Source organism: Podarcis filfolensis, assembly GCF_964270895.1.
Source record: "Podarcis filfolensis genome assembly, chromosome: 1".
NCBI lineage: Eukaryota > Metazoa > Chordata > Lepidosauria > Squamata > Lacertidae > Podarcis > Podarcis filfolensis.
Genome location: NC_139604.1, coordinates 116,524,125 through 116,594,700, shown reverse-complemented (window position 1 = coordinate 116,594,700; position 70,576 = coordinate 116,524,125). Strand labels below are relative to the sequence as shown.

General features: G+C 43.1%; 2 protein-coding genes and 2 long non-coding RNA genes across 11 annotated transcripts in view; 3 read left to right on the top strand and 1 right to left on the bottom strand.

Moving 5' to 3' along the window:
• The window catches only part of ATG2B (autophagy related 2B), a 40,286-nt gene extending 22,216 nt beyond the window's left edge, over positions 1–18,070 (top strand). For 2 of the 4 annotated variants that reach the window (XM_083609109.1, XM_083609108.1), the window contains exons 16-42: positions 275–377; positions 1,160–1,355; positions 1,692–1,834; positions 2,612–2,763; positions 3,027–3,199; positions 3,419–3,566; positions 4,384–4,583; positions 4,676–4,756; positions 5,057–5,163; positions 5,332–5,424; positions 5,537–5,604; positions 6,123–6,199; positions 6,470–6,640; positions 6,800–6,941; positions 7,322–7,524; positions 8,186–8,412; positions 9,445–9,553; positions 9,941–10,135; positions 10,467–10,568; positions 11,623–11,701; positions 11,835–12,039; positions 13,418–13,487; positions 14,354–14,436; positions 15,087–15,208; positions 15,324–15,478; positions 16,273–16,422; positions 17,111–18,070. In XM_083609109.1, coding sequence (XP_083465235.1) covers positions 275–377; positions 1,160–1,355; positions 1,692–1,834; positions 2,612–2,763; positions 3,027–3,199; positions 3,419–3,566; positions 4,384–4,583; positions 4,676–4,756; positions 5,057–5,163; positions 5,332–5,424; positions 5,537–5,604; positions 6,123–6,199; positions 6,470–6,640; positions 6,800–6,941; positions 7,322–7,524; positions 8,186–8,412; positions 9,445–9,553; positions 9,941–10,135; positions 10,467–10,568; positions 11,623–11,701; positions 11,835–12,039; positions 13,418–13,487; positions 14,354–14,436; positions 15,087–15,208; positions 15,324–15,478; positions 16,273–16,422; positions 17,111–17,341 — 3,785 coding nt within the window. In that variant the 3' untranslated portion in view covers positions 17,342–18,070. Of the gene's footprint in view, positions 1–274; positions 378–1,159; positions 1,356–1,691; positions 1,835–2,611; positions 2,764–3,026; positions 3,200–3,415; positions 3,567–4,383; positions 4,584–4,675; positions 4,757–5,056; positions 5,164–5,331; positions 5,425–5,536; positions 5,605–6,122; positions 6,200–6,469; positions 6,641–6,799; positions 6,942–7,321; positions 7,525–8,185; positions 8,413–9,444; positions 9,554–9,940; positions 10,136–10,466; positions 10,569–11,622; positions 11,702–11,834; positions 12,040–13,417; positions 13,488–14,353; positions 14,437–15,086; positions 15,209–15,323; positions 15,479–16,272; positions 16,423–17,110 lie in introns of all 4 variants that reach the window. The other 2 variants (XM_083609107.1, XM_083609106.1) reach the window with 1 other exon arrangement.
• A 16,851-nt stretch (positions 18,071–34,921) lies between these two features.
• BDKRB2 (bradykinin receptor B2) lies at positions 34,922–60,975 on the bottom strand. Of its 5 annotated transcripts, XR_014549183.1 has the most exons (4): positions 60,842–60,965; positions 44,918–45,040; positions 35,744–37,600; positions 34,922–35,654 (listed from the first exon to the last, which is right to left on the bottom strand). XR_014549183.1 is itself a non-coding variant. In XM_083618769.1 (3 exons), the coding sequence occupies exon 3, from the start codon at positions 37,578–37,580 to the stop codon at positions 36,465–36,467; it is 1,116 nt and encodes a 371-aa protein (XP_083474895.1). In that variant the 5' UTR covers positions 37,581–37,600; positions 44,918–45,040; positions 60,842–60,965; the 3' UTR covers positions 34,922–36,464. The 5 variants fall into 5 exon arrangements, 3 of the variants coding, with proteins under 3 accessions (XP_083474895.1, XP_083474896.1, XP_083474894.1); XR_014549182.1 differs by lacking the exon at positions 44,918–45,040 and having other exon boundaries at positions 60,842–60,975; XM_083618769.1 differs by having other exon boundaries at positions 34,922–37,600.
• On the top strand, positions 43,163–43,980 carry LOC310766910. The gene is made up of 3 exons (XR_014550520.1): positions 43,163–43,478; positions 43,782–43,823; positions 43,909–43,980. It is a non-coding gene; the product is annotated as an uncharacterized lncRNA (long non-coding RNA).
• Positions 60,976–61,066: 91 nt separating the features above from the next.
• Positions 61,067–61,992, top strand: LOC310767023. The gene is made up of 3 exons (XR_014550583.1): positions 61,067–61,138; positions 61,274–61,338; positions 61,916–61,992. It is a non-coding gene; the product is annotated as an uncharacterized lncRNA (long non-coding RNA).
• The last annotated feature ends 8,584 nt before the right edge of the window (positions 61,993–70,576 follow it).

Sequence of the window (70,576 nt, the reverse complement as noted above, 5' to 3'; positions counted from 1 at the left end):
ACACGACTGTTACATGATAGTTAGAGATATTTGGTCTTGAGTAATCATAGTAGTCTGCAATCCTCTTTTGATGCCGGAGGAGTTCACTATCTAAATTATTTTCAGAGCTAACAAGGAGCTACTTTTCCATTCTTTGTGATGGAAAAGGAAAAATTGTTTCAGAAAGGCTGATTTTGTGTCACTGCTAAATGAAGAAGCTAATCTCTTCATGATTAAATGGCTACGCAGTTAGTCCTAGGCATGCACAACATAATCTTCTTCGGTTTCACCATAGCATCATTTGAAGAAGGCAAAGAGGAATCAGCTGTACAATTTTTTCAAGTTTCCAGTGGTGTAGTTGGAGAGATGATCTCATCAGACAACTTTGACTGGCCACGGTAAAACAAAATACTATTTGTTCTCTGTGAAAATCCTAACCGCTTCTGATGTGCTGCTGCTGAAAAAACTGTAACTGTTTAGATCAGAGTTAAATTAAATCTAGGTTGTGTTGGTCTGGTAATTAAGTACTCTTGATGTTGGAATGGTGTTTTCCCCCCATCAATGATTATGGCTTGAATATGACCACTCTTGCTCTTCCATAACCACTACTAAAAACAAGCCATCATAACCACTACTAAAAACATCTATAATATGTAGACATTTTAAAAACTATTTTTGACAGTACTTAGCGAAACAGCAGAAATAACAGAACTATAATAAAAAGACGGCAGTGTGGGTCTCATTTGGAAAATATATTAAATGTCTGAGATAAAATGAGAACACTCAGGAGGAGGTTTTATTAATCCAGCATAAACCCATGCTTGTCTCTTTCTACTGTAGGACTAAGGGTTACTAAAGGTACTCTTATTTCCACCATTATAAGCATGTCCAGTTTCTTAATATCAGTTATATAGTCACTTCTAGTGTTTCAGTGCTGCCCAGGAGACTGGTCTTCCTCACTCTTAATACACAGGGTTCAGAACTGCAGAAAGCTGAGAAACAATTCATGCTTGACACATATTCCGCCTACTTAGGGGAAGTACATTTATATAACATGGAAATAGATTTTGTGTGTGTCGGAAATAGCTGTAGAAACTTTTATGAGAACCTTTTCATTGCCACAAAATGCGTAACTATTTCTGGAATTAGTCACAGTTTCCTCCTCTTATTTGACTATTAGGATTGTACTTAAAATAAACCCACTGGCTGTGCACTCCATTCTGGAAAGGATAGCTCCTGAGGATGAAGAGGAGGTTGATGGTCATTTTCAAGAAGAGGAAGAAGGAGGATCTCACTCCCTGAAGGATGTGTGTGATCTTAGAAGACCAAAGCCATCTCCCTTTTCCTCTCGTCGAGTCATGTTTGAGAATGAAGAAGTAAGCACAAAGGGCTTATCTGTATGGCATTTTTTGCATCCAGTTGTTGTATTCAGTTTCAACAAATAATTAGCCATCGTAAATTGCTCAACTTACGCTGTTTGGTTAGTTGGCATGGTCTCAACGATTTCCCCAAGGCAAGCCTGTGTAACTTACATGAGCATCTAAAAACAATATGAAGTAATATGCTGTTATTTACTTTGTTGTTATTTCCTGTGTTGTTTTTAGATGCTCTGTCATTGCAATTTGTACATTGCACCGAGACACGTTTGAGGAAGGCTAATAATAACCACAGATATACCTCAGATATACCTGAGATGATGTTTTTATTTCTAGATGGTGATGCCAGGAGACGCACTGGAGATGACTGAGTTTCAGGATAAAGCAATCAGCAATTCTCATTATGTACTGGAGCTCATGTTACCAAATGTGTATTTAACATTCCCAAACAAGACCTTTTATGAAAAGCTATATAATCGGTAAGTATAAGCACTAGCTTTCATGGTTTGCGTGACCCATGATTTGGATCCAGAGGAGGCCTTTTTTGAGCAGAAGGCAGGGGAAAGCTCTTTCCACCACTTCCACCCTACAGCTAATGCCACCTCTCACTTCCCTTTCCTGCTTTGGGCTAGAATCACCTTTCCTAGCCCCTTTACAGGTTCCACAAAATGCCTGTTCCAAAGACCACTTGACTTCCGAAACCTTTGACAACCAAGGCGCGGCTTCTGATTGGTTGCAAGAGCTTCTTGCACTCAAGCAGAAGCCACGTCGGGCGTTCGGGTTCTGAAAAATGTTTGAAAACCGGATCATTTACTTCTGGGTTTTTGGCATTCGGGAGCCAAAACATTTGAAAAGGGAGCCATTTAAGAACCAAGATTTGACTGTATTCTAGTCTGCCCAGCCTGTTGACATCAGGCGGGTGCTTTCAATGTAGTCTTTTGGGTGCCTGCTTAAGACATTTTTGCTTAGGCAAGCCCATCCAGATACATGGTAGTTGATGTGCTTCAATCTTTTCCTGTTACTTTTAATTCTCTCTTAAATGTTTTTAAGTATTTGTTTTCAGCTTCGCATGAAGGTAATTTAAATATTGCTTGTAAGCCACTTAGGTGTTTTACTGTAATCAAGCGTCATATACATTTCGTTAAGTTAAATAAAATAAACCCATTATCAGTTCATTTTTCCAGATCACAGACCTGCCTTTGTTCAAGTTCTTCCAGGTTCAGATTAATATATGCCTGTATTTTCCCCCTTTCTAGGATCAGTAATGATTTATTACTGTGGGAACCCACAGCTCCATCTCCTGTAGAAACATTTGAAAATATTTCTTACGGTGTTGGACTTTCAGTGGCCAGCCAGCTGATCAACACATTCAGTAAAGACAGTCAGTTCAAATCTACTATTCACTATGGTAATATACTATAAACATCTTACTAAATTATTATGTTTAAGCCTATAAAAGTCCAAGTGTATCTCTAATACAGCTGAAGCTACTGAATTGATAGAGGGAGAAACTATACATAAAGGGGTTACTTGCTGTTCCTGAGGGACAATTTAAAATCTGCTTATTTTTTAGCATCCTTATTTTTTAAAAAATGTGGTTTTACTTTCTATGATAAGCTGTTTATTGTGGATGGTCAAAGATTCACTTGCTTTTTGCTTTGCCTTTTGTAGATGATGATAGTGGGTCTGAGGAGGAAACACTCCAATATTTTTCCACCGTTGATCCAAACTACTGTTCCCGGAGAAAGAAAAAAACTGAATCCCAGAACAGGAACACGCAGAGTTTTCTGTCAGTTCTTTTGAACATTAACCATGGATTAGTGTCAATCTTCACTGATGTCAAGGTATGACATCTAGGGTGAGAGAACCCATAATAGCTTGACTAGAGATTTTATTTTGACTATTCTGCATAAACCACTATGGTAGCATGTTGAATGTTCATAGTATGTAAGGGATGATGTTGGTTTTTTGTTTTAAAGGATGGGATTGCTTCAGATAAAGTGTGGACTAAGCAGAGGGATCTTTTCAGACAACCTATAATTCCCTGATTCTTTCTCTAGCAGGACGATGGGAGTGTATGTGAAGACAAACATGGAGAATTTTGGTTTGAGTTCAGTAGTGGGTCGCTGTTCTGTGTGACAAAGTATGAAGGCTTTGAAGACCAGCATTACATCTGTCTCCATTCCAGTAGCCTCAGCTTATATCATCAAGGTATGAAATGTCAGTGTAGAAATAATGTTTGTGTTCCAAGCTATAAAAAGGTAAGGGGTTGAGTAAGGGAGAAAATGAGTGATTGTCATCTAGCAAGTTATACAAAACCTTGACAGCTAGGGTTTGTGGGCCTTACAGTTTGAAGATCAGTGAGAAGCAACTCCTCCTTCCTATATATGTTCCTCAAATAATTTTGATTTGATTTGATTTAATATTCTAGAGCACTTGCCTTTCAGTCGTCCCCCCCCCCAGTACAAATATATGAATCCAAATTGGGAATTATTACTTCTTTACAAATGTAAGTCTACTGCAGTCCAATTTATCCACCACAACTGCATTCCGTAAGCATATGGAAAGAAATGTACTCATAATATGTCTAAGGAGCTAGTCATGGTGCTTATGTGAACACAGGAGGGTGAATTGCTAATAACAACCAATTCAGAGCTGACATATAGAAAGTTCTTTCTAAGTACACCTATGGTTGCAAAACCTTCTATTTGTACAGTAAGAAAGTTGTGTTGGATGTCTGCAGCTATTTCTGAAGGCCGCCTTTCCTAGAAGAGAACTACTCCAAAATGCATTGTTCTGTTTTTAAAATAAGAATAGTATTTCCGTTTGTCAGTATACATAACAGAAGAAATTGCTGACGATTGATAAGATTTTAGAAATCTTCCCTGCAGTTTTACTTAACAAAGTTTGGGTGTTTAGAGCATCAGCCAGATGTTAGCAAGTTTTAGAGTAAAATATGTGGATTTTTTGTACCTCAATTCCAAACCTCTTTGAAGGACCATCTAACCACAAAGCCGTCTTTCTGCAGGCGTGGTGGATGGAGTTGTCTGTCCATCTGAAGTAAGGCTCCCAAGTGCAACGCCACCCCATTGGTTAGAGCCTACTATTTACTTTTCGGAAGAAGAAGGTCTCAGTAGGGCTTCCTCAGATGGTGTGGGAGTGGACTGCTTAAGCATGTTGTCTGTTGCAGTTAAGATACAATCAAATAAGCTGGAGACCAATACAAAGGTTTGTATTTAGAAATTAATATCTATATATCTATATCTGTATATGCTCTGAAAGTATTTACATGAATACTTTGGATGAACTTGTTTTTGTAGGAGTTTTTAGTTGCTGTTGGACTAAGAGGAGCCACTCTTCAACACAGAGTACTTCCTTCAGGTTTAAGCTGGCATGAACAGGTATGTTAATTTGCTAAATGTTCTATGGTCTATCTGGAGATCATTCTCGGGGGGGGGGGGTGTATGTTCTAACGTAGAGCATTCCTACTGAGTATTGGAGTTCCTGTAAGCTTGCTTTGTGTGGCTCAGTCCTGTATAACTGGGAATCCCCATTCTTCTGAGTAAAATATGCCTTTACAATAAATACATTATCCATCTCTTCTCCTTTTTATATAGTCTGCAAAATCTTTCAGTGACAGCTGATGTTGCCTTACTTGATTAGAATACAGTGGGCCTATCTTTACACTTTTGTAATTGTAGATTTTGTATTTTTTGAACATTTCTGATGAGCCTGTGTTGGGATATAATCCTCCAGCTTCTGTTACAACTTTTCACGTCCATCTCTGGAGTTGTGCCCTGAATTATAGGTAAGCTAAACAAATAAAGTGTTTGTATCAGCCTATTAAGTCAACTGTTGTCCTGAACCAGTTGCTTTAATATTCAGTTTGTCAAGTTTATTTATGGTCACTTGAATTTCTGAACTGCTTGCTTTCCAAATATGTTTCAAATATTTTTATTTTTTTATTTTTGGGTAGGCCTCTGTTTTTGCCAACTAGATCACTTCTTACCGTTGAAACATTTAGCATTTCAAGTAGTGTGGCACTGGATAAATCATCTTCTACTCTCAGGTAAAGTTTGTTAAGAACTTTAACAAATCCCACATTTAACTTATATTTCTTTCAACACTTACAAAATTGTTGGAAAATGTAATTTCTTTAAAAAACATCCTTTTTGTTATAGAATAATCTTGGATGAGGCTGCTTTGCATCTGTCTGACAAGTGTAATGTTGCAGTGAACCTCCAAAGAGGTAAGTGCATTTCAGCTTTTAAAGGGATTCATACAATTCCAAGTAACTAGTAAGGATATTAAAAGGTGTTTTTATGTTAAGCAACTGTTAGCTGACTGGACACGATTGTCTGATGTAGCATGATGGAGGAAAGAAGCTTTGTCGTTCTGAATTTCCCATGCATGTGATTGTTGTCTAGTTATGGTCAACATATCAGAATCAAATAGCCAACCGGCATCCCAGTATATTAATGAATTCTGGATTTATTGCTGGACAACTGTAAAGTTGTCCATGGAAGCACAAGACAAAATTGGCCACTAAAATAGTCATTCTAAAATCATTCCCATTCATAAGACAAAAAAAAAGCAGATAGAATCATAGCTGGGGTGGGGGCGCTGTCTGCTCATTTTCTGTAGTTTAGAAAGGGCTTGAGTTTCAGTCGTAAAACAGTCCATCATCATGAGGGCATTTGAGGTCTTAAATATGAGGCATAAGCAGCAATTCAGGAGTTTAGCAGATAATTATTTTGTTTTCTTCAGATTATGTTCGAGTTATGGACATGGGACTCTTAGAACTGACTATAAGGGCAGTGAAACCTGGATCTGATGGAGAGAGAGTAAGGAACTGAGTTAAAATATAAAAGCTAAATTATGTGTGGTTTAAGTTTTGGAGCGTGTGTGTGTTTTTAAGTAATAGTATAATAAAGCTTTGGACTTTGAGATACTTGTTCAAAAAAGTGTGGTTGAAATTGACTTTGGCTCTTAAACATACTGGGTCATTTTCTAAACACATATGTCTGGTGCCTTGATCGTACATTCAGGACTGACTTAAGAAAAGTGCATCTTCTGCTGGTGTCGGACATGATTTTGAATTATTGTCTGTTTAGAGTAAGCCACGTTTTGAACTCCATTGTTCCAGTGATGTGATCCACATTAGAACATGCTCAGATTCCTGTGCTGCGTTAATGAATCTTATCCAGTATATTGCAAGTTACGGTGATCTGAATCCACCTGCAAAGATAGAGAATACTTGTGGAGCGACCAAGCAAAATGTTAAGGTATGAAAAGGCATTACTGGACTAGATCACTTTTGTAAAGTTGAGAAACAACACTCTTGTAACATACTAAGCTAGCATGCATCATAGCTACAGATATTTATCAAGAACTACACTGTATTTCCTTTATAAGTTTAGATTGGTGTATTTCTTATCTTCCAGGCAGATTTCTCTAGCCGGCCATCATCCCAAGGTCCAATCCTGGCAGAAGCTGACCAACAGATTTTACGGGATTTAATGAGTGATGCTATGGAAGAGATTGAAACCCAGCAATTTACTTCCCCCTCTAAGCCACAAACTAATGGTAGATCTTTCCAGGTTTCTTCTGTTTTTAAAGAGATGCCATTTAAATACAGTATTTCAAATCAATCCTGTTAAATTAGGGTTGCCATACATCTGGAATTTCCCAGACATATGCGGAATATTGCTATCTCTAGCAGTGTCTGGGTGGAAATCAGAAATATGTCCATGAAAATCTGTGGGCAGTGCTGTTTTGCTGTTTTCCTAAAAGTAGCTGAAAAACAGTTTTTGCGGATTTGTCAAAGAAAAGCTGAACAACTTTGGGCAAAACTTTTTCTGTCCTGATTTTCACTGTTTGAAATCTGGCAACCCTATGTTAAATGCCTTCTTCTCGTACTTCACCTGCTTAATCTTGATAGAAGTGTCTTGTTTCTCTTCTCCCAGGAGTTTTGGATGAAAAGACACAAACGCCAGCACCAACTTGCTCAGATCTCTTCCTGTTTCCTGATGAAAGTGGGAACCTCTCTCAGGAGCCAAGTCCTACTTATGCTTCATTCACTCCCCATATGATTAATGAAGCGATAGGAGATGTACCTTCCGAAAACGATGACTTCTGTATTCTTTTTGCACCGAAAGCTGTTGTCTCTGTAAGGAAAACCTAATGTTAATAAGAAATCAAATGTGACCTTTTAAAACTCATAGGTTAACAGCTGTTGAATGAAGACAATCTGTGTTGGATCTGGAGAGCTTCTCACTGGGTCATCCTTTTGGAATGTGACATGACAAATCCATGCAAAGCAGTTTGATAACACAATTGCTAAATGACCTTAAAGGCAGTTGCTCAAATTGGGCAATAACTACAGCATGCTATGAGGAGAAATGGGTAGTTGCCATTTTGTGCAAAATGTAGCATGAAGTCTGCTACTATGTATTATATATGCATTAGAAGTGCTGTTTTCAGTATTTTTAATGTTAGAATTAGAGGTTATCTTTGGGGAAAGGAAAGGAGCCCTTCTGTTTGATGAAAGCAGAGTCAAGCTAAATCAAAAGAAAATGCTAGCCCCCAAATTTTACCTATGTTAGTCTCCAGCTACCTTCTAATTAGCAGAATTGGTCGTTTTGAAGGCCGTTCTTCCTTGCCACTGGCCACAGGCAAGTGCCTATTTACAAACCTGCAGTAAACTTAACAGCTCGGAGCCAAGCAATATTTATAGTTTTGCCACAGAAAAACAACAACAAATGGATGATTTTTTAAAAAAATTAAATAGCATTTAATGTGCATGCACTTAATCTCCTGTAACCTTTTAGGATAAAGTAGAAGAGCCAGTAGTGAAAACGATGGTTGATGATGCGATCCTGATAAAAGAGAACCATTTCAGTCTGCCGGTAAAGAAGGCAGACACAAACAAAGGGCCATTGAGATTTCCTATCCCATTGGTGCGCTACGTTGTGAAAGAAATCTCACTCATTTGGCACCTTTATGGGGGAAAGGACTTTGGAAATGCACCCCCTACGTCTCCAGCTAAGAGTTACATGTAAGTACTTCTGGTATTAGTTTATTAAATTCATACCATAGGGAAAAGATGCATTTGTCTTCAAAACATAAAACTGAACCCTGTGTCCAGGTGAGGGGTTGTTTTGCCCTTTCTCATTTACTCTCCCTCAGAATAGTCCATTGCTTTTCTCTGCATTCCACTTCTTAAACATGGCAGAAAATTGTTTATTACCTTCTTACATAGGAAAAAGATGCATTTGTCTTCAGAACATAAAACTTGCTGGGCTAGTGCATAAAGGGATATTATTTATCTGTGTCAGGACACCATCTCATTCAGTTTGCTCTGGAGCTCCATCTGAGCAAGTGGAAATGGCAGCTTGAAAGTATGCACTCAAATGTGTGTTTTTTTTCTTCCTGGCTGGCATTCCCTTGAAGCATGTGATTAATTGTTGGTCGAATCTAAGGTGGTAAAAGCAGGCAATGTACTTTCAGTGAGGGTATTCTGAAAGGTTTGTTTTTTTAAAAGCCACTTTACATTTTCCTAATACTTATGGAATGCTTGTCCATCGAGTTCTTTTGAAGAGGAAAATGCAGTCTGGTTAACAGTGGCAGCAAGTTGATTTTCTTTTCTTTTTTTACTCTTCAGTTTGTTTACTATTTATAGAGACATAAAAATCCTCACCTTACAAAATGTCAGAGTAGTGTTGAGAATACACTGAGAATAAAAGTTATAATAATACAGGCGTACCTCGGCTCCCAAACGCCTTGGGAGTCGAACATTCCGGCTCCCAAACAATAAAAAAACAAAAGTTTTTCTTTTGGAAGCAGAACGTCGGACAGGGCTTCCAAGGCTTCCATTTGGCTGCAGGAGCTTCCTGCAGCCAATCAGAAGCCGTGCTTTGGAAGTCGGAACATTTCAGAAGCTGAACGGATGTCCGGAATGGATTCTGTTCGACTTCCGAGGTACCACTGTAATACAGCACCAAAAGATGACCAGTTGAGCACTGAAACAGTTGTTGCAAGCCAAACTTAAAGTTTAAATGGAAAAATAATGCCCTTTCTCCTATTCCAGTAGTCCTCAGAGCTCTCCTTCTCACACACCAACAAGGCATGGACGCAACACAGTCTGTGGTGGAAGAGGAAGGAACCCAGATTTCTTGATGGAAATACAGTTAAGTAAGGTAAGAATAACTGAAATGGCGACAGTTGTTCTTTATTGCTGGGAAGTTCTCTACAACTGATGGGGACCGTATTTGCCCATTTGTTTGGCATGCATAGGATATGAAGTATTACAAAAATACAGAGGCAATGTGACCTTTTCCTCAGGCTCTAAAATCTGAGGACCTTTTTGTGAGCCATAGCAGTATATACTTGGACCTTTTGAATTTAGAAAGGGCAGAGAGTGGAATGGCCATAGCTGGTGAATGGGCCGCAGCTGGAAACAGGCACTCCTTGCCACTGAAGCCACCCGAACTTATAAGTGACAACTCTGTATCAAAAAGCATTGCAAATGCTACAGGGGGCGGGTCTTAATAGAGTTCTTGCCTTTTGCCTTTCCTGGTTATAAGGTCAAATTCCAGCATGAGGTATATCCATCTGGCGAAGCAGAATGTGAGGTCAACCTGCTGGAGCAACCCGTGTCTCGTCAAGTGTTTGTGGTTCAAGATCTTGAGATCAGAGATCGCTTGGCTACATCACAGATGAATAAATTTCTCTACCTCTACTGCAGTAAGGAGATGCCTAGGAAGGCACATTCTAATATGGTAAGGCCGTGTAACAACTTGCTAAATGTAGAAATGATGGGGCTGAGAATAGATGTGGCATCAACATGCAGTGTAGAAGTATGTGTTCCACTAAAGTTGTGTCTGACCTCCACTGGGACTTGAAAAACAGTCCATAAAAATTCACATACGCAATGGCTACAACTTTTACTGCATTGAATTAGAGTGACAGCAATTTTGACACAAGTTTAAAGCACCCAGTAATGATTCTGCCGTAAAGATTCTGTATCTTTTATATATGCTCTCAGAGCAATTCGCAAATATACGTTCATTTTTATTCAGCTTTTCTTTCTCTCTTCGCTTGTTACTTCAGTTGACGGTCAAAGCTTTGCATGTTCGTCCAGAGTCGGGCAGATCGCCCCAGGAGTGTTGTTTGCGAGTGTCATTAATGCCACTTCGTCTCAACATTGACCAGGTTGGTTTAGCAAGCAACACTTCTTAGGAAAATATATATATAGAATTTATGCAGTGTAATGATTCCTTAATCACTCGTTCCTATAATCTGTAGTAAACATTTTGTGGGTGTGAATTGCAAAGTTGTGATTTGATTAAGTTTGCAACTATAATTGTGCAAAGTTGCCGTTATTGCATAAGTAACTTGCTTCGGTGGAAGAAAGAGAACCATTTATGAAGTACAGATGGTTGTTGTTGCTATTTATTGAATTTGTTGGTTGTTTTCTTTTGCCAAAGGTAACCCAAAACAACTTATAGCCAAAATGTTTTTGTTAATCATTGGAGAAAATCTCATAATCATGGTGGGCAGGGTATTTATGGATGGAGGTTCCTCCAGGGATGTATGTTCAGTGTGTATTTTTGTGCCTTGTGCACAGTGTATCTTTGCACCTGCTTGTGTGGTCCACTCACTGACAGGCGGTAAGGATCTTTTGCCATCATTGCAACAGTGCTTCTCCATGCAGCACTTTTATTTTCCTCAATATGAATGGAAAGCATAGGAGAAAGTAAAAGGGGCTCATGGGAAACCACCGCAACTCAACCTAACCCTTCCACTCATGGAGCCAGTAGCTGCCTGAGGGCCTGTTTTGCTCTTTCTCAACTTGCCTGGCTGGCAGCCCATTTACTCTCACTCATAGATGTTAATGGGAGCCATTGAGAATCGAGCCAGCCTGTGTCAGAATAATCCATTCCTTTTCTCTGCATTCCCCTTTTTATCATGGCAGAAGACTGGCTTATTATAGGCGTGTGTGATGTATATAAAAATGCAAAAATGCATTTTCTCTTATCCCTTCCTTCTGTTGAACTCAAAGAAGTGTCTTAACAGGGATGGTCAAGCTGTGTCTATCCTGATGTTGCTGAACTACAGCTCCCATCAGTCTCAGGCAGCATAGCCAATCACCCAAAGGTAATGGGAGTTGTATTTCAGTAACATCTGGAGGGCCACAGTTTATCCACCCCTGGTATATAAGGCGGTTTCACTTGTTTGTGATTTATATGCTACTTTTATGTTTCAGGATGCCCTGTTTTTCTTGAAGGATTTTTTCACTAGCCTGTCTACAGAAGTAGAAGTCCTAATGACTCCAGATCCCGAGGGTAAATAATTTGTCCTTTTTTTTGGTAATGAATTCATAGAAACATATACATGGACAGCAGAGCTGCAAACAAATAACTCTTTCATTGGCAGGCAGCCTTAGATTTCAGCATTCATTTATTTATCTGTTTGCAGTTAAGAAGCCTCCTGGTGCAGAAGTGACATGTACCTTGCCCAGGCACCACAGCAGCTTCAAAGAGCCAAGTCCAGTCATTTCTTTCTCCTTACACAAGCGAGCGAGCCAGAACGGAAGTGTCGATTCTGTGGATATGCTCAATGGGGATGACCATAATTTTGCACACGAAGAGGCACCATTCAGTGACCAGCCAATCTTTTTCAGGTACCTTGAGACGTAGATCACAGGTGGCTTCAGGTGCTGTTGGACTCTGGCTCCCATCAGCCACAGCATCCATGACCAATGGGCAGGAATGATGGGAGCTGTAGTTGAGCAACATCTGGAGGACCACAGATTCCCCCCCTACCACCACCTTAGATCCATGAGATGCTCTAGTCTAGAGAAGTTACAGTCACCTCTTATTTCACTCATTTGGTAAACTCTTAATTTCTGCAGTCCAGAAGCATCTATTTTATAATCAGTGGACTTCTTCCATCTGTAGCCCCAGTCCAGAACCCTATATGAGTAGCAAAGTGTATATGCATGTATATATAAGGAACCTGCATGTGTAAGGCTATCCATGCTCAGTAGGGTAAAGATCACAGTCCTTGCACTGTTAATAGCATCCCTGATCTTGACTGCATTGATAGTGAGTGGTTAGTGTGTGTTTGTGGGTAAAAAAGAGAGAAGTGGGAAGACTGCGTGTGTGCACTAAATGCACCTGCATGTAAGGGGGCAGTTGTTTGTCTTTGTGCCTTTTGTGTAAGATTGGGAAGGATATGTGTATTAAAAAAACACTCATTAACATAAAAAGGGGTGCGGGGGATTTCAGCCTTAGCCACACTTACCACTGAGTCTGGTCCCATCCACTGGAAAGTAGCTCCTGGGGGTAAAAAGGTTGCCCATCTGATGTTTAAGCTCATCATATTCATACTGCCCCCACAATGTATATTATGTGACTGTTTTCATCTGATGCTAAACTAAAAAGATAGTAGGAAATACAAGTTTCCTTCACAGGACAGGACCAAGCCTTGCTTGCATGTAGTACAGTCGTACCTTGGAAGTCAAACAGAATCGGTTTCGGAAGTTTGTTCGACTTCCAAAACGTGCAGAAACCAAAGCGCAGCTTCTGATTGGCTGCAGGAAGCGCCTGCAACCAATCAGAAGCCTCAGAAGCCCCGTTAGATGTTTGGCTTTCAAAAAAACGTTCAGAAACCAGAACACTCACTTCCGCTTTCCGATCTTTCGGGAGCCAAATGTTCAGCAACTAAGCTGTTCAAGATCCAAGGTATGACTGTATTCTTACACTGCACTTTAATTTTCCTAAAGGTGACTTTTATGAGTATAAACATTATCAAAAAGAATAGAAGTATGAGACTGGTTCTTGTGAGATTAAGATGACTAGTAGGTCTGGCAACTTTTAAATCCCTAGAAAGTTGGGGATTTAGCAAATATAGGTGAAGGTTAGTGATCCTAAAAAAAATATGGGGCTCAGGGATGTTAGTTTTACTTTTTACCACCTTAGGTTTTATCTGTTGATCCCAATCTTCCAACTGTGTTTTTGTTTCTGTATAGCATGTTATCAACGTATTTTTCCTTTTAGAGAATTTCGATTTACATCAGAAGTTCCAATACGTCTTGATTACCATGGCAAGCATGTTTCTATGGATCAGGTTTGTTGATTTTTATTGATAAAATTAGCCTTTTGGAGTGTCACATTCAATAGTTCTTTCTTTATTTTGGAAAGATGATACATATATGCTCAAAATCTTCAAATAAATCAAAAGATTGCTAAACTTATGGTCTTGCAAATAAGTCCAGAAAAGCTAGTAGCCTGCAAAGATTCTTACCAGTCCATTCTCCCACACATCCATTTTGAGGGTCATTTGTGGTTTAAAAGAAAAAAACACCAACTCTTCTTTGTCACCTGGAAGAGATTCTTGTTCACTGCAGGCAACTTGCATTAAAGTTTCATGCTTTCATGAAAGTTAAAGCATCCAGAACCCAATATGCCATTAAATTTCAGATGGCATTCTTCAGTAGGTAGTAGTGAAAGACCTTTTGGTAAAACTTACATACCTAACTGCAAAATGGGCATAATTTCATTGGTGGCCCCTCATAGTGATGGCTGTGGAATGCTTACTCTAGGAAAGCTAAAGTTGTCCTTTCGATGCCAGGCCTAGACTGCCTTTGTTCTCCCAGGCCATTTAAGATCATGTACCTTAGTCCCTGTTGTTATGGTTGGTGGCTTCTAACCTCCTGTAACTTGATGGTGATGCCAGCTTCTATGCTTTTGGTTGTATTTTATTCCGTTTTTATTATATTTTGTGTTTGGCTTTTGCACCAATCGACTTTCTGAAGCTTATTTTGAATTCTTATTCTAGCATTTCCTTTGCTTTTCTGTACAACACCCGGGGACTTTATTTTGGGAGGCAACTTATAAATACAGTTAATTTAGTAAAGAAATGATGAAAGGCAGTCAAGAATACTTTGGTGTTTATTTGCTGCTTATGAACTGTTTGGCCCATTTAACTTTCAGGGTACATTAGCTGGGATTCTGATTGGGCTTGCTCAGTTAAACTGCTCAGAATTGAAACTGAAGAGGCTTTGCTATAGACATGGGTAAGTTTCTCCAGTTGTTCTAATGGAGTTGCTGTGTGTTAGGCTGTCCGTTCCAGGAAAACCAACACCGAGCATTGTAATGGTGGGTGGGATTCAGTGTTGCACTCTTCCAATGGTTCTATCTGTACAAGCATTACAACTTGCTATACAGAACTATCCCCACTCGTCTCCCCCTGTGCACCGTTCTGCAGGTTCTTGGCCCCATTAAGACAATTTGGGGGGGGGGTGCACAAAGGGAGGAAAGCAAGAGGGCAGAAGTCTTTGCGCAGGACTTCTGCTGACGGGGCTGGTGAGGTGACTCCTGCCCTGTGTTTGCTGTGAAGGAAAGACAAACAGAACAATTTCACTAGTTCAAGCACTTTGGGCTGCAAAGCTGAACTTTCCCTCCCTCTCCTGTCTCTGTGAAACCCCTGTGTGCCCCCTAAATTGCCCCAGAGAGCTGGGGGAACCCCAAAACATATTTAGAGGTGCACATGGAGAGGGAGGGAAGTTCTGTAGTGCAGCCAACGGTGCTTGCTCTAGCAGAACTGTTTGGTTGATAACTGGCCAAAGTAATTCACAGATTTTAGTAGCAATAAGTGATGTAGTCTCTCCATCATACCTTCCTATCATTCTTTAGGTAACAAAATGTTACTTTTGTACACACACAGGTTGCTAGGTGTGGATAAGCTTTTCTCTTACGCCATCTCAGAATGGATTAACGACATCAAGAAAAACCAGCTACCAGGTATTCTAGGAGGAGTCGGGCCAATGCATTCATTGGTTCAATTAGGTACGTTCCTGCAGTATTTTTTAAGCCTCTCTGTTTTTTATTCTATGCACATGCATTCATATGAATGAATATTTTTCCTGAGCGATTATCCATGGCATGCTATCTTTAATTACAGTGCAGGGTCTAAAAGACTTGGTGTGGTTACCAATAGAACAATACCGAAAAGACGGCCGCATTGTAAGAGGCTTTCAGAGAGGTGCAGCTTCTTTTGGTACATCTACTGCAATGGCAGCACTGGAACTGACAAACAGAATGGTTCAGACCATACAGGTATGTTTCCCCTTCATCGATGGGGATAGGCAAAGGAGTTCTAATCTTATTTGAAGCAAACAAGATTTTGGGAAATGGTTTCAGAAGTCAACTAAAGCCTACAATTACATTGCTAACTGAGATCTCTCTTGTTTCATCCTTAATTAAGAGGAGGGAAGGTGTGGCCTGTGATGTTTCGGTAGCTTGGTATTTGGAATAGCATTTTAAAGAGTTAGGCATGAATGCTAACACACTGGGTTTTTTTTTCCCTTTGGAAGTCATGTCTATTCATTGCTGGCAAAATATCTGTAGATGCAGCAGGCGTTGTGTGAGAGAGGAGGGCTTATATATTGTAAAGAGACTGTGGGAATGCGTATTGCAGCTCCCCGTGGAAATCATGTCAGCAGAGCCCAGGTAGCGTAGGGTTGGAGATGAAAGACTGATTTTATCCACACCACAGTAATACCCCCAAGAAATATTATATCCCTACAGAAGTGAATGTCAATAATTAACTTAGTTGAGAGAAAATGAAGGTGTGCTCTAATTGGTCCCTTTGAACGCCATAATTTGCTCTTTTTTGGACCATGTCTTAGTGTATGTTGGGAATCGGCAGGAGTGGATAGATAGATTACAAGGAGCCCTGGGAGATGTGAATGTATTCTTAATATTTAGCATTGGCTTGTGTTTTAAAAAGCTAGGAGGCTTATCATAATGTACAAATAATTGGATATTATGGCCATATCTAGGTTTTTACTGGCTCACCACACGTGATAAGAGAATGTGTTTTTGATTTATTTATTGAAACTGATACTTAGGCAGCTGCAGAAACAGCTTATGACATGGTTTCCCCCGGGCCTAGTTTAATTGAGACAAAGAAGATCAAACGACTTTCTCGCTACCGCCTGGCTCATCAACCTGTGGACCTTCGTGAAGGTGTGGCCAAAGCATACAGCGTTGTAAAAGAGGTAAGGAGCATTACCATTGTCTTCTGGCCATCTGCATTGCATTCACTGAGGGAGGGATAGATGCCATTTTTAGGATATTGCTATGGCTTTAATGAGGCTATATATCCTTCATTTTTCTGCACAATAATTTCAATTCTCCTTAGGGGAGTGGTATTTTCTCCATGTTGGTTTCTCAGGTGGACACCCAAGAGAGGGTTGCAGTTGCTTGGTATCTGTGGAATGTGGCATTTCAGCTGCCCTTTGTGACGCGCTGGAACCCCTAACCACTGCTGGCTCTGATTGCTCTGTCGTTGGTTTCTTTCCAACGACTAGGAACAGATTTAAATCCATGCTTGACATTTTGTTTTTCTGCCCAATGTGCGGCCCAGCAGGCCACACACTGCATTTCACCACTGGTTGTATTTACTCGCCTTGAAACCAGCTTCTGGAGCTTAGGTGACTCACATGGGCATCAAGCTACTTAGCCAGTGTGGGTCTGCAAGAACTGAATTCACCGTTTTGCTGCTCTGTGGGAAGGGCTTCCCTGTTTCATTGCGGTGAATAATGGGATGTAATTGACAGGGATTCTGGGGCTTATAAAGATTGATGACCCAACCCACCGCCCCCCCTTCCCCAAGCAGTTTACTTCACTAAAGGGAGATGGTGCAGTTCTTAACACTCTGTTTTGTGTGTCTGGGACTCTCTTAAGGGGATTACCGATACGGCGCATACCATCTATGAAACTGCTGCTCGAGAACATGAGAACAGAGGAGTCACTGGAGCGGTGGGAGGTGTCCTCCGCCAGATCCCGCCAACTGTGGTGAAACCTCTCATAATGGCAACGGAGGCGACGTCAAATGTGTTGGGCGGCATGAGAAACCAAATCAGGCCCGACGTGCGTCAGGAAGAGTCCCAGAAGTGGCGCCTTGGAGAGGACTGATAGCTTTAAAAGCGTGTTTGACGTACAGACACTGGGAAACTGGAAGCATAAATCGTTTATCCTCATGGCAGCTTTAGATGGGACGTATCCTTTTAATATGCTTATCTCAGGAACACAAGAGATTGGAAAGCAATTTGATGGCAAAACCTGAAAGCAAGTTTGGTCAGTGCCAAATGGAGTGGCACCTTAAAAAAAAATATTACGGCCAAATCCAGGAAAATGCTTGCTTTAGACTGGGCACTATGTCCTCCGTGGTATCTTGATATTTGTTGTTGGCAGGGTATTTTTGTCCTTCTTTTGAAGCAACCACACTTCCCATACTTATCAGTCTACGTGTATATAAAGGGGTTCCCCAACCGTGGTTGAAATATGTTTAAAAAAGCAAAGGGTTACATTAGTGCCCTTCTGTAACAGGGTTGATGTCTGGCGTGAGACATGGACACTACAGGATACTAAAAGGAAAAGGGGATTTCAATTATTTTGCTAATTGTGAGTGTCTCACATGTGGCACTTAGCAACAAGGACAATCTGTCTTGATACCTGGTCAGAAAATTGTTTTCAGACAACTGTGGACACTAATTGTTTCCCCTTCATAATGAATTCCTCCTTTTGTGGAGATTTGAGCAATCTGAATGTTGCAGACATGTTCTGTTGTGTTGCACTTTAAAGAATTTTGCCTGTATATTGCCTTTTTAAAATAGTTGTTAATAAATGTGCATTTTGTCCTTACGTAGTTTTAAAACTTATGCAAATCACTTAAAGGGGCAGAACACTACAAGATCATCGGTGACATTAAAAATGGATTGCAGTGCTTGCAGTTATTCAGATTGCTGCATAGGAAAAAGGGGTCTAGTGAGCAGTTGGTTCTGAATACACACAGAGAGAATACAGTTTGTGGGGAAAGGTGTCTTGTGAAAGGAATATTGGGATTTGTATATGTTGACATGAGTTCATTCAGTTTAAATGCTATGCAAGTTACATCTTGATAGTCATTTTTTCCAATTTTCACAGCAAAGTTATTTAAAACTTGTTCAGATATCAGAATATTTTTTGATTGATTTGACAAGCTGCTGTTCTACTGTGATCTTAATGTTCTTAATTGATTCCAAAACCTAATTTGTGTACACTTATTCATTGGAAACAGAGCTCAGAAATATTGTACCCTGAGAAGGGTATGCAGATTCATATTAAGCTTCTTTTCTGACACACAGTGGCAACTGCAGCTTCTTCAAAATAAACTCTGCATTTTGGGGTTCTTCATGGAGACATTCAGCAATGAAATAAGTTGCTGTCATTTAAAAGCTGCTTTCTTAACATAGTTAAAAGCAATGTGTACATTTGAATAAAGGTCCTCTGGGCAGAGGTATCCAGCTAGTGTTTGGGTGAATGAGTGAGATATTTGGAGATAGGTGCTAATAGAGCAAAGAACAAGCACCAGTAAGCTAAGCAATAACATTACAATCAGCTGTCTCTAAACCAGGGGTAGGGAATCTTTGACCCTCCAGATATTTTGGTTCCTCACCCCTGCTCTAATGCACAAGGGAAATTGCAATCTACCCCACTCTTCTGAGGCTCGTATTTTTATTTCTGACATTGGCTACAAGTGTTTACAGCATTCATTCCCCATCTTTCTTTCCTTTGGGATACCGTGGCTCTGTATGCATGCCATTTGACACTATGACCCTGGATTATTTATTTTTGGTTCACAATATTGCCCATCCCTAACTTAAGTTACTTACGAACTTCACCAAGCTATTAGGATGGATGTTCTGGTGCACCTTGTCTAACAGCACTTAATCCAAAGTAATCTTTCTCCACTTCACATTGCTGATTGCTATGTTAACATGATGACAATGAGTTGAGAAGAAGTAAAGTCAATACATTTACTGATGTGTTGGGAATAAACACAGTTTCACTTGTCCTGAGTGCACTGTTGGCAGTATTTTGCAGCTTAAATAATGGTAGTAATTGATACAGATGGCTGGACCTAGAACAACTTAAAGATTAGACCCACAGTGCGTAAGAAGAATCAGACCGCCTGCCTTCTTGGGAGTGCTTCCATTAACAAACAGACATTACTACGAAGGACTTAAATCAAAATGCTAATTGATCTTTATTGCAGAAATAGCACGTTGGTGTGTTGCTGCCTTTTTTGCAAAACATATTCAATACCTTGCTACGCAAATACAGTTATCACAATACACAAAGCGCAACAGGCTGAACAATAATAACTGTAAACATTTTATTGTATATACCGTACATATGAACTGTATATATTGCACATACTGGGCTAGACCTTTACGTTAGGAAATAACCAATAAAATGTTTACGGTTATTATTATTCAGCCTGTTGCGCTTTGTGTATTGTGATGCCTTTTTTGCAAAGGCAAAGCAATGCTGTTTCTTATTTGCCAGTTTCCCTTTAGGTCATGGCTAGGCAAACTAAGGCCCGGGGGCCGGATCCGGCCCAGTCACCTTCCAAATCCGGCCCGCGGATGGTTCAGGAATCAGTGTGTTTTTACATGAGTAGAATGTGTCCTTTTATTAAAAATGCATCTCTGGGTTATTTGTGGGGCCTGCCTGGTGTTTTTACATGAGTAGAATGTGTCCTTTTATTTAAAATGCATCTCTGGGTTATCTGTGGGGCATAGGAATTTGTTCATTCCCCCCCCCAAAAAAAAATTGTCTGGCCCCCCACAAGGTCTGAGGGACAGTGGACCGGCCTCCGGCTGAAAAAGTTTGCTGACCCTGCAGGTGCTTTATCTGCTCTTCCATCACATGCACTGAAGATAAAGGAACAGTGGCACTTACAGGCTTCTCGTGAAGTAAACAGATAGACCAAACCATCCCATCATAAACTTCCTTTAACATGTCCATCCAATAAGAATACCCCACATTTCTCAATACAGTGCTGTGCAGAAAAGGCAAAAGAAGATGCATTAATCTAAAGTAAACATTTTAAATTAGTGGTGCCACTTGGTCTAGATCTGTCCTTAATCTCTTGACTGTGTGACACAAATGGTCAAACGCAGAAGAACCAGGGTTGAAAGCTAATTTGTGCCGATTCAACTCGAGTAGCTTCTCATCGGAGCTCCTTCGTTAGCCTCTAGCCAACTGCGCCAAAGCCTTCGTGGTAGTCTAATGTCTGCAAGATGAGAAGGAAAACTGGTAATGAGTCAGTGAGATTTTAGCATGGTAATGGCCCATTGGGTGCTGATCTAGGTGTAGAAACAGATTTTGAACCAACTTTTGAAAACTTCTCTAGAGGAAAAGAAGCTACAAGCAAGCCCTTGCATTTAGATCCCAATGCAGCTGGTTTGGAGTGGTTAACTCGTGCAACCATTGTTGTGTATTCAGTGTCCTGATTCAGGCAGGTTGCAATATGTGTCTACATCCTTCTGGTAGTTGCTGATACCCTATCTCTTTCCCTTGATCAACAGAAGGAAGTGTCAAGAACATATTTTTTTCTGGAATATATAAGAACCAAATAACTAACATTTTGCAACTTGCTACTTTGCAGAAGGCAAAGTGTTTTATGTCGGTGTAAAATAACATGTACAATTAAACCCAGTTGCTTCACATAGATGATCTGTGGGGTCGTCTGTTTCGCAATGGCAGAGGAACATAGGAAGCTGCCTCATACCAAGTCCATCTAGCTTTCGAAGAGTGGAGATGCCAGTAACTGAAACTGGCACCTTCTGCATGCAAAGCAGATGTTCTTATGCTAAGCTATGGCTCTTCTCCAATGAGTTCACATCAAAAGTCTTGCACAGTCCCAGTTTTGCTCAGGCATCATTTGCACACAGTTGTGGTATCCTGTGAACATGCTTTCCTTACTAGAAATCCCACTTTTCCTTCTAAAAACCAACTGCCACCACAGTCCTCCTTGACTATGAGAAAGGTGACACAGAAAAGGTTTCCCTTTGGCTTGCAGGGCTGGTAGAATGGGTTGCGGCACCACATTCAGCTCAAGGCAGGAATTAACATTTTGAAAGTGGGCCACTATCATGTTGCTCTAGTTTGCTTCCTGCCTTTGACACTTTCAGTCAACCATCCCTTCAGCTTCTTCAACTACTACTCAGGCTAGTTCTTTGCTACTTTCCCTCCCTCTCTGCTTCATATGCTATCTTTCTTGCCTGTCCCTAACGCTTTGCTGTGAGCTGGTGTTCTTTTGATTTTGGATTAATATTACGTTGCATTAACCACCATTTAGTGAACATTATAAACCGTAAGCTGCATCCTTGAAGCTCTATATCAGCAGCTGCTGATGTAAAAGTATCCAAATCTCTTGGAAACGGACTTGAGCTAGACAGCCTGCCAATCGGACACCTCATTCTTTTTCTAAGTACTGTATTTGTAAAATAGGAAGAAGTGGTTAATTTAGTAGAAATCTGTTTTACATGTGAAACATGCCAGGCCTCGTAGCAATAGAGTATTTTTCAACAGTGACAAACATGCGGGTATACGTTCTCTTGGATTGCTGTTGTTTATAACCTTGCCTCGTCCATCACCAGCCTTCTACAGCTTACGATTCTGACAGGAAATGGAACTTTTTGCAAATGCTGGTTTGTGTTTACATTTTGAAATCAAGTTGAACTCATTAGTACACATGTACTTCACTTTGTGTGGTATAATTTTGTATATAGCCTGATATTGTAAAAAATAAATAAATGCAAAACCAAACTGTAGAATCATATGAAAACTAGAAGCTACTCTGGAAGAGAGCTGCTGTAGTCCTTTTTCCTCTTTTTCTTTTTTCCTTATTTGGCTTCAAACACTGTAGTTCCCCCCCACCCCCAGCTATGCTTCCAGCATAGTTTCTTGGTACCAATTTTGATGTATATCGACTAGTAAAGGCCTTACACAAATACGGTGTTCTGTTCGATGCAATTAATTCATGATTTTTGTCAGCTGCTGTCATCAAAATAAACAGTCTAAACTGATGTTTTGTGTGGGTTTTCTTGTGTCGACTTATCATTGGAACTGTAAAAAGGTCTGATGCGCATAGCCAATCTTTTTTCCCCTTTGTTGTTCTTTAGTCGTTTAGTCGTGTCCTACTCTTCGTGACCCCACAGACCAGAGCACGCCAGGCACTCCTGTCTTCCACTGTCTCCCGCAGTTTTCTGTGGTAGCGTCCAAATCAGCAGGAACGCTACAATTATATGATAAGGAAACCAAAACCAGCCCTTTGACTCTTAGCAAAAGTCACCCCAAATACTAGATTCCCAAATATAATGTAAAGTCCAGGCCCACAACGTGCCCAAAGGACTAGCACACTGCAGTATTGGCTGGATCCCAAATGTGTGCCTTGGTCCATGACTGCACCCTCAGATGGTGACAGGAATGTGTAAACAGACATTGTAAAACACCACTGAGTTTCCACATCCCCTTGTGATCACACAGCTGCTAGTTATCAATGAGAAATTAAGGTAGACATGTCTGAACCAGTTAACTGCACTCAAGCGACTGAGGTGATCACCCATAAGTCATTTGATTTTTTTACATTTTTGTGGGGGGGGGGATGCACACAACATGGTGATATGATTAACTAAGAGAGGAAAGCTTCATCGCTGCACTTACTTGCGCTTAAAAGCAGGCACTACAAATTTACACCTTTCAGGGATAACCAGTTTTCTTTCTTTTTTTTATAATAAATTTTTTATTAAGTTTTCGCTTTCCAAATAAGTTCGTACAACCATGTTTACAAATTTCCGATTTTTGAACTTCCACCAACACATCCCTCAATCATCCATTTTTTTTCCTTCACGCATTTTCTATATGCTATTGCCAATTTTCTATTATCTTTCCTCACTATTTCTTTTTTGCAATATACCTTTTACCATCACAAAGCCTCCTTAAAACCCACTAGCGTTGTCTGTTCATCACAGATAGTTTTCAGATAGGGATAACCAGTTTTCATTGCCTGAAGACAGCCACTAAAATGCTAAAGCAGTTATCCGGAGTGCTGAACTTCAGGGTAAGTTAAAGTGTGTTGATAGATACTGTTCTGATTTTGATTATATATTTTGTGTTTTTATATTGTGGTTTTATTCTGTGAACTGCCCTGAGACCTGTGGGTATTTACCGTATTTTTCGCCCTATAGGACGCACTTTTTCCCCTCCAAAAATGAAGGGGAAATGTGTGCGCGTCCTATGGGGCGAATGCAGGCTTTCGCTGAAGCCTGGAGAGCGAGAGGGGTCGGTGCGCACCGACCCCTCTCGCTCTCCAGGCTTCAGGAGAGCCGCAGCGCCAGCCCCACAAGGTCGGGGGACAGCGGGGAGGCGGAACGCCGCCATCCCGCTGTCTCCCGATGTGGTTTGGAGGCTGACGGCGGGGAGACACGTGCTTCTCCCCGCCGCCAGCCCTGCAAGCTCCGGGGACAGCGGGGAGGCGCAGCGCGTCTTCCTGCTGTCCCCGGACCTGGTCTGCAGGCGGGCGGGGGGGAGAAGAGCGCTTCTCCCCGCCGCCAGCCCCGCAAGCTCCGGGGACAGCTGGGAGGCGCAGCGCGTCTCCCCGCTGCCGGCCCCACAAGCGCCTGGGGGGGAAATAATTTTTTTTCTTTATTTCCCCCCCAAAAAACTTGGTGCGTCCTATGGGCCGGTGCGTCCTATGGGGCGAAAAATACGGTATATGCCACCTGAGGGTGGTATGATAAATAATAATAATGATGATAATAGATACTAGCCAGTGGATTAGAGTTGGGCTTTTTCTTTTACTCTCCATGAAAGCGCCCATGTACCCCAAAAGCCTTTCTTGGGGAACCTTCAGTAAAGGCCTGGGATGTGATGGGGAAATCTGTGAAAATCAGAAGGAGACACTTTTCATTTAAGCAGTGGGAGTCTACGATACAGAGGAGTTGGTGTGTATGCCTCATTGGTGTGAGCTGACTAACTTTTGCTCGGACAACTGATCCAAACCAAAACAATTCCTAAATTTGTATCCTGCAACTTCTTCCCCGAGAATGGGACGACCGAAGTGGTGGATTCCAACTTTATTTGTTTTAAAAAGGGCAATGCAAGCCACAAGGAAAGGATTGCAAAAAACGGTCATTTTTTGGGGGGGGGATGTTTCCTCGGCACTGTAGCTTGAATGGGGCCTGTCTCTTTGGCCTAACCCAACTGCTGGGTTGACAGGAGGCAATTGTGGTGGATCGTGTTTCCCTGCATCTCCTAGTGCAGCCCGCACAGCATATCCTCAAGCTCCGTGTACCATTTAATATGACGATCCGTGCTGACATCCAGAGAGTGGGCCTTCAAAGGCAATTTGCTTCAGAGTCTTTTCATGTCGTCATCCGAGCCAAGGTTTGTTCGCCGATGCTGCTTCTTGTGAAGTGTAAGCTCCAAACGCCTCAGAATTGCTGCAGAAGCACATTGGGGGCTGGAAGCAGAAAGACCGGTTCATTTAGCTAAAGAGCCCCCCCCTCCCTTTCTTGTCTGTGCTATTTGATCCATAGCTCTGTCACTACAGCAGGAAACTCTTAATCCCAGGGTTGTGGGTTTGAGCCCCGTGTTGGGCAAAAGATTCCTGCATTGCAGGGAGCTGTATTAGATTGCTTTTGTGGACCTTTCCAACTCTTCTCAATTTGCTGTTTTTTGTTGTTCTTTAATGTACAGTGGTACTTCAGGTTAAGTACTTAATTCGTTCTGGAGGTCCGTTCTTAACCTGAAACTGTTCTTAACCTGAAGCACCACTTTAGCTAATGGGGCCTCCTGCTGCTGCCGTGCCGCCGGAGCACGATTTCTGTTCTCATCCTGAAGCAAAGTTCTTAACCCGAGGTAATATTTCTGGGTTAGCGGAGTCTGTAACCTGAAGCATATGTAACCTGAAGCGTATGTAACCTGAGGTACCACTGTACAAGTTATTTTACAATGCTTTCAATACACTTCCATAACCCACCCTGATCATGTGTACGAAGAGCAGGCTGGAAGTCCAAATAAGGAAATGAAATGAAAATACTGTACCAATCTTTGTATCCTAATTTTGAGGAGTTCTTTGTAGCTCTTGTATGTGTCTTACACAACAGTTTCTCTGTGGAATCCCTACAATTTCCATAACCCTAAAGTGGCAAGGTTTCTACAGCAAACAGCCCGCAGATCTCTGGCACCCGTCGTGCCACTAAGAAACTTTGATTTCCATTTTTTTCCTTGACAGCTAATGGTTCTAGTCAGTAGAGGGCGCTCAGTAACCGTCTCCTTGGCTCAAGGCTCCCTATACTCAAACCGACTTCTGGAACCCTCTCCAACAACAATATGAAGAAACATATTAAAGTTAAATGAAAATGATCTCCCTCACACAGCAGTGATAAGCATATGAAAAGCGTTAACTCTGAATCTGCAAAGGTCATGGCTGCTGAACTCAGAATCATAGAAGGGACCCAAGGGCCATCTAGTCCAACCCCCTGCAATGCAGGAATCTTAGCTAAAGCATCCATGACAGGGGACCATCCAACCTCTGCTAAAAACCTCCAAGGTTGGAAGAAGAAGAGTTTGGATTTGATATCCTGCTTTATCACTACCCTGAGGAGTCTCAAAGCGGCTAACAATCTCCTTTCCCTTCCTCCCCCACAACAAACACTCTGAGGTGAGTGAGGCTGAGAGACTGAGAGAAAAGTGTGACTAGCCCAAGGTCACCCAGCAGCTGCATGTGGAGGAGCGGGGAAGCGAACCCGGTTCACTAGATTACGAATCTACTGCTCTTAAGCACTACACCACACTGGCTAATCCACCACCTCTTGTGGGAGTCTGTTCCACTGTCGAACAACAAGCATGCTCCTTCTTCCATGTGACAGCCCTTAAGATATTGGAAGATGGCTATCACATATCCTCTTTTCCAGGCTAAACATATCCAGCTCCTTCAAGCGCTCCTTGTAAGGCTTAGTTTCCACTTTCCATACCCTTGATCATCTTGGCTGCCCTCCTCTGCACACGTTCCAGCTTGTCAACACCCTTCTTAAATTGTGGTGACCAGAATTGGACACAGGATTCCAGGTGTGGTCTGACCAAGGCATAATAGAGTGGTACTATTACTTCCCTTGATCTGAACTGTTGTTTGCATTTGCAGAGCAGTCCATTCCTCACTGCAGTTCCTCCAGATTGGCTTTATTCTGGTTGGAGCCTCTTCGCTGTTTCCCCATGAGTCTCTGCTTGCATTGCAACAATGCATGAGGCTGCTCATGAGTAATTCATTCTATGAGCACTTCTTGTAGTGAGCCAGTCATTCTGTGCTTGGCATTCCTGCTGATGAACCAACCTTGTATAGATTTATTTCATTGACTTAAATATGTTGGGACACTTACTTCCATACTCTTTTGGGCAAAGGACATTTGCTTATTTATTTTAGTCTGCTATATGAATGGTTATGTCAAAGCAGGAGTCTGCAGAGTGAAATGACAGCTATGTGTACAGAGCATTTTTAATTATGTTTGGCAAAACAGGGCTGGCTTGCTTCCTTGTACAAGAACATCCTATTCTTCCTTTCCAATCCATATTCTGCTGTGAATCATGAAATGGGACGAGTCGTGCATAGTGGGCCAACTTTCTTGACTCAATTTGATCTGCAGATGTTAGCAGACTACCTCCCTGTGAGAGTTCTCAAAGAACTCAAATGTGAACAAACAAAAACAAAAAACGTAACTTGTCCATGAGCTTCCATACCTGAGAACTGGAAAATAGTCTGTGTAACACAATTTTAAAAAAGTGATCCCAAGAGATTCCTGGAAGTTACAGGCCTGTTGGTCCGGTGAGAGGCGGCACCCCATCATGCCATCCACTACGGATTAGTGCTCCACTATTTATATCAAGCATGGGGAGCTGAACTACAACTCCCATTAGCCACATAGCTCATGGCTAGGGATGATGGGAGTTGTAGTTCAGCAACAATCTGGAGTGCCAAAGGTTTCCCCACGCTTGAGACTCAGCTACACAGCTGCAAATACAATGTTTACAAGTGTGTTGTAAAGTGCAGTCTACAAACGTGACACTAGATGGCGATGGCGAGCTATGGCAAATTCGATGCATTTTTCAAAACAGTTTTTTTTATTTAAAAAAAGCATTTTCAAAGCGTTTTTTTATATGTGTGTAGATTCCACCCTGGTCTACATGAGACTCTCTTAGCACTTTACCAACACTGGCATTGCGAGCTCTGCAAAGAAATGATCTCTGCCTCTTTTTCTATTTCACCACAGTCTCTTTTGATTTGACTCCGGGGGGTGGGGGAGGCTCAAATTATAGTTCCTCACAACAGTCAACACCCATTGCTTCTTTATTCAGCTTCAATGGTCTTTTCTCTCCAGGACACAACAAGAAGCCAAAGCAATGATGGAAAATGCTAGGTAATCTGGGCTCCTTTCCCACCCTTTCCATACTGATTTCATGCTTGGTCTAACTAGCCCTTTTCAAATCAGACGGCTGCCTTAAAACACTAATGAACTACGGTATAAAGTGCATTGCTGCCTCTGTTCTTTGACAGAGACTCTGCCGGTACATGCAAGCCTAGCTCCACCGACTTCAATTTGTGTGAACTTACAGTGACTGACATGCCGATGCTAAACCTTTTATTATCTGAGGATTTGTGGCAGCGAGAGGAGCAGGTGACCCACTAGCTTGGAAACAGGCGCTCACAAGCCGTGATGCCGGCAGGACCAGTCTGCACACTAGGAAGAGCGCCAAAATCTTAGAGTGATAATATAAGGAGGCTGGGGAGAGTATTTGCATTTACTTTTGGACAGAGGCACATGAAAGGAGGTTTGCTGGCCAACTGCTTTCCCACTGCATCCCAGAGAACATGGCTGAGAGCCCTCTCATCTTGTATTGGATGTTAAGGGCACTGTGGGTTAAACCACAGAGCCTAGGGCTTACCGATCAGAAAGTTGGCGGTTCAAATCCCCACGATGGGGTGAGCTCCCGTTGCTCGGTCCCTGCTCCTGCCAACCTAGCGGTTTGAAAGCACATCAAAGTGCAAGTAGATAAGTAGGTACCGTTCCAGCGGGAAGGTAAATGGCATTTCCGTGTGCTGCTCTGGTTCACCAGAAGTGGCTTAGTCATGCTGGCCACATGACCCGGAAGCTGTACACCGGCTCCCTCGGCCAATAAAGCGAGATGAGCACCGCAACCCCAGAGTCGTCAGTGACTGGACCTAATGGTCAGGGCTCCCTTTACCTTTTTTTACAGTTGTAAAGCGGAGAAAGGAAACTAGGAGCAGTACTTATAAATGCGCGTGAGAACTGTTATTCATTTATAAATCCATCTACATGTTTCTAAGCAGCTGCACAAAGATTAAAAAGGTAGTTCCTACCCACGGAATTGCAATGTAAAAGACACAACACAAAATTTTAAAAAGGGGGTGGGGGAAAGAGGAAGAAAGCAGAGAGGATCTAAGATGGTGATTGTGGGCTACAAAATCCACTCAATTTTCCTGTTTATCATTTTTCCTTATCAAACCAGATGGTGTAATGATCTTGCCTGCTTCTTGGTTTTCAGGGCAAGGAAACTTTTTCTTAATCTTTCGGCGCTCACTAAATGGAGGCTGCCAACTTATTCCCCCCTCGCCTCACACACAGAAACACAAGTATGCAAAGCAGCAAAATAATATTAGTCTAACTAATAACCCCTTTTGTTAGTCTTTGGTTATTAAAAGACTAAGGATTCTATTGTTAGTCTTTGATTATCAAAAGACTAACAATTATTTTGTTAGTCATTTGATAATAATAGATTGACGCATTTCTTAGTGTACTATGGTCCACTTCATCAATGACACATTATCCTGAGCTGTAGGCATACATACATGTGGCTGGGGCTGGAAATACTGAGGTCAGAAGGAAACAAAATGCAAAAAAAAAGCACAGACAGTGATAATTATATTAGTAGCGATTGCTATTCACCAAAACAAAACACAGTTGTTGATAACACAGACATTCTGGCATTGGTGAGCCAGTGAGCACATGAAGTGTTATTTTAACATTTAAATGAAAGCTTTGAGCTGTTTCAGTCTGTCAGTAATAACACTGAGACCTTTGATGAATTGTAATGCAGCAGTTTCATGTTACAGTCTCCCTTTGAAGTTTATTGTTCCCGTATGGCTGCCTTAAGGTCAGAGAGAAAGAGGGAAATGAGCACCAACACAGACAAGGGGTCCAGAGAGGAAAGAAAGTTCAGGATAGCCTGATCGTGGTTGCAGGTTTTCCCATTGTAGCTATATAAGGAAAGACTATTCAGTCAGCCTGTGCGAGAGTTGATTTTCAGATCCCAGTGCAGAAGAATGCCAGAAGCTGGAGAAGGATTCATTTATCTACTCCATAAAAAAATAATATTATTCCAGTATTGCAACTCCTTTTCCTTCTGTCTTTGTTCTTTTTTATTTTATTTTTAAAGAAATGGAATGAGAATTGTGGATTCATTCATCATGGTCACAGACAGAAGCATTCTAGCTGAGCAGGGTGGGTTGTTGCTCACAGATGACTCACTAGAATGAGTATTGCACATCAGAGGGATTTTCTGCTCACATTCCTCAATTCCGTCCAAAAGTGCATGTGCAAGTTGCAAAAGGCTTTAACTTCAGCACTCTGTGCCTCATTTCCTCCATGTCTCAGTGATTCTGGTCTTAGGGCAAAAAAAATTCAGGCATAACATCAGGAGATCTAGCGTTCAATATTCTGCAGGTGGGACAGCAGTATATGTGTGTGCTGAATCATATCAGAATCACAGTGCTAGATGACCAAAGTGTCACCCCCTGTAGTAACTATTTACCTTTTGGTGGAAAGCATATAGGTACTGCTATGGGTTTGCAGGGAGCCAGGATCCCCTAAAATTCTTAGGTGCCAGATTCTGCCCATGATTTCTGAAACTAGTGAACATGGGGTTTGAAGTCAAGCCAGCTTCCCCAAGAGCTAGACTTTGAGAGGTGCCACCCACCAACAAATACAAGCGATAGCAGAGTCATTACCTGGACAAAAGGTGAGACATTCAGCATCAGAGAAGAAAGGGGGAGGCTGCCAAGATTGCAGGGTGTGTGAAAAAAGTGCCTTTTCCAGGAGGCTTTTGAAATGGAGCCCACAGAGAGAAAGGGGGAATGCTGGATGCGAAAGGGTTGTTTTTCTGCAAAGGCTGCTGGGAAGATGATGGAGGAAATAGATAGAACACGTGGCAGAGGCCATGAGAGCCAGAACCATCTTGGTGCTGGCTGAAGGAGGATGCACTGAGAGAATGGAAGCCATGACTGACTGCTGCTTCAGACCCAAGCTTGCTGAAGCTATGAGAGGGGTCATCAGGAAGGAAGGGAGAGAGGGAGAGAGGGAGATGTCTGAAGAGCCATCATAGAAACATAGAAACCTTGGTTTATGCTCAAGGACATGGGTAGGCAAACTAAGGCCCACGGGCCGGATCAGGCCCAATTGCCTTCTAGATCCAGCCCGCAGACGGTCCGGGAATTGCCACATGGATCGCCAGCGCCCATGTTCTTTCCCTCTCCCTCACACGGCGGCGCTTTTCTCCTCAGGGACGGAGCAATCTTGTCCCACCCTGGGCGCCATCAACGGCGGGAGTCGGCTGTGAAGGGGGCGTGTGACGCCAGTTACTGGTTGCTGCTGCGTTTTCCTCCTCCTTCTCCCTCAGTTCGCCCTTCCTTCCTTCTCCGCGCCCCTTCTCCACGCCGCTTCCTCGCATGCTTTCTTTGTCACCTCCTCCCTCCCTCCCTCCCTCCTTCATTCCTCCCATGGCATTCAGGCTGGTTGTTGCGGTGGCTGCGGCCGCCACTTGCAGGTTGGTGGGTGGCTCTGTCTTCTTCTCTGAGGTGCCTCTGGGGCAGCAGCAGCAGCAGGTGGTGGGTAAAAGCTCCTGTGACACCCCAGTTCCCCTGTTGGGATGCGCCGGGGAGACAGGGGCAATTGGCGGGCCCCCAGCTGTCTCCAGCCCACTGGCCGGCAGCCGGGCGAACTCCGGTTCTCGGAACATCATCAACACTGCGACTCAAGCCTCAGAGACCTTTAGAGACTGAGCACTCAAGCCAGCAGAGATAAGAACTCTTTGCAACAGAAGGGCAAACAGAGGCATATGTAAGCATATTTACAAGCATTGTACTCAGCAACAGGACAAAGGAAAAACATGTCTGCTTCCCTTCGTGTCCAAGCAAACAGCATAAGCAAAAGCTATACACAATGAAGTTCCCAGCAGGCTGTGCTGGAAGTAAACAGACATGTGACATACAACAACTCCACATGCCTGTTCTAAAGGTGGAACAGAACAATATCCTAACCTCCGACCACAGCTCCTCCGCCAGGGCTGCTACTTCTGTCTTTGCCAGCCAACCAAGCCTCCTACCCCACAACAGCGGCTGGCTGGCTGGAGAAGCCCAACTGCGGCTATTGGGACGACAACTGGGACACGTAAAGAGAAGCATCTTCAGGCCTCTTTGCGGGTGGGCGAAAATAGTTCATTCCCCCTGCCCAAAATATAGTCCAGTCCTCCACAAGGTCTGAGGGACAGTGGACCGGCACCCTGCTGAAAACGTTTGCTGAACCCTGCTCTAGGGGCTTATGACAAAGTGCCGTTCTCCATTTTGTTAATCTCCTTCAATGGCCACCCTATTGAGACAGCTGTTTGTAAAAGCCAAGTATGCAGAAAACCTGGTTGCAAAAACGAGCAACTTCCCCCACGAAAGTCCCTCAGCAGCTTTCGTACTGAGCAAGAAATCCAGGGGAAAGAACAGACGGGAGGGATCTCAGCACAGCAGGAATGTAAGCAACTCAATGAAGGAGATAAACAGCGAAGTAGCACCAGGCTCTGGGCTTGTGTGACTTCTGAGCACTTCAACTTTACTTGAACTCTGAGAGACTGAATAGTGCAACCATGAAAGATGACAACTCCCGCAGATGGCAAATGCTGAATCTGGTGATGCTGAATGGGAGGTCATTGGTCCTCTGCTGAGTTCGTGGGGAGCAAGCTTGTATTCAAGGAGAGAGATGCAAGTTTGACAGGTCTTCTACAGGTTGGAAGGAAAGTTTACTCTGAGTTACTACCCTTGTAGCCCCAGTTAGGGATGATTTCCTGTGCAAAGGAGAGCTCCAGTCACATAGCCCATCCACACGCAGGGCGCTTCCAGACAACCTGTTTATTGAGTATTCATCCTGGGAGTTTAGGTGACACCATATCAAAACAAGTGTTACCTCACACATTTACCTGTAATTTTCCTTATAGCATAAAGTCCGAAGTCCTGAGGAAGAGGAGTTTTGCAGGGGAAGCACAAGGCTTCCCAACCAACGATAATTGCCCAACCTGAATTTGCTGGCACGTAATTAAATCCCACCTGCAGAATTGTGGCAGCACTTAAAGTGATGGAGAGCAGAGAAAGGAGCTTCCTTCTCAGTTTCCCTACATACAGTGGTGCGTTGAGTGTTGAGAAGTTTGTCCTTAGTGGTAACCAATAACTGAAGAAAGAGGTAGAAGGAGGAAGGGAGCCTGAAAACAGGAGTGTGACTGGAGGTTATCAATAAAGTCCTCTTTAAGGATTGTTAGAATCTTTTTCTTCTGCCTGAAGGGGTAAAAGCAAAGGAGTCCTTCCCAGTCTTACGTGGTGATGACAGGGGCTGAATCTCAGACCTTCTGCTTGCAAATTGTGTGCTCTGCCATCCATCTTCCATCTTCCGGTAAGCACTGGATGTACTCTTGAATGTAGTCTCAGTTCACACAGAGCAAAAGGCCTCTACATGAAATGTGTGCAGCCTAGAACATGTCCCATAGCAGTCATGCAGTCACATGGATCTGGGACAGGTTCCTTTAAAACTTTGGAAAAACACTTGTTTTGAAGCGATTTCTGTCTTGCATTATGGAAACCTCCAGCACAAGGTGACTGACTACCATTGCACAAGCAACAGCTTTGACTATGGGAAAAATCCAACTCACCTTTTCAGTTCTCAGAATGATGCTTATCCTCAAGAGCTATGGTGGCAGTACCACCGTGTTCTAGTCGTAGGTCTTCTGGCTACAGGATGGATTCGTGACTGATGCAATTGCTTCATCCCACTTAACAACTCATACAAGGCAAGCCTGGCTGAATAGGAGGCCTTCGTGAGAAGGCTTGCCATGTCTCCCCATTGCCAGCGCTGACTGTTAACATTCCTGCGCTTAGCAATTATTCCAGGTTCAAAGATATTTGCATAAAAACAACCTGTCTTAGTTGAGAAGACTTCTGGCCTCCTTTTGGAATAAAGCATTCCTAGCCGGGAACATTTACTGCATAAGAATCATGGCTGAAATATTTCAGCTGTGCCTGGGGTTTTCATAAGGGAAGGGGGGAATTAACGGGGAATATTTTCCACTATAAAACTCACATAATGCCTGATGCTGGGCCAAAGAAACAATGGGTGCAAAATCTGACCTTCTATGGTGCAGAGGCTCCTATCCTTCTTGTTTTATGTGACTAGGTCAGCTCTGTATTTACATTCATGCAGCTGCTGCGATCCTGTCTCGTTTGGTTCTCAGGTAGCACATGAGATTAACAAAGCCAAGACCTGAAAAACTAAGAAGAGCACTGCTGGATCAGGCCAATGGTCCATGTTATCTAACCTCCTGTTGTCACAGCAGCCAACCAGCTGCCAGGAAAGCCCAAGGGCAGGATCCAGACATCCCATCCTGCAGTTTGCAGCAACTGGTATTCAGGAGCATTACTGACTCCCACTGTTGAGGCACAGCCTAAACATCATTCCCCCTAATAACAAATTCAAGCTTTTAGTGTGTAACATTGTTCCCTATAACAGCACAACCTCCATCGTGATAATAGCAAACTCTGTCGGAACCATGGGATGGAAAGCCAGCTGGCTTGGCCCCAGCCACAGTGTCTTCCTTCTCAGCCTTGCCACTGTGGAGATCCATCAGTTATCCTCCTTCGACATGTGTCCGCAACTCAAGCTGCTGTGCATGCAAGAGCACACATTACTCAGCAGAGTAAACGCACAACAGATCAGGCTTGAGGCGTGGATACGATACTAAACTATGCATTTATTATACATAAATCAGGGCAAAGAAAACATGGCCTCTCTCCTTGTCGTTCCTCTCGGGGAGAGAGAACACAAAAGCAATACAGAGCAGATCTTCCGCTCACGGGACTCCAGCACTCTGTGGTGGAATGTGAACAAACATGTGAAATGTAACAATCCCACATAACTGCAGCAACTCAAGTGGTGAGTGCCAATGGCCTAACCTCCAGCATTCCTCAGATGAAAATAGGGACATTTCTCACTCCCCAATGCCCAATTTTTTGTCCCATCATGCTCAGGGGGAGACACCTGAGGTTTGCAATAAATCATGCAAAGAACACCCTAAGTGAGCAATGCCTCCCTCTCTCACATCCCAGTGAGGACTGAGCATGCTCAGTAGTGATGGTTGTCAGTTGTGAGCAGAAAGATGGAAATCTGAAGTGAGGTGAAATTTCCTAGAAGAGGGTGTGGCTGGTGGTTCCTGAACAAGAGCACACCTGGGAGGAAATGAGGAAAAACAGCAACACTCTGCTGTCCCTTTGCATTTCACTGCTGAACTAATCACCCTTTTCTCCAATCTGCTGCAGTAACAAAATAAATGATGGACTTCCAGTTTAAGCTGCACAAGAGTTTTATTTTGTAGAAGAACGTATTTTACAATACCACACAGCAAATGTCCTGATGATATATTCGTACATATGCACATTTTGGAGAACATTCTCGTTTATTTTGAAGTTCAGCTTGTGTCTAAAATCCTATGCGATTTTAAAATGCAGTTGCCCTGTTTTGTTTTGTTTTGAAGAGCCAGAGTTGTGGCTGACCTGAGCTGAGAGCAGGCTGCGCCCCGAGAAGCTGAGCCAGAGCCATGATTGATTTGTGTTTAATTCCTAGGCTTTGACTATTGGAGAAGCAAAACCTTTTGGGGAGTTAATGCTGTGAGCCCCTCCACCTTAGGCTCAGGTTATACATGTGTGCAAATAAATCATATATCCTAAATACACCACAATGTCCACCATCCCTCATTACAAGGAAACTCAACTTTGGCTAATCCCTCGCCTGGAACCTGTGGGATTCCTCACAGAGACTGGGGTGGCATGTGACAATTGCCATCTACATAGCACTTCAGAAACGGCAAAGCATTTCCCATACATTCTCTCAGATCAACCCTGTAAGACAGGGCAGCTTATTATCCTCATATTTTAGATGGGGTGAATGGGGGACAGGACTATGATGAAGAGAATTGTGGCTTGCCTAATTCAGTGGGTGCAATATTTTAATCAGTTGACTCTCTTATCCCCTACTCTATATCCTTTCCCCCATGTTACAAGGAACTTACGGAGGAGAAACTGGTCTTGATGCACTGGTGCATTTCTGTGAACTCAGCTTTTCATCTGTATAGAGGAGGCAATCGTTTGTGGTTGTTGAACTACAACACCCCTGACCATTGCCTATGCTAGCTGGGACTAAGGGGATTTTGAATCCAACAATATAATAAGTGCTACAGGCCCCCCCCCCCACTCCTGCAGCAGTCAATGGCTGCCGTGTCCATGGCACAAATGTGCAAATGTCCCAGGACAAAAGCATGGGGTGTATCAGGGCAGAATGTCCTAACTTTGCACCAAGATACACTTCTGGGGCTTTTTGCTGTCTATAACTCTCCCAGCCAGGAGCAATGGGGTGCTGTTCTTTGAATGAGCCCTAGAATCTCATTTCAATAATAGCCATGCATATTTTTCCCTGCACAAATATCTCATCTGAATGAGGTCTCTGTGTTGCAGATCTGAATAGTGTAGGTACCAAGAGAAGCAGGATAGCACCAAGGACCAAGATTTGGATCAATGACACACCGAAATCACTCCCTTGTGCAATTGCACAAGTTCAAATGATAGAAGAAGGCCCAAGACAGATCGCTCCTGGAAGTGCAAATGTATATGTATACAGAATTCAGTCCTAGAAATAAAAATAGCATTCATTCATTGGCTGGAGCAGGTGTCAATGCAAACTTTACATCTGATATCTGTTTTCTCCAAAGTTTCATCAGCAATGAATTAATCCACCTGGTTCAAAATGTGGGCACCATATCAAACCCTCTGTTTAAGCCTGCTACATTCAACATTTTATGTGTGTTTTTTCCTTATGGTAACAAGCAAGTGGCGCTATCGCAAATTAACAGCAGACTTTTTCTGGTGGTTTTCGACTGAAAAGGATGTTCGGAGAGTTTCCAGGGTTGTCACTGTCTGGATGGATGGTGCTGCACTAGGTCTTCTCTGGAGCATTCCACAGTAGACCTCCTTGGATTTCCTTCGGAAGTGTTTGCCTACCAGGACAAACAAAATTGGGTTAAGGCAGCTGTTGCTGAAGCTGCAGTAGACGGCGATCTGGCTAGCCACGTCATTGGCTTGTTCAACCCCACAATCAAGAATAACCCCAGTGCGAACCAACGTATCCAAGAACGTGGTGATCTGGAAAGGAAGCCAGCAGACAATGAAGAGAAGAAGGACAAAGAGAACCAAGGTAGTGGCTTTTTTCTCTGTCTGGATAGCTCTGATCTTTTGAAACGTGCTGTTTTGTAAAGCATGGATGATTTGCGCTGTGCAGTAGGTTATGATGCAGAGAGGCATCAAAAAGCCCACTGTGTTCAGCAAAGTGTTTGTGATCACTGGCCATTGCACAACTGATGGATAATTCAGAACGCAGGCGGTGACATTGTTTTCTTCTTTCAACGATCTAAAGAGGAGAGCAGGAGAGCTCAAGAACAGCGCAGAGACCCAAATGGCGAGGCAGTTCCACTTTGCATAAGAAGGCCGGCGCAGGCGTCCCAGAGACATTGTTTTCACCAAGGCCAGGTAGCGATCAATGCTCACCATCACCAGGAAGTAAATGCTGGAGTACAAGTTCATAGAAACGATGGCATTGACGGCTTTGCAGAGGGGCAGCCCAAACACCCAATGGAAGTTACTGCTTATCGTGATTGCCCAGAAAGGCAAACCACAGAGGAGGAGGAGGTCAGCGGCTGCTAAGTTTGCCAAGTAAACTTCGGCCACCGTGCAGCGGCTCTTGTGGAAGCAAAAGACACTGAGGATAAAGATGTTCTCCACAATTCCCACCGTGGCAAGAAACCAGAGGAACACTGGCTGGATTTCGAGTAGCCAGTTCCATTCCTGTGGCCAGCCGCAGGAGGAGTTGTTTGTTGTGTTGTGCCAAGCAGACTGGCTCACCCCAGAGTTCCAGGCAGTTGTGACACCATAAAGAGCTGTGTTGTTTTCGGCCATGACAGTGGTCCACGTGGGGGCTGGAAAACAAGAAGGTAAATTTAGACCGGTCTTCGGTGCAATATGCAGAAGCTCAATATGCAATTAAAAACCAAGGGCCAGATTTTTGAAGAAGAGGAGAAGAAGAGTTTGGATTTGATATCCCGCTTTATCACTACCCTAAGGAGTCTCAAAGCGGCTAACATTCTCCTTTCCCTTCCTCCCCCACAACAAACACTCTGTGAGGTGAGTGAGGCTGAGAGACTTCAGAGAAGCGTGACTGGCCCAAGGTCACCCAGCAGCTGCATGTGGAGGAGCGGGGAAGCGAACCCGGTTCACCAGATTACGAGACTACCTCTCTTAATCACTACACCAAGATGGCTTTTGGGGTGCATAATCAACTAGCAGAAGCCAGTGCAAGGATTTCCACCAGTGCAACAGGAGTCCTCCACACACACACCCCACTGCAGACACCTTGCACCACCCCCAATCTGCTGTGGAAGGCTAGGGGACCCCATTAGAACAGATTGAGGAAAGCGTTGCGTTACAGCCAGGCTGGGCAGCTCATTAAAAAGATGAAAAACTGCTGCTAAGCTGAAAGATGCATTTTGTTGCGGGACTGCTAGCGCCGAGACATTTGAGATTGATCAGGGTTGGTAGGCTAGGTCCCCACACGGCAATGTGTTGTGCATAGGTGACACACTCCCAGCCAGCAGTCAATGTCGGAAAGGGACAGGCATCTATCAAAAAGAGAACACTGTGAACAAGCCTTGAGACAACCATTTTAAATGTACTGCAATGGCCTTCCCTAAGCAGGTTGGCTGGGGCTAATGGAAGCAGTGGTTAATCGAGGGGTGGGAGAAACTAGCCCCTGCTGGCAGTGCAGGCCTGGGGGTGGGGCAAGGCACAAAAATCACTTATGAGACTAATGGGGTGTATGATGTGTGGTGACACACCACCACTGCCACAACGAGATCAAACACAGGAGAAGTGGCTTTCAATTTGAACTTAGCCTGATCTTTTACTCCCCTTCCTTCTCTCCCCTCCCCTTTTTATGAAGATTACCCTCTCTGGGATCCCACAGTTAATTCTCCCTTGGTCTCCTCACTGGCCCAAATAGGACTAATTTAGCCAGCTAGCCCTGGTGATTATCTAATGTTTATTGGATGGATTTTCCCCCTAAATTGATTTTTGAATTCTGAATTTATTGTTATTCATGTTTTATACTGTATTTTATGCTGTTTTCTGTTGCATCAGTTAAGTGTTTTAAATTTGTTGCTAGCCACCCTGAGCCCGATTTTCTGAACCGAGAAGGGCGGGGTATAAATAAAAAATTATTATTATTATACTAATCAGCCTTCTTTATGTGAGAGCTGGACCATAAAGAAGGCTGATCACCGAAGAATTGATGCTTTTGAATTATGGTGCTGGAGGAGACTCTTGAGAGTCCCATGGACAGCAAGAAGATCAAACGTATCCATTCTTAAGGAAATCAGCCCTGAGTGCTCACTGGAAGGACAGATCCTGAAGCTGAGGCTCCAATACTTTGGCCACCTCATGAGAAGAGAAGACTCCCTGGAAAAGACCCTGATGTTGGGAAAGATGGAGGGCACAAGGAGAAGGGGACGACAGAGGACGAGATGGTTGGATAGTGTTCTCGAAGCTACCAACATGAGTTTGACCAAACTGCGGGAGGCAGTGGAAGACAGGAGTGCCTGGCGTGCTCTGGTCCATGGGGTCACGAAGAGTCGGACACGACTAAACGACTACACAACAATTATTATAATTTATTATGGTAAAGATGTGTGGTAAAGTGATTTTTTTTCCAGGGGGAGGGCAGCAATACAGCTCCTTGCCAAGGGCACAAGGGACCCTAGATATGTCTCTAGATGGGATTTGTAGAACAAAACATATGGAAGACACCATTTTCAGGAAGGCACACTTGCACATAGCTCCAGTTACAGATAGATACAAAGGAATTTCAGAAATAGACTGGAAAGAGGAGCTGCTGAATTGCAACTCATTACCAAACTTAAAACCATGGAGAGACCTGGTCTGAACAAAGACGTTGGATTCTTATCTCATTATACATGACAAAGCCATTCTTCACCTTCTCACCCCTTGCTTTTTCCTGTAAGACCTATTGCAGTCGTTAAGAGTTGTCAACAGGCTCATCACAGCTATCTGCTAACCACCCATTCCCACCACCCTTCTGAGTAATACTCCTCCCCACCTTCTCACTATATAGAAGGATCTGGCAACTTCTGTTTCAGTGTATCTGAAGAAGTGTGCATGCACACGAAAGCTCATACCAAGAACTAACTTAGTTGGTCTTTAAGGTGCTACTGGAAAGAATTTTTTTTTTTTGTTTTGCACATAGCTGTGAATCAAAAGCTGCTGTGCTACAGCCATTTAGCTAACAATGCTGTCACTACTTCTTCCTTCTTTTGGGGAGTGAAATATCCCCCGGATGCTTGCTTTAGGTGGGAGAATGTTAAGTGGCCTTGAGGGCACTTCCTTTCCCAGAAGCTGGAAAGAGAGAGGCATTGCCAGGAAAAGGGAATAGCAGGTAGCCAAGTTTTGTGCCCAATTTTGGGTGCAATTCAGAGTTCTGGCCTTAAGCTTTAAAGCCCCAAACAACTGGGGTCCAGATTAGTAGTGGGCCAACTTCACCCATTTAATCCTACCCATATGCTCTTCTTGAGTGTCCACCATCAGTTAGGTTGGAGCACAAAATGGGCAGGACCTTATTGATGGTGGCCCCAAAGCCACATAATTCCTTTCCAATGGACTTCTGGTTTGCGCCTTCGATTGTGGCATTTAGAAGTCTCTCCACCTCACAGCTGCCCAGAGCTGACAATGTAAATAATTTCATACCTGCAAAGTGCCCCAGAAAAAAATGGGACATCCTGTTTTTTCACAAAGGATTACTGCAGCCATTTTGGGTGCCACGATTTTGGGTTGCACTCTCACTCCGAAAAAGTGCTCCTGGTCAAAATAGTAAAGCAAGTTTCTATTTGCTACCATGCTGCAGTCACATGTGCCTTAAAAAGTGGTATCAAAGGGTGTTAACAGCACCTTGAACTGATTGTCGATATAAGTCTGTCTCTGCCATTAACCAGACAGAAAAGAAAGTACGAGCAGACAGTTAAAAACTGGCAGGCAGAGAGAGGTTTTAGAGAATCACACAGGCTATAAAAGAAACCAGAGAGGACGGATGCAAAGCAGGCAGGGTTACTCTGCTGTTGTTCATTATTGCATGGAAGAGAGAATTACAATAATTGCAGCATTCCTTGCCCTTATTTGACAAGTTTCACCTGCTGAAATTCTGTCTTCTGCACAAATATTAAATGCATAGGATCCCAGGATCCCTTTGCATCTTGTCTCCTCCTAAAACAAACAGATTTACCCAATTACAGATAGGTAGCCGTGTTGGTATGCCATAGTCAAAACAAAAAAAAATTATTCCTTCCAGTAGCACCTTAAAGACCAACTAAGTTAGTTCTTGGTATGAGCTTTCGTGTGCATGCACACTTCTTCAGATACACTGTGTATCTGAAGAAGTGTGCAGGCACACGAAAGCTCATACCAAGAACTAACTTAGTTGGTCTTTAAGGTGCTACTGGAAGGAAATTTTTTTTTTAGATTTACCCAAGCATGTAAACAGTCCCAGCAGCTCGCAACACCCCCCCCACACACTTTTTTTCTCTTAGTCAAATATTTCAATTTAATTCCTTTTGGTAACTGGAAAAACTTTGTGGATTTTTAAACAGTACATAAAAGTAAGCGGCACATACCTTTTTTTTTATTAAATGCTGCTTACTAAAACTAAAGCAAAAGAAACACATTGCACGCAATCTCTATTGATTTGGGGGCAACTAACAGTGGACAAATTTATTAGTAGCAAAACAAAGACAGCTGTCGTATGCACGAGATGCTCTCCTCTCTCACCTATTTATGGCAACATAACAAGAACAAAGGAAATGGAAGGAGACTCCTTTGGCAGTTCCACGCAGCCCAACTGCATCAACCACGTAATGGCAGGATGCTTTCACACACTACGGTAAATATACCAAGAATTGGGTGTGGGATGCAGTCCAGCATTCTGGAAAAGGGCAGGTTTGCCTGGACATTCCTGCACAGAGAACTGAAAACTCTTCACTGGAATGTTTTTGGTAGCTGAGGGATTTTCTCCCCTAAATACCTTTAGTTCTTCTGCATACCTCGGGGTTCCCCTAAGATACCCGATAGCTTATTTGTGTGCAAAGTGTGTTGGGTTCAGTGCAAAGATTTCCGCTTGCATAACGGTGGTCTCTCCAGAGGCGGAGCTAGCCGCTGTGCACCCAGGGGTGGGACCATGGGGATGGGGGGGGGGGAAGCATCCAAGGGGGACGCTGTGGGAAGCGTCCCGGGGGCAAGACATGCATAGGGGCAGAGAGAGCCGCCCATGTGTGGTGGAGTGAGAGGGAGCCGCACCACTTTGCCAGCAACCTTCCTTTATTATTATTATTATTATTATTATTATTATTATTATTATTATTATTATTAATTTATTTATTTATACCCCACCCATCTGGCTGGGTTTCCCCAGCCACTCTGGGCGGCTTTCAACAGAATATTAAAATACTATAGTCTATTAAACTTTAAAAGCTTCCCTAAACAGGGCTGCCTTCAGGTGTCTTCTAAAAGTCTGGTAGTTGTTTTTCTCTTTGACATCTGATGAGAGGGTGTTCCACAGGGTGGGTGCCACTACCGAGAAGGCCCTCTGCCTGGTTCCCTGTAGCTTTGCTTCTCGCAGTGAGGGAACCACCAGAAGGCCCTCGGCGCTGGACCTCAGTGTCCGGGCAGAAGGATGGGGGTGGAGACGCTCCTTCCCTCTTCCTTTTGACAGCTTGGGGGAGGCTTCCCCCCCGGAAGCAGCCCAGGAGCAGGGGGCAACAGTGCGCCGCCCCCGTGACTCCCAAGCCTCCTCTGAGCTGTCAAAAAGAAGGGGGAAGGGGGGAAGGATGCTGGCAAAGTGGCACAGCTCTGGCCCTTCCCTCAGTGGCTCGGGATAGGCTTGGGAGTCGCGGGTGGGCAGCACACCAAATGTCACCCCTCTCAGTGATGACACTCAGGGCAGACTGCCCCCACCGCCCCCTTCCTCTTCCCCTGGATCTCTCCCTCCCCCATGCTCTCTCCCTCCCTAAATCTGCTCCAGAGAGTTGGGGCAACAGATTTAGGGGACATGTGGGGGGAGAAGAGGAGGGGACAACATCTTGTTGCACAAGCAGAAATCCTTGCGCCGATTGAACATTCATGTACATGGGATACAACCCAAGGTTTTGGGAATATAAGGATTGGTGCCCCAAGTGAGTTTTTAATTCAGAAATATAGGATTAACCACATGTGCTCCATTTTGTTACTAATATAGATGACAAATCACCTCTCAGTTTCTATTATCTGTTGTTTCAACATGAGGATGGCTGAAGTGAATTAAGGAGTAACCAGTTTCCACACCAGCAAACAGATATTGCTTTTCTCATTCGAGACTTGTCTTCTCTCGTGTCATTATGCCTTTTCCCTGTATGTGTTTATATTAAAATTGACAAACACAACCCCAAAAGAAGCAGTTAGAATATAAAAAAGCAAAACAAAACAAGCTGACAGGGAAGGACTCCCAGGCTAACCCCTGTATGTTTACTCAACTCCAGCTGAGTTGTGAGGTTAGTTTTGTTCAGGGCAACCAAAAAAAGCTGCCGACAATGTTAAGTGGAGTGTTCCTGCCATTACATCATTTAAGTGTAGTGAGTCTATAAAAAGCCTGTCCTTTCAACCGTTTGGCGGGGCAGTTACTGGCTGCTTGTAGTAACATGTTTTGCGTGCCCAGGCGCCGAGGGCCCGCCGCCCTGACAAGACCACACAAGACAACGTTCTACGGTTCAAATTGTTGTTGTTGTTTAGTCGTTTAGTCATGTCCGACTCTTCGTGACCCCATGGACCAGAGCACACCAGGCACTTCTGTCTTCCACTGCCTCCCGCAGTTTGGTCAGACTCATATTTGTAGCTTCGAAGACACTATCCAACCATCTCGTCCTCTGTCATCCCCTTCTCCTTGTGCCCTCCATCTTTCCCAACATCAGGGAGACCAGGGAGTCTTCTCTTCTCATGAGGTGGCCAAAGTATTGTAGCCGCAGCTTCACGATCTTTCCTTCCAGTGAGCAAAACACACTGATCTCCCAGGTTCAAATTAGGCCACCATTTTATTGATTACAGATGAAAGGGGTTTATCCCCAGGCATTGGGTATATCCCAAATCAACCAACCCGCTTGCTGGATGTTTCCATTGGGGTTGATTCGGAGGGAAGGAGGTCCTACGACATACATACAACAAATAGGAGGGACCTCACCACGATCGCCAGGACCCTGTGGCCCTAGCACCTGCCCGGGCGATTGGACAGAAGCACCTTCTCCTGGGTCCCTTCAACAGGATACCCCGTTCCCTTGGAGGGGCAGGCAGAGGCCTACACCCTCCCCTCTGATCATGACTAAGGCTCTACCCAATGCCTAATCTGCCCAAGTTGCGACAATTACTATGAGGAGGGCAAAACCCACAGACAGGCTCAATTAGTCTGAAGGATAAATTCCTCATTGGCTCAGAATACAGCGACAGGCAGAACCATAGCAAGGTGGTGGAGTTGAACATGGCAGGAATGCAGCTTAAATGGCCAACAGCTCATATTCTCTTGCCCTCGGCCTCCTTCTCCTCCTGCCACTGCCACCAGCCAGTGGATGCTTCTCCCATCTTTCCCTTATGTGACAGCAGCAGGAGGAGTAACCGTTGACTGTTGAAGACACGCCCGGACTCCTCTTTTTCCTACTGTTGCTGCCACTGGCTGGAGGCTGCTTCCTCACTCTTTGCTCAGCCTTCTCTGCCCCCTGATCGTTCTGTCCATTAGGAGGTGGGGAATGAGCTGGGCTCCTGGGAGTTGGCACCTATGGATGCCTATAGGAGGGGGTTAGACAGATTCATGGAGGATAAGGAGATGGCTGCTTGCCAAGATAGCTATGCGGTACCCACAGTATCTCCATCTGGGAATGACAAATTCTGCTTGTGGGCTTCTCGGAGGCATTTGGCTGGCCACTCTGAAAGCAGGATGTCGGACTAAGTGGGCTTTTGGCCTCATCCCGCAAGGCTCTTATGATGTTCTTATAAATATTTAGCAAAGAATCCCAATAAAACTAGAGGGTTGCATGAAAAGAATGTCTCTGTGACCCTTATCCAGTAGCCCTCTTTGCTCTTTCTCATCTCATCTCATCATGGCGATTCCTTGTGAAAATAAATACTATTGCGGGTTTAATGAGAAGCAGAAACTTCACCCGCTTAGAAAGAAGACACCTGGTAAGTGTGGAAGGATGTCAGAGCAGTTGTTTTTTCTTGCTTTCTCAAGGATGCACCGGCTACTTCGTCATGATGAATATGTACACAAAAATGGCTAGCCCCTAAACAAGGGTGAGAGTTAATGCCAAAGTACAGCCTGTGATTTATTTGTATGGTTATACATGAATCACTTAGACCAGAGGTAGCTAACACATGACTCTTCAGATCTTGCTGAATTCCCAACTCCCATCTGCCCCATTGTACAAATCCAGCTTTGCTTTGCTAATTTTAGGCTAGGAATGGGACTGAGTCTTAAACCCATGGAATCAAACTGACAGATAAAGTCTTGTTCAGATGTCTGCTTAACCGACCCGGCATTGTGGGATGGCGTGACACTTAAAATGATCCTCACGCTTCCCGGGGAAATTGATTGCAGCCTGCCCCCAAACTGGCCAATTGCGGGAGGGCTACCTGACTGGCTCTGCCTCTGGGGGTGGACCAGACTGAGCCTGTAGGTCTCACTCTGGTCCACCTCTTGAGTATTTAAATCAGGCCAGTTTCACCTCCTCGTGCAGCTCCTCATCCCGTCATCCCTGGTCGTTGGCCATGCTTGCTGGGGCTGATGGGAGTTGTAGTTCAGCAACATCTGGAGGGCCAAAGGTCCCCAACCTTGTCGTAAGATGGACAGGTCATAGTGGAGAGTTTTGACCAAATGTGATCCACCTGGAGCAGGAACCGGGAAGCCACTCCAGTATCCCTGCCAAGAAAACTCCACGGACAAAGGCAACAGACATATAAAGGTTTAATCCTAGTAGTTCCTTAAAGGCTGCATGCATGCCTTTCATTGTGCCTTCACAGACCTTGCTAGCACAGATCCAGTCTGTATGTAATTAACAGGCTTCGCCTCACTGTTCTGTTTGTTTTTTGTTTCCTGGAGCCATGCCTAGCCATATGGGAGTCCCATTTATTATCACAACAGTTCTGAAAGCTGTTGTGGGGGAGGCAAAGGTCAGTGCACAATTGCGTGCCGATGGCAGCTCAGCCCATCAATACGCTGCACTTCCTGGCATCAGCTAACTGTGGAGGGGATTTCTTTCTGTCCACCTACAATTTTTTTTTGGCCCGGATCCCCAGAAAGGAAGCAAGATTTAAAAACTGATCAAAGCATTCAGGCCAAACTGGACATTATGGGATTTATCTGATAGTAGTTACATTTATTTATTTTTAAAGGAGTAACAGCTAAAAGGTCACCCTGATTCTGAAATAAGACCATAATACAGGAGAAAATGGATCTAATCCCTTTCCCCTCTTGCCATTTCTCCTAAGAAGATACCACCTCCGCTGCTATAAAGCCAAGAAGAAATCTGCTACTTGCACCCACAACAGCCTCCTTTCCAGGGCAAATAGAAGGCTAGAGGGAGGAGGAGGTTAAATTTATTAGAGGAGTGCAAGAGCTTTGGATGAAGCGGGAGTAATGAGGTGATGTTGGCACATTTGCTATGATGCTTTGCCACAGCAAGGTGGGGGAGGGTGGTATCACAAGCTGGGAATATTACAACTTAAAAGGAGATGCGTGCTGACCCATCTCTCTCAGTTCTGTCTGCTCTGGCTGGCAGCAGCTCTCCAGGGAACTGAGCAGAGTCCTTTCCCAGCTCAACTACAGAGGCTGCTTTTCAGCATCTCCAGGCATGCTCTGGATAGCTTTGCATAGCTTTGCATAGCTTTGCATAGCTTTGCCGCTGCACTGTGGCTTCCTGTTAAATGCTACCTGTTGTTTATTTTCTGACGAGTGTTATTATGGTGTGGAGTCAGATCCCCCTCACCTTCTCAAAAAAAATAGCAACGCAATTTTGTTCATTCTAATCAGGCCAGTATAGGAATGGAATGGATTTTGTTGACTTTCTTTCCGTGCATTTTTCTGGGAGCAATCTCATGATTTGGTGCTTCAAATTTTCAGCTCCATTGCCTGTGCTTTTCTCTCAGCCACCGGCACAGACATGAAGCCACAGGGCTTTTCGAATAATAGATATCAGCATGTTTTCACTCGTTGATGGTCATTCTTTGGGGGCTAAGTAATGTGGATGTAACTATAAAGACCACAGTGTGAGATGTTTCACTCTTCTTCCTCCCGCCTCACTTACAAAAGGTTAACAAGCAATTGGAAGCATTGTGACGATCAGATTACCTAATACCTGTCTGAGAACAGGTCAAATCTTCTCATTCCATTAAATTTAGCAACGTATTCCTAGGAGCTGTGTATTTGCCCATAGTAGTTCAGGCTGGTCCAGGGGTTTAATCCACAGCAGGTATCCCTAAGGTAAGATGGCGCCACAGAAAGCATCAAGTAAGTAACTCAGATAAAGTTTGGCAGTAAAAACCTGGCCTTATCTATTATTACTTGATTAGGATGCCTCTTTATTGACCCACAACAAACATGTCTGAAACACAGAGACCTTGGGATAACAAAAATGTTACTATGCTACTGGATTGAACCCAGTGCTAGATTTACGTATAAGCTAAACAAGCTATAGCTTAGGACCCCACTCTCTTGGGGGGGCCCAAAAAAAATTAAAGGAAAAAAAACGCTGGATGTACATTTCCAAAATATAAGTTAAAAAACAAATAAAACCAACATACAGCAACAGTGTTTTGTAGGCTCCTATGGTGTAAGTAATGGGCCCTGCCTGCTAGCCTGCTCCCTAAAATATTATTTCACTATTATTATACTTCTTCTTAATTGTATTTCACTATTAATAGACTTCTTAATTGTATATCAGTTCAACAATTACATTGATAAAATACATATTTTGTTATGTGCCAATGGCTTTAGATACCTACTAGGTCCATAAATTACCATATAGCATATATTCAAACAGAAAAAAAAACAGTGACAAATTGTTGTTGACAAAGGACAGCTGGACATATAGGGGTCCCATTACCTTCAGTAGCTTAGGGCGTCATCAAACCTAAATCTGGCCCTGATTGAACCTTAAGAGCATTATTTAGACAAAATAAGGAAGGCAGAGCAGAGCTACTGTGGGGAAAACATCTGGGACTCACTGAACGGGGGGAAAACTGAATTGGATCATATGTTCTAGGTGGATAAGAACTGATGTAGCAGTTGAAAGCTGTGACAGGCCTTGACTGTAGAAGAATAAAATTATGAAGGAATTAAAGAATTAAAGAAAGTTGAAATGGGCGTGAGAAAGAATGAGCAAGTGATGGTTGGAATTTGAAGATTGTGTTTGCAAGATAACTGTGAGAAAAGGACCAAACAACATGTGTGCAGTCGCGATTGCTTTAAGGGTTAAGGGCAAGGGAAGGCAGTAAAGATAAGAAAGTAGAAGCTAGCTAGTTATGACAAGATAAGGGAGTTATTAACAGAGTGGTTACAGTTTCACCAATTAAATGATATTTTTAAGACGGATAACAAGAACGGCTTTAGTTAAAGAGTGGTTAGAAAATAACATTAAATTGTTGTCAAAAATGTACAGTTTGCTCTTTGAGTGGCATACAAAAGATGAACAGGTTAAATCTGTAATGATACACTGGGCAAAGGATTTGAGACATAATATCCAGATGGCAGACTGGGAAAGGTTATGGAAAACAGATTTGAAATTTGTGGCATGTTGTACGCTGAAAGAAAATTATATGAAAATGATGTACCGGTGGTATTTGACTCCTAGTAAGTTAGCAAGAATGTATAGAACTAGTACAAATACATGCTGGAAATGTAAAAAAAGAGAAGATACTTTTTATCATATGTGATTGTCGTGTAAGGTAATTAAAGCTTTCTGGGAAATGATATATAATGAAATGAAAAAATGTTTAAAATAACTTTTGTTAAAAAAGAAGAAGCTTTTCTATTAGGAATTATAGGTACCGACATTCCAAAGGAAAAGAGAAGATTATTTATGTATGGGACAACAGCCCACGGATGTTACTAGCCCAGAGATGGAAAGAAGAAAGAGTCCCTACCAGAGAGGAATGGCAAACTAAGCTGATGGACTATGCTGAAATGACAAAGCTGACTGGAAAGCTCAGGAACCAAGAGGACAAAAACTTTTAAAAAGAATGAGAAAAATTCATAATATACTTAGGACACCATTGCATGCAGATGGAAACATTAGCAGGATTTTAATCTCATTTGTAATGTAACAAATGTTATGGATGATATGGATGTTAGAATTCCTGCTCCGTGATTGCAGTCATGGGATTTTTGTCTATCACATGACGGCGTATATTTTGACTCCACAAAGTGGGAAGTGACGGAGACAGGATGTTTGTGTTACTGTGTTCCGTGAAGTGGGACTATTGTCCTTTGTTCTTTTTCTCTTTGCTGTCTGATGCTAGAGAGAGCGGGAGCCATGTTGCAGTGCTCCGTGTGTATTTATATGTAAATAAAGTAGATTAGCCAAAATGCTGAGTTGCTGAGGTCTGTCACGCAAGCTGTGAAGACTCTGCGGATCCCTAAGTGTGCCAATGTCTGTTGGCATCGGTCACTGTGATGTTCGGGCTGAAGATAGCTTTTGAAGTTCCTGAACGATTGACCAGGAGGGAGAGAACATGCCAGTCGGGCATGTGTCTCTGCCAGGGTCCTACTCGAGTGTAGGACAAGCTCCTGACAATGGATTGATATAAAATATAGATTAAGGAATAATATGCAGTTTCAAATGTTGGCAATAGGACCCATGAAGGGGATGGGGGAAGCCTCGAGATTCAGAGAATCTCCATATATGGATATGTATATGGATTGTTATAAAATTATATTTGTAAAACCAAATAAAAATGTTTTAAAAAGAAAGAAAGTAGAAGCTAGCAGAAGGAAGTATAACTATATATGGACAAGGCTTTCCTATGCTTGTAAATGTATAAATGCCTGTGCTTTTTCATATTTGGTGAGTTCAACAGTGGTTTGAAGATGAGTTGTAGTTAAGGTTTAACCACATTGTCCATGTTTGGACAACACAACAAGCTGCAGTTGATCTAAAAGAGAAACAAAAGCATCCAAACTTGGCCTCATGTCCATGTCAGGGGAGAGGGTAGGGGAAAGCATATGAGCTTGGGGCAAGACTAGGCTCATTCTCATGATGTTGAATCATGGTTTAGATCAGGCATAGGCAATCTCGGCCCTCCAGATGTTTTGGGACTACAACTCCCATGATCCCTAGCTAACAGTACCAGTGGTCAGAGATGAAGGGAATTGTAGTCCCAAAATATCTGGAGGGCTGAGTTTGCCTATGCCTGGTTTAGATAATCTTAAGGGTTGACGAGATTCATAGTCCTCCTAAGCTGCCCTTTCTTAATACAATGCTTTCCAGGTATTGTTGGACAACACCTGCCATCATCCCTGACCACTGGCCATGCTTGTTGAGGCTCTGCAGTCCTGATGTAAAAAATATTGGACTACATGTACCACTGGATTTATTCAGTATAAAGGCAATCCTACAATCAGGTTATTGAAGGCCTGTAGGTCAGAATGCAACACCATTCACTATTTTGCAGCAAGGATTTCAGAAACCTCTAAGAAAAATAAAGGAGCCTATGCTTCAAACTAGGTTGTTTATGTTTCTGGGTCTTTTCTGGGGTTGTTTTTTTTAAAAGAATAAAACAGTCTTGATCCTAATGGAAAGCAACGTCAGCTTCAGCTGATGAAAATAATTCCTGATCTCTTTTTAACAAGCAGAATAGTTTTTGCCTGTGTCAGGAAAGAAGCAGTAAACTGCAGAGATGCCACTGGCATCGTCTGATGAAGCTGCCATGCAACTAGCTCAAAAGATAAATTGAATACTGTAGGCAGTGGGTTTCTTGTACAATACAATTATGTGGCCATCCAAATGACCACATAACGTACCTTTCTGACAGCGTGCCAGAAAAATGTCTGTCTGCGCCGGAGATCTTTATCAAAGAGGGCAATTTCCCCTGTGACTTGTAGGGCTTGTCTGCCTGCCATTTTGCTTCCCTTCACGTCATCCAGTTTAATATATTTCTAATGTCTGGAGGAGCGGGGAGTGTCCAAAGGCAGAGGCAGTTCACTCACCCTTTGCAGATACCAAGGATAAGGAAATAAGGAGAGCCCTGTTGGATTAGACCAAAGGCCTGCCCAGCATCCTCTTTCCTGCAGTGGCCAACTAGCTGCTTCTGGGAAGCCCACAAAGATGATGGGAAGACAACAGCCCTCTCCTGCTGTTGTTCCCTAGCGGGCTGCCTGAAATATACTCAGAGTCGCAAAGTGATTTCATGCTCTTTATTCAGCTCATAGTGGTGAGGAGGAATGAATGAAAGTCCCCTCAAAGTATCTGCTTTATATACATTATTTACACAATGGGCTGCACATGATTGGCTAATTCCGGAATTCTACTGTAAGCCAATCAGGTTGTGGATTCACTTCTATCTGGAGCATGATTGGGTGGTTCCTGCCAACCAATCATACTGCTGCATTGTTCTAGGACCAATCAGACTGCTGCATTCTGAATCCTATTGTTCTAGGACCAATCAGACTGCTGCCTTTTGGATCCTATTGTTCTAGGACCAATCAGACTGCTGCAGTTTGGATCCTATTTAACTCAGTACATAACACCGCCTCTGATACTTCAGGAAGTACATAGTCATCCTTATAACCTTGCCCTCCGTATATTTGTTTCATCGCCTAGTGAAGCCATATACCATATTTTTCCATCTACAAGACACCCCCATGTATAAGATGCCCCCTATTTTGGGGGACTCAGATTTAAGAAAATGGGGGGAGATGGCACAGAGTGTAAGATGCCCCCTAATTTTTGACATTCTTTTTTAGGGAACAAACATAGTCTTATACATGGAAAAATATGGTAACTTGGTGGCTTCACTTGATAGGGATGGATTTGACCCCTGCCCTAATACAAATGAGAATGAATGAATGTGTGTGTTTGTATATCTTCCGATATACATAAAAATGTAAGGCTGTCATCACACATGCCCCATTGGAGGCTTTGTAGTGCCACATCACAATCCTGGATTTGCATGAAGAAATCAGGCTGGGAAGCTGAAAAGCGAACTTAGTTGGGTAGGAAGGGAAAGTTCTAGGGATTTAATGTGGGGGGGGGAGTGGCAGGAGAGTTGGAAAATGGAATGAGCTCCAAGTTTCATAGATAGCTAGATACACACACACACACATATGTGTCCTGACTGCATGTAACACTAAGTGAAGCCACTGCCATTTTCCTTAAGTCTCAATTTTTTTCTCAAATGTCAGGGCCTACTATAGTTACCCTGCAGTTTTTTTAATCAAGAGGAGGTGCAGATAATTATCAAGACTATAGCAGTTGAGGAGTGAGAGTTACCTCTTTCCTCCTGAGGAAAACCCCTTCTCTGATTGCATTGGGAGTAAATACAAAGCATCATTCCTGTAAAGGAGGCCGAATGGAAACAAGGACTGTAAAGCACTTTGTACCGTAAAACATGCTTTAGAAACAGTCCATGATAAAAAGGCACGTTCTGAAGGTTTAAAAAACATGTTTTTCAAGAGTGAGCTGAGTAAAAAAGAATGGAAAAAAGCAACTTGGGGCTTTGTTTTTTAATACTTAGAACCAGTGCTATTTTTCTAGAAAAAGAGGTGCCGGAACTCACATTGAACACCTCCCTCATTCTCCTAGAATGGCAATGGTGCCCACCTGAGAGGTGCCAGAACTGAGTGAAGCAACTTCTGGATCGTGCTTCACATATTAGGCTTCTAATCACCAGCTTCATAGGGGGAATGAGCTATGCCGAGGTTCAGGGGAACTCATCATTTTCTCTTTTGCAGGATATGACCTACGCCACTTTATTGCCTGAAATTGGCAGGGAGCGTGCCCCTTCTCAGTGCAGTTTTGTGAGCATTTTCCCCAGTGCGGCAGGCTGCCCCTCCCCAAATAAGTGCTACTTGATAAGTCATCACATGAAATTAAAAGCCAGAGATAGGACACTCTCCTTCAGGAGGTGGAGAATGGAGTGGTCAGGTAGACAAAGCAGAATTTTCCGGTTACAACTTGCATTCTTCTGCCAGAGAGATTCAGCTTGTGGCAAAAAGCAGAACAAACATCTGCCTCTTGTTTCCTGCCTAAAGTCACACACGCCAGCCTGCTAGAGTCTCTAAGAGAAAGAATGTTGTCTGTCCTTTGACATCTTCCACTGGCCAGCATTAACCAGAGGGTCTCTATTGTATTCAGCTCCCATTAGTAATCTCAAGCAGAAAGTTACGTTCATTGGTTTGCACAGGTGTGAAGCCTGGTTATGGCTCAGAGGCTTCAGCCCTGGAAGCACCTCAACTCCAAAACAAACTTTCTGAGCAAGACTCCCAATGTTCTCTGCTAAAGAGCCAAGACAACGGTTTGGGTTCTATAACTCAGATAATATTACATTGCCTCCCATTAGCAATCCACACTCCCCAAAGAGCCTAAAGTTGGAATCTAGGGAAAGTATTTGGACACATCTGCCAAGGGGTGGCGTTGACCATTTTTTGTATTGTTCCCGTGTCTTTAATACCTCCTTGATGTGCACATACAGTGGTACCTCTGGTTACGTACTTAATTCATTCTGGAGGTCCGTACTTAACCTGAAACTGTTCTTAACCTGAAGCACCACTTTAGCTAATGGGGCCTCCGCCGCGCGATTTCTGTTCTCATCCTGAAGCAAAGTTTTTAACCCGAGGTACTATTGCTGGGTTAGCGGAGTCTGTAACCTGAAGCGTATGTAACCCGAGGTACCACTGTATTGCCAAGTGAGAATGTTTATGTCCATGCATTTAAAAGCTTCCTGTGCTGATTTCTGCATGTCAAGCTGCTGTTAAGGGCACAAGAGCGAAGTAAAGCAGATTTTCTTTTTTCACTGGTGAATGCTACCTAGGACGGGTGAAAGACTGGCTCACTTGTAAGCATAATTGATTATATTTGCATTCACTTCCAGAATGCAAACATTTGATTGAAGGTGCTATAAGTCACCATGACATCATTTGTCTGGCATGGAGGAGAAAGGAATGGAGATGTCTCATCAACAAGTTTCTTTGCAGAGGCTTCTTGGATGCTGTAGAGACTTGACTGCTTCCAAACTGGCCATTTGGGGGAGCGGTGGTGGGGCCAGCGGCTGGGGGGGGGGGAGAGAACCATGCTAGATTCACATACTTTTCATGAGGCAATTGCAAGGTCACAAGGTGGTTAGATTGGTCTCAACTAGGGCCAGGGCCTTTTCAGTACTGGCCCTGACTTGGTGGAATGCTCTGCCACAAGAGACCAGGTCCCTGCGGGGCTTGACATCTTTCCGCAGGGCCTGCAAGACAGAGCTGTTCCTCCTGGCCTTTGGTTTGGACTCAGTCTGACCCTTATGTTTCCCTCCCCTTATGGTCTTGATTTATGGGCTACTATTAAAATGAGGCTGCATTTTAAATTGCATTTTAACCTGTATTTTAAATTGGGTTTTTTCTTCTTTTTCTTTCACCCCTATCATGCTTTTTACTGTGATTTTATTGGTGTTAGCCACCCTGAGCCCGGCTCTGGCCGGGGGCGGGGGCAGAGTATAAATAAAATTATTTATTATTATTATTATTATTATTATTATTATTATTATTATTATTATTATTACAAAACATTCTGCTCCCATGTTTTCCCTGCTCAGCTTCTGGGTTCCCCCTGACCTCCAGGTTCAGAAAATCCAATTTTTTATTATTATTTTACAGAGTGAAACAACTGGTAGAAGTTCTCATTATTGTAAGATCACTCACCCCAATATCATTAATCTCAGCAAGGAGCTAAGTCAGCTCAGCAGCACTCAGCCTGCTCATTGATCAGCCAACTGAAGTGAATGAGCTACTTTTGCTGGAGACAATGTCCTTGAGTTTGCGTAATCCCTACCACCTGTCTCAATACAGTGGTACCTCAGGTTACAGACGCTTCAGGTTACAGACTCTGCTAACCCAGAAATAGTACCTCAGATTAAGAATTTTGCTTCAGGATGAGAACAGAAATCGTGCTGTGGCGGCGCGGCGGCAGCGGGAGGCCCCATTATCTAAAGTGGTGCTTCAGGTTAAGAACAGTTTCAGGTTAAGAACGGACCTCCAGAAGGAATTAAGTTCTATTTTTTTTAAAAAAAGATATTTATTGAAGTTTTACAAAAACATACATTTAAAAAATCATATAAAAAGAAAGAAATACAAAAAAAAACCATAGAAAAATACATAAAAGAAGAAAAAGAAGAGTAAAAACAAATCCATTTTTGTAACCCTAACTCATTATCTTATTTCCTTGGCCTCCTCACACCTCCCCTTTTTGTAACCCCATTTAAATAATCAAATCAGTAAATCCTTACCCTCTTTTGTTTATCTTAACTCTATATCTTAACATATTATAACTCTGTATTTTCATCCATTATCAGTTCAATTTTGCATACTCTTGTTAACTTTGTTGCTAATGCCACTTATTTTCAATCCAACATCATTTTAACATTCATTAATTTTACAGTGTTTCTGCAGATAGTCTTTAAATTTCTTCCAGTCTTCTTCCACCAACTCTTCTCCCAGGTCTCGGATTCTGCCAGTCATTTCCGCCAATTCCATATAGTCCATCACCTTCATCTGCCACTCTTCCAGGGTGGGTAAATCTTGTGTCTTCCAATACTTTGCAATCAGTATTCTTGCTGCTGTTGTTGCGTACATAAAGAAAGTTCTGTCCTTCTTTGGCACCAATTGGCCGACTATGCCCAGGAGAAAGGCCTCTGGTTTCTCAGAAGGAATTAAGTTCTTAACCCGAGGTACCACTGTATCTTGCATTGCTGGGATGTTAAAGTAGACTTGTTGGCACTAATTTCACTGAATGCTCTTAGGCCTGCTGGCGTTTCCACACTTGAGAACATAGGAAGTGCTCTTCCTTATCATTACATCTTCACATCTGGGATTAGGAGAAGAGGCTTCCAGGGCACAACCCGAGGTTTCCAAAACAGCACCTTTTGCCTCCTGTGTTTATGAAACATGTTTTTGCTGATTGCGTCAAGTGTTCCTGCTGCAGGCGTTTTAAGATCAGAGGGGAAAGGAAATTACCGGTGTATTTAAAGGGCAGTAACTGAGTTGCCCATTCTGTGGTCTGAGGCTTGTGATGACTTTGGAAAGTGCTTTAATTTTAACTATGCTTTATGCCATAGGTAGGCAAACTAAGGCCCTGGGGCCAGATCTGGCCCAATTGCTTTCTAAATCCAGATGGTCTGGGAATCAGCGTGTTTTTACATGAGTAGAATGTGTCCTTTTATTTAAAATGCATCTCTGGGTTATTTGTGGGGCATGGGAATTCGTTCATTTCCCACCCCCAAAATATAGTCCAGCCCCCCACAAGGTCTGAGGGACAGTGGACTGGCTCCCTGCTGAAAAAGTTTGCTAACCCCTGCTTTTTGCAGTAGTTTAATTGCATTACAGAGGTACCTCTGGATGCGAACGGGATCCATTCTGGAGCCCCGTTCACATCCTGAAGTGAATGTAACACGTGACTGCACGACTGCACGTGCGCAGGTCGCGTTTCACCGCTTCCATGCATGTGTGTGACATCATTTTGAGCGTCTGCACAAGCGCGAGCGGCAAAACCCGGAAGTAACGCGTTCCATTACTTCCGGGTTGCTGCGGAGCGCAACCTGAAAATGCTTAACCTGAAGCGTATTCATCCTGAGGTATGACTGTATAGGACTTGCAAATTCTCATTGTGAACTGCTCTGGGATACATTTGTATGGGTAGTATACAAATGGGACTGAAATAAGAAGAACACAGCCCAAGTGAGCCCACCTACAGGAAGTAGAAGCAAGGCCTAATGGCAGGTACCTCAGCAGTCTTTGGGAACTAACAAAATCGGAACACATCCACCATTAGGACTGGGCAAATCTGTCAATTTCAGTTGCTCTCAGTTTCTCATTTTTCCACCATTCAGTGCTCCACATTTTTACATCCGTTTGTGATATATATTACATACTGATGCAGAAATGAGGAGAACTGAACACACACAATTTATTCAATTTATATACCACCCTTTATCCTCTCTCTTTCTCTCTTCATTGACATTTCAATGAAAGTTTCTCATAAGTTATAAATTTTAAAATTAAATTTTGCCCTATATACATTTTTGCAAAGAAATTTCCCCTAATAGAATGTACTTTTGTATATTAATATTTTCCTACTATTTTTATGCACATTTTATTTCCCTACTATTTTTATGCACATTTTATTTTAGTATATGCATTTTTATACACACTACTTGGACGTGGAAATTTCGAAAGACGGCTGTGTTTCAATTTATTTATTGGTTTGGAAAGTGCAAATTAAGTAGCTTTGCTTTTAAGTGTGAAGTGAAACAATTTCCCCCCTACCCCTGTCCACAGTTTCCATGTGGTTTAAAAATTACCTTTGTGTTTAAAACATACCTTTTGGAAATTTGAATAGAAGTGGGTTTTTGCAGCTTAAAAAAATAAAACCTTTGGGAAGAGATAACTAAATATAAAGACCATATCTCAGTGACATGGACCATATCTCACATGTTTTGCAGACACAGAGCAGTATTCAGCTAACTCATTCAATCAATGGAAGAGTTTCCACTTCTACAATGGAACTTACCCCACTCGTCTCCCTGCCTTCTGCTGTAGAAAGTTGGAGGAACTCGCAGAACAAATGTTGCTCTGTTGTGCAAGTTGAAATGCTTGCATTGATGGAATGACTTAGATGGATACCACCTAATCTTCTAAGTTCACTGCCCTGGCATCTTCAACTAGGACAATGAAAGTCCCTTCTGAAGCCCTGGAGAACAACAGCCACTCAATACAGACAGTGTTGAGTTAGGTGCACCAATGTTCTGGCCTGGTATAAGGCTGCCTTTTATATTCCAGTGAGAGTTGAGGTCAATTGAAACTGTCCTTCTTCTCATCAACTGTCTGATTCCATAATCTCCCAGTTGGGACCAGTAGAATGGACCACCTTGGAAGGTGGTGAACCCTCCACCACTGGAGATTTTAAAGCAGAGGTTGGATTTTAAATGGAATTATTTAGCTGTGATTATTGCTTTTCAGGGGATTAGACTAACTCTACAGTTCTATGATCCTTTTCATAATCAAGCTTGAGCACATCTCCCATACTCCCAATAGAAGACAAAGCTGCCAGGAAAACAAACCCTATCTATTTCTTCCTGCAGATTCCCTCAGGAAAGAGAAGCTTTTACGTAGGAGTTTTTCCCTTACATAAAAGGTTATTTGCAGCTTAATAGGTTATTTGCAGCTGAACATGCATTAGAGATTTAATGGGGCATTTATGCCCACCCCCACCGGGCCAGCCAAAGACATTTCAGTACCTGAGGCGGACCTCCAAAATTATGCCTCCCCACCAAAGAACATGGGAGGCAGTGAAGATCTACATCAGGAACAGAGAAGAGATTGACATCAGGATCTGCTGCCCACAGTGGACCGTGTTGCCTGAGGTGGTTGCTTCATCATGTCTCATGGGCTCTGTGTCCCCCTCTTTCCATTTCTTTATATCAGTGTGGGATTTTTGTTTGTTTGATTTTGTTTTTCCTTCTAGCAATTAAAAATTGGAGTAGAGAACCTGTGGCCCTTTGTTGGACTACAATGCCTACCGTCCTGACAATTGACCATGCTGGTGGGAGCTGGAATTCAACAACACCTGGAGGGCCATAGGTTCTCCATCTTTTAAGTAAATGCTACTTTTCATGGGATGCGGGTGGCACTGTGGGTTAAACCACAGAGCCTAGACTTGCAGAAGGTCGGCAGTTCGAATCCCCGCGACGGGGTGAACTCCCAATGCTCAGTCCCTGCTCCTGCCAACCTAGCAGTTCAAAAGCACGTCAAAGTGCAAGTAGATAAATAGGTACTGCTCTGGCGGGAAGGTAAACAGCGTTTCCGTGTGCTTCTCTGGTTCGCCAGAAGCGGCTTAGTCATGCTGGCCACATGACCTGGAAGCTGTATGCCGGCTCCCTCGGCCAATAAAGCGAGATGAGCGCCGCAACCCCAGAGTCGGTCACGACTGGACCTAATGGTCAGGGGTCCCTTTATCTTTACCTTTACTTTGCACATACATTTCATGGCCTTGACAGATTAGCACTTCTGCAGGTGAGCAGCTACCTGCAAGCCACACTGAGAATTTTATGACCTCATATTGATGGTTACCAATTCAAAGTGACTTGTATGATCAACATCGGTAGCATCTCCTTCCCTAGAACTATCTTCTTCTAGTCTGGTACTATCATCACTGCAGGGAAACTCTGCTTGGAGATAGCTTAGCATTGCAATAGTTTTCTGTATTCAGAAACAGGAGTCCCAACACAAGTGCAATTCAGGGAAGGGGAATTATGAGTTAAGGAATGGGACTTGGGGAGAGCTCACAGGACACCTAATGTCCTGAGACCAGGTGGGACCAGTTTCTGCAGATTGCATTGGGGAGCAAGCACCACTGTAATTTGTCACACAGCTGCCCTGTACGAAACACGTATGCTGCAGGCAAATACTCACTTGGAAAATGGTAACAATGAAGTGATGGTCTGGAGTTCCAGTGCTATTGCTACTGCCCCTGCCGTTAATACTACTACAACTGCAAACTCCATAAAATTTATTAGCCCACCTGCCCAGACACATCTACTACTAGTAGTAGTACTGCTGCTACTACTACAAACTTGCAAATATATTCATGAAAGTTAGTTGCTCACCTGCTCAGACACATGTACTAGTGCTATTGCCAACTTGCAAATATATTAATAAAACATATTAGTCCACCAGCCCAGAGACATTTATGTATGCATATACGGAGAAGTAAAGTTCTCTAACTAGTTGTCACTTTGTTTCATAACATGTTCTTTTGCACTTTTATTGAGAGCTAAGTTCCAGTGAGGTCAACGAGACTTACTCCCAAGTACGCACGCTAGGGTATTTCTGCTCCCGTCTATTCCCTATGTCACATTTCCTACAACAAGGCAATTGCACTAGGAACCAGATAACTGTTGTTTCTTTTCATAACCATAACTGTCTTCTGCAGCCTTTCCAAAACTAGAATCCATCTTTCCAGCCTGCAACTTGGGAGCCACTTCAATTGTTTTTACACTTTTATCTCTCTGTTTTCCTCCTCTTGTCTCTTTCATTTGAAAAAAGAAAAACCCAAAGCACAACAAAAGGAAACGGTTCTGGCAATGCTGCAGGCACAACCCATATGGGTCCTGATCCAGCAGTTAAAGATCATCATTCTACATGCATCATCCCAAACATGAAGGGTCCACAACTCATTGAAACTGGCTGCCATCACCAGCCAATGACCCATTAGTAGCTAGCAGAGCAATCCTGTGCCTGCTTACTCAGAAGTAAGTCCCCCTGTGTTCAGTGGGCCTCACTGCCTTTTACAATCGCGTTTAGAACTGTAACTTTAGTGACCCATGCCTCAGACATTTATGTAACCCACTGGCAAGTCCTGCCTTGGCACCCTAACTTTAATACTATCAAAATCAGCTGTGTGTGCACATCCATTGTGTCAGAGGCAAAGGGACTGTGTGTGCGTCTGTATGCATGTTGACTCCCAACAAGTAATTGCATTCATCGATAAAAGCTGTCACTGCAGTGCAGTAAGTAGAAATAACAAGCCCTTTGGGAACAAAGGGACACCCTGAGGAAAGGTTGTAGCTCAGTGGTACAGCATCTGCTTTGCATGCACAAGGTCTCTGGTTTGATCCCTGCCATCTCCAGGTAGATACATGCTCCCTGTCTGAAACCTTCATGGACCCGTGGTCTAACTTGGGATGAGACAGCTTCCAATGTTTCTAAATAAAGCAGAATTTTTGTAACACAGAAAAAGAAAAGTTCATTAGTAACTGCAACCGGGAGCTAAGAAAACTTTTGGGGAAATTCCACCGTTAACAGAGTTATGAAGTCAGAGAGAAGCAGAAGTACATACCTTTCTAGCAAAGACTTGGGTAGCTCTGGGAGCGCTGGGGCTGGCTGCGGAGTGCCTTTGTGAATGTTTCTGAGGAGTTTTCTTGTGGTTTCCGAAGAGTACTGAAGCAGCTCCTCCCTCTGTTGTTGAGACTGTTACACACTTCCACACCCACCACTTTTAACGCAGCTGCTTTTGGCATGATGAAGTCACCGGCATTTGACTTCATAGCAGGAATAAATAACACCCAAATCACTCCCAGGATGTTGATAAACTAATTTGGCAGCCCAGTGTGGTCACTTCACTGTGCTGGACTAAGTATGCTCTGACGTGATTTTTGTAAAAAAAAAAATTTAAAGCAGAAGATAATAATAAAAATCTTTATTTATGCAAACATCTTTTTCACTGTCGTTTTCCAGACAGACTTAAATGTAACTCTCTTTCTTTTCTCAGGAAAAACATAAAGGTGGCCAATTTCGCTTTTTAGTCCATGCCCATAGAAAACCAGTGATACCCAGGTCAGTGGAACAATATAAAGTTTGCAGTTGGTGTGTGTGCTAAAGGGAGGGCTTATTTTTAGGAGTTTGTCCACAGACAGCTTTCCAGGTCATGTGGCCAGCACGACTGATGAGCGCCACACCCCATCGTCGCCTTTGACTGGACTTAACCATCCAGGGGTCCTTTACCTTTTACCTTTCCAGGAGAAGGGCCAGCCTAAGGCATTTTGGTCAAGATACCCCCTGCCACTCCCAGTAAATGTACAGAAGCCAATTGGACAGTCAGCTAATTCTCACTTCAGTTTTGGCAATAGGGCAGTGAGCTGTGAACAGCAGCTGGTATAGGAAAATGGAAACAGACTGTGCAGCACACATGGCTCCATCCTTCAGTACCTCATTGCTGCTTCTTGACCCCCAGCATTTGCCGCCTTGAAGCAGCTGCCTCACATCATCTAATGACAGGGCTAGCCCTGGTCAGGTGTTCAATTCCCTCCCTTGACTGCTTAACTTTAAGATGCTGTTCACTAACCCTCAGAACTTGCTTTGACACTGTTGTGTTTTGTTTGTTTGTTTAAAAAACTGTATCTTCCTTCTACAGGTAGTATTCCCAGCCTGTCTGGGATCCTGTGAATAGTATAAGGTTGCTATGGCATCAGATTTGGCTTTATGACGAGGCAAAGCTCATTGAGAGTGAGGGCAAAACATGCTGAAGGTATCAACGCTTTCTGCCCTGGGTTATTGTTTCGTTGTTTCTGTTACTATTTATTTGTGCTTTTATCTGGTGGTTTGCAGATGGGTGGTATACAGATCTAATAAATAAATAAGTCAGTCTGCAGGGAGGGAATTCTGAAAGGGAGGCATTCTTTCCTGAGGAGAGGGAACTGTTCCCGTTCCCTTTTGCTTCAGCCTAAGTTGTGACTGACCTGTTCCATTAATTTCAACAATATTTAAGTAAGGTCAACTAATTTAGACTAGCTAAGCCCCACTGAAATAGTGGGACTTACTTCTTAGTAGATAGGAGGATGGGACTTCTAGTTTGGTTTTTGTTTTTTTAAAAAACCTTCACAAAATTGAGCTTCAGCTTGAAAAACTAAGCATTATTATGTGATGTTGACATAAAAATCCTTTATGGCATACAGTGGTCTTGGGAGCCATGCTGCTGTGTTACGTAAATGGTAGAAATGGGTTTTCTTTTAGGCTTTGCTATAGACCAGGCGTTGCCACCATCCTGTCCTGTAGCTGTTTCTGAACTTCTGCTCCTGACTATTGGCTATGCTGGGTATGATGGGAGCTGTAGTCCATCATCTGGAGATGAGGATTACAACGGCAGTGCCATTGGGGCAGGGCTTTTGGGTGAACGGCCAGGGCCACACCCAACAGATTGAGCAGGAGTCATTCCCCGCCCCCCAGTGCTGCATGGCTGGCTTGTTACATCTTGAAGTGAGTGAAGAACTACACACAATGAGACCATGAAGACCACTGTCTAAAATTACCTAAATGCACCACACTTACAAATTCTTAATTGCTGGTGGGCAGGGGTGCAACAAGATCCATTTCCCCTTATTTAATGTTGACTCCTCTCTCCACTTTTTGCCTATAAATAGGAAAACACCCGTGTGCTTGTTTCAGCACACCTAGACTTCCTGCTAGACTCCAAAAAGCCCATTGGATTTGAAGGAACCTGAATTGTTTCAGAGCCAGCTGTGTTTGCTATTGGACTCTTGACATTTCTGTTCTCAGTCTGTCCGTTTGCAGAGATAGACAGGTTATTATAAAGACAACAAACATCTCCACAGTGCTTTCCTCCATAGGAAACAAACTCTTGCCAAAGTTGCCTTCAACTTCCCACTTCTCTGGCAAGCATCATAGAAACGTTTCAAACATGTTGATAATTGAGAAAGGCAATACTAACCTTTCACTGTTGCATTATGCAACAGGATTTGTGAAGTGGAAGCCGCATGGTTTGGACTACTGACTGCAACAAGCAAAAGGCCCCAATTCAGCTATATGTGTACCTGCAGCTCTGAATTAATGTTTCCCTGTATGAGAGATAGGAATGTCTGTGCTAAATTGCCAAAATTAATTGCATGTTCAGACCCAGAAACCTCCCCCCTCCAAAAAAAATATAAATTCACACTTGACTCAAATCTTTGGTTTGGTTTTTGTCAGAATTTAGGCCACAACTTTATTGATTACAGAAAATGACTGCTTGCATAGGCTCTGGTTCGACTAGCTCCCTGCCATGCAGGTAGCACTGACCCAGGGCACCAGCATAGGTCAGCCAAGGGTGAACACCTGGATAAGCGGAAAGCTGGGAACGGGCCAACTCCGCCACCCAGATGTCCCCCTGGACTCAGGCATGGGCACAACCTCCTCTCAGGGGTTGACCAAACCATCAAGTCCCTGGATTCCTTTAACAGAATACCCTTCACATAGGGATGGCAAGAGCGTTCTCCCATCCCTGTCACCTGAACCAGAGCCTATTCGCAACCTTACAAGTTGTGACAATTTGCTACGTGGCAGGCGAAACCCAAATGGCAACAGCCAGTCAGCTAAGTGGGGAAAATTCCTGCCGTGCCCCTGTCCCAACGACAGACGACACACGAAGGCATAGCAAGGTCAAGTGCAACAAGCCCTAAAAGTAGGGAGAGGTGGGTGGGTGTTCCGAATGCATGTGCCGAAAGAGGATGCTCTGGGTCATGTGCATCGAACCGTTTGGACTGCATCCCATTGGCCAGATTGTACCCAGCTTTGAGGGACCTACCAATTAGGTGTTGTGGCTTACCAAATGTTCCCACCCACAACACAGGGTGTCGGTTGTCCAGGTCTCACCACAATACGTGCCCTCTTTAAGGGAGGACCTGATATACAGTCTTTCTGTCGGCCAACTAGGGGCAAAACTGAATGCAGCTGTCATTTCTAGACATTTGGCTCGTCCTAGATGTGCATTGCTTCTATAGCAATCCCAGACTTGCCCTATGCTATATCTCAGACAAGGTAATGGCAGCTATTGATTATGGTGGACTGAATCCCTATGGTTAAGCTGGAGAAACAAGATGAATCCATTTACAACTGATCCAAGAAGAGTAAGGACTCTCCAAAGGACTCTGGGAATATCTCAAGTTAATGTGGAAAGATGCCACTGAGAGAAAGAGCGGTATTGTGGTTAGTGTTGGACTAGAACCTAGGAGACCAGGATTCAAATCTGCACCCGGTCATGAAGGTCATGGGGTGACCTTGGGCTATTCACTATCTCTCAGCTTAACCTACCTCACAGGGTTGTGGAGACTGAACAAGGAGAGGGAGAACCATGTAGGCCACCTTGGAGCTCCTTGGAGGAAAAGGTGGGATACAAAAATATATATAATTAAACAATTGGTGGATATCTTTTATCAATGATTGGTGCAAATTGCTTTAGCTTGTTGAATAGCTTCATTTGTACAGATCATAATCTGTAGATCTATTACTCAGCAATTAATTAATTAATTAATTAATTACCAGCCCTTCACTGTATGGTCCCAGGGTGGGATACAGCATTAAAAAGAATATTTAAAACAATTCAAAGCAACTCACAACCATAAAAAGGAGGCAGGTGGGTCTTAGAAACATCAAGTTTTAACCTCAAGTGTTAAAAGTCAGAATAAAAAGCATTTTTTAGCATTCGCTAAAAACTGTATAATGAAGGCATCAGATGCACCTCTGTACTGATGTATTGTTCTTTTTCTTCTTTCTTTCTAAATAAAGTATCAAAAAATATATGGGGAAATTGCACCCTCACCCCTTTGGAATATCCCACTTGCTTGTTTAGCCAAAGGGTCTAATCCTTTCGGAATTTGATAACTGTTCCATTCCGTGCCAGGAAGGTAAGCCAACTGTGCAATCCCCGGCCCTCAATCACTGCAATCTCAGTTATTCAGACACATCTCTCCTCTGACTGGTTCTATCTTTCTCTACATTCCACAAGTTAAAAAAAGAAAAAGGGCTTGCCTTCTTATTTATTTTTTTAAAAATAATATTTATTAAGGTTTTACAAAAAACAAAAGTTTACAGAATAAAGAAAAAGCATAAAAAAGAGAGAAATAAGAGAAAATGCAAAAAATACAAAAATACATAGCGAAGAAAAAAGAAAAAAAAGAAAAAATACAAGATACAAAAAACAAGTAGATAAGAAAAAATTAAAAACAAATCCATTTTTTTATATCTTTAGGCTCATTTGCTTGTTTCCTTGACCTCCTCACACCTCCCCTTTTTGTATTCCCATTTACATAATCAATTCAGCAAATCCTTACCCTCTTTCCTTTATCTTAACTCTATATCTTAACATATTATAACTATATTTTTTCATCCATTAACAATCCATTTTTGCATATTCTTATTAACCTTATTGCTAATGCCACTTAACTTCAATCCAGCATCATTTTAACATTCATTAATTTTACAATATTTCTGCAAATAGAAGGGCTTGCCTTCTTAAAAGCTTTGAGAGGTTGTCATGGCAGATCCATTAATTCCTTTTGGCATTGCGAAAGTAGGTTTCACAGCTTATTAAGTGTGGGAACACACGGCAGGCGACTTCAGAGTCTATTTGTCCCATATTGATAGGGCTATTAGTATTCTCCTGGGCCACGAAGGACATCTGTGGACATCCGGCGATGCACATCCGATGGACTGTCAGATGCATTTCAGCACTGGTCCCTAACACACACTTCCCAATTGTTAGTAAGCCTTATTAGTAGAATATCAACTACTATTTGTCTAACAGCAACGGATGCGGTAATATTTTCTATGAGACATTATCTCATCGTAGCCAGTGTTGTGCACTTTGGACCTTCAAAATAATAATAAAGGAATAAGAAGTAGGCATAAAGAAGCAAAAGCAACCAAGAGTCTTGAGTCACATGAAAGATGAACACATTTATTTACCATGGCACAGGACTTCATGGAATCATAAAACATAGGATGAACTTGTTGGATCAGGCCAGTGATCTGTCCAGTTAAGCATTCTGTCCTCGCAGTGACTGACCAGAAGTTTGGGGGAAGCCTGCATGCTGGACCTCAGCACAACAGCACTTGCGATTCCCAGAAACTAGTCTTCAGAGGCACGATGCCTCTGACAGTGGAGATAGAACACAGCCATTGTGATTAGAAGCTGTTGATAGCCTTGTCCTCCACGAATTAGTCCAGTTCTCTTCTAAAGACATCCAAGTTGGTAGCTATCACTGCATCCTGTGGGGGTGAGTTCTATAGCTGTCAACTTTTCTTGAGAGGAATCCTATTCGGAATAAGGGAATTTCCTTTAAAAAAAGGGAAACGTTGACAGCTATGGTAAGTTCCATAGTTTAACTATGTACCGTACATACCCTCCAACATTTCTCCAATGAAAACAGGAACGTCCTAAGGAAAAGCGGGACAGTCTAAGAGCAAATCAGAAACCGGGTTGGCTTCTGTACATCTGGGACTGTCCCTGGGAAATAGGAACACTTGCAGAGTCTGACCGTGTAAGACTCGGTCTTTCTCGTCTTTCCTGCCAGAGATCAACATGACTACCTCTCTGGAACGGCATGAAGAATTTCTCTACAGTGTGACCTGAAGAAGTAACATTTGTTTATTCTGGCTTGGATAATTATGGTGAGGGCCAAACATCTACGCACAAGACCTCCAGCAGCAGAGGCAGTATGACTCTGAATATTGGTTGCTGGGAAGCAATCGTGAGGAACAGGCCAAAGCTTGTGAGCTTCCCACAGGCATCTGGTCTAGATAGGTCATAGGTCTGATCTAGTTGGGCTCGTCTTAGGTTACATCCTTAAGGTCCTTGACCATGCAGAATTGCAAGCAGAGGCCATAGCCTGGTGGCAAACACATGTTCACAGAGTTAGTGAACATGGCACCTACCTGATGTTCCTGGAAAACAGCTCTCATCTGCTCCTGTCAGCATGGTCAATGGTCAGGGATTCTGGGAGTAACTGGAGAGCACCATTTTGGATACCACTGGTATAAAAGTCATGACTAGATATGGCATACCCTCCAACATGATGCTGCCCAAATCTGGGACGCCATCTTCCAGGTCCAAAATCCTGCATGAGTCACGTGAGCCACATGAGATTGTGGTCTCAGAAAAAGTGCCTTTTCAGGCATGCCACACACACACACCCTCCAAGAATTGTGTTTGGGGGCACTGCATGAGATTGCAGATCCCCAACAAAGTTTTTTCAATGAGAGCTCTTGGTCCAAAATCACATGAGAGTAAGGCATCCAAAATGGCTGCTATACTCTGGCAAGGGAAAAATTGGATGTCCCAGTTTTTCCCAGGGCAGTTGATGGGGATGGATATGGCTAGAAGCAGTCCATCCTTCAAGCGATGAAAACTTGGATTTGGATCAGCTGTGCTAACTGTTCCTCACTTTCCTCAGTTTTTAGCCCACTGTTTTCCATAGAGAGATCCACCCAGAAGAAACTCCTGTTTCTTGTCACTTTTGAATCTTATTATTTATAATTGCCCAGATGAGCAAATTTAAATGTGTGTGTTGCTATAGGAATGGGGGGAGTTGGTGTAAGGAGGCAAAAACGAGTGTGTGCCCTTGCCAAGAAATGGTTAGCTGATGACACTGGAAGGTACGTACAACAAGAGAGCCAGATGCTTGCTTGTTCTTCCTACCTGATCAGCCCAGGGCATGTCTCATGTCTGCGGTGTCTTTCATTGTTTCCTTGAGAAACTTCAGTCGAAAGAACCCTTACCCCCGCCTCTTGCTTCCTGATACTTACTGTGTGTTTTAAAAGTCAACAAGACTTTAATTATACACCTGAGTCTAAGTCCATGCCAGCTTTGGGACGACTCTGAAACTCTTGGATTGTCCACCAAGCAGAGGAAGCATCCTTCATTTCCTTCCTTCTTGGTCTTCAACAAGAATTTCAAAGTCAGGAAACAACCCCCCCTCCCTTTCATGGTCCCTCCAGGCAAAGAGTATTCCAAGCAGTTTCTGGATGATTTTGTTTTCCCCATCACTGTTGCCAGGGGAGATGAGAGAAGGCAGCTGAAAACAGCCTGAAAATGGCGTGCTTCTTTGGAAACCTGCCAAAGGAAAGAGGTTGTTTTCTGAATCCTGCTGGAACACTTACGGCGGGTCGACTGTTTCCACTGCTTCCGAGAGGTTGAATGCCTTGCGCATAGCTGCGGCAACTAGCCTGAGGGAGTGATTCTTCAGTTTGTATCCACGGCCTTCCATTCTTCACTCAAAATGCTTCTCAAACTTCTTGGACAGGATGAGCCAGAAACACTGGGCTGCAAGACTCAGATGACATAGATGTAGGAGACATTTATTATTGCTGGGTCAAAGTCAAGGAGTCTTGACCATGTAATTCATTATAAGTGATGTATTCATGGGTCTTGGTACTGAGAATTATGGAGAAATTCAGACATCAAGCACGTTGTCACTTCAGCTCCACACACATGCTAGTGAAAGTGTCTGCAGTTATTAGAGTTGGGCGGATCTGTCCACTTTTATTTCTCTCACTTTTCCAATCTTCAGTTCATCACATTTCCACATCAGTTTGTGATTTTCTTTTAGAAGTCCCCTTGCAAAATATGCATTTTGGTGCATATTTTCCCCAACACACACATTTCTGCAATCAATTCCCTCATGTATTTTTGCATGTTATTTTCACTAAGAGATGAATTTCTGCATGCTTCCCCCAAATATGTGCATTTTCCTATATTGAATTGCAGGATTCAGAGAAATGGGAATTTCGAGCGATGGCTGTGTTTCAGTTCACATATTTTAATTGCATTAAAACCCTAACTGAACCACTCCAGCTCTTAATTATTATCAAGACATGGGATGTGCTGAAGGCAAGATTTCTGTATTGCAGAGGCAAGGCTGCTGAGGAGACTTCTGTGTAGAAAACAGTAAAAAATAAGGTCAAGAAGAATGGCAAGCTTCCTTTTTTATCTCCAAAAATAATGGAGAGAGCACAGAGGATTGGAAAAAAGAGTACTCCCCTAGGCGAGCCTCATGTTTATTCTGCTCATACAGGTCAAGATACCATCTTCCATATCCCATTTAGATTAATGGCAATGCACAACAGCAACAGGCTCTAGATAATGAAGGACCAGGAAGCGAATTTGCTTCCACTTTAATATTTTTTACCAGAGGCCCTAAATAAAGGAAAAGAAAAAGAAAATAAATTCAATTATTGCTGTACTTGTTCAACATCTGTTTTTACACATGCAGGACCCTTGTTTTCAGGTTAAAGGCTTCCTGAGTGAATCAAACTGCAGCGATCTTTTTAGCCTGAACACAGAAAAGCTTTCGGTAGGTAAATGGAGAATCCTAGAATTGGAGAGTTGGGAGGGATCCCAAGGGGATCATCTAGTCCACCCCCTGCAATGCAGGAATCTCAATAAAGAAATGAAAAAAAATTAAAAAATTGTCCAGTAGCACCTCAGAGACCAACTAAGTTTGTTATTCAGCAACTTCTCTTTCAAGTCTTTATAAGAGAAGTTGCTGAATTACAACTTATTACTAAACTGAAAACTATGGAGAGACCTGGTCTGAATAGAGATATTGGATTCTTGTCTCATTATACATGCTAAAGCTATTTTTGGTCATCTGCATACCATCCCTTGCTTTATCCTGTAGGACTAATTGCAGTCATTAACAGTCATCAACTGGTTTACCACACTTATCAGCCATAACAACAACAACAACGACAATAATAATTTAATATTTATACCCCGCCAATCTGGCTGGGTTTCCTCAGCCACTCTTGGTGGCTTCCAACAAAACACTAAAATAAAATAACCTATTAAACATTAAAAGCTTCCCTAAACAGGGCTGCCTTTAGATGTCTTCTAAAAGTTTGGTAGTTATTTTTCTCTTTGACATCTGATGGGTGGGCGTTCCGCAGGGCGGGTGCCACTACCAAGAAGGCCTTCTGCCTGGTACCCTGTAACTTGGCTTCTCACAGCAAGGGAACCGCCAGAAGGCCCTTGGCGCTGGACCTCAGTGTCCGGGCTGAACGATGGAGGTGGAGACGCTCCTTCAGGTATACAGGACCGAGACCATTTAGGGCTTTAAAGGTCAGCACCAACACTTTGAATTGTGCTCGGAAATGTACTGGGAGCCAGTGTAGGTCTTTCAAGACCGGTGTTATATGGTCTCGGCGGCTGCTCCCAGTCACCAGTCTAGCTGCCGCATTCTGGATTAGTTGTAGTTTCCGGAGCCAATCAATCACCCATTCCCACCACCCTTCTGAGAAATAC

Excerpts from the sequence above, each read along its gene's own strand:
- BDKRB2 (XM_083618769.1), bottom strand. The coding sequence starts at position 37,580 with ATGGCCGAAAACAACACAGCTCTTTATGGTGTCACAACTGCCTGGAAC.